This window comes from Anabas testudineus, chromosome 19, assembly GCF_900324465.2.
Source record: "Anabas testudineus chromosome 19, fAnaTes1.2, whole genome shotgun sequence".
Lineage (NCBI taxonomy): Eukaryota > Metazoa > Chordata > Actinopteri > Anabantiformes > Anabantidae > Anabas > Anabas testudineus.
In genome coordinates, this window is record NC_046628.1 from 17,633,694 (window position 1) to 17,694,641 (window position 60,948).

General features: G+C 44.6%; 3 protein-coding genes across 6 annotated transcripts; 2 read left to right on the forward strand and 1 right to left on the reverse strand.

Moving 5' to 3' along the window:
* Positions 1–8,301: 8,301 nt before the first annotated feature.
* On the reverse strand, positions 8,302–12,600 carry LOC113156863 (hydroxycarboxylic acid receptor 3-like). 3 transcript variants are annotated; one of them, XM_026352249.1, is made up of 5 exons: positions 12,367–12,600; positions 11,426–11,570; positions 10,454–11,032; positions 8,462–10,213; positions 8,302–8,380 (listed from the first exon to the last, which is right to left on the reverse strand). In XM_026352249.1, the coding sequence occupies exons 3-4, from the start codon at positions 10,862–10,864 to the stop codon at positions 9,530–9,532; spliced, it is 1,095 nt and encodes a 364-aa protein (XP_026208034.1). In that variant the 5' UTR covers positions 10,865–11,032; positions 11,426–11,570; positions 12,367–12,600; the 3' UTR covers positions 8,302–8,380; positions 8,462–9,529. The 3 variants fall into 3 exon arrangements, with proteins under 3 accessions (XP_026208034.1, XP_026208036.1, XP_026208035.1); XM_026352251.1 differs by having other exon boundaries at positions 11,389–11,570; XM_026352250.1 differs by having other exon boundaries at positions 11,426–12,600.
* Positions 12,601–20,004: 7,404 nt separating this feature from the next.
* stxbp4 (syntaxin binding protein 4) lies at positions 20,005–42,524 on the forward strand. The gene is made up of 19 exons (XM_026351902.2): positions 20,005–20,071; positions 20,178–20,273; positions 20,356–20,425; positions 20,690–20,764; positions 24,507–24,592; positions 25,018–25,171; positions 26,111–26,243; positions 26,451–26,557; positions 27,074–27,290; positions 27,389–27,470; positions 28,920–28,999; positions 29,420–29,516; positions 29,858–29,982; positions 30,886–30,972; positions 31,128–31,193; positions 35,978–36,157; positions 36,561–36,677; positions 36,939–36,988; positions 39,174–42,524. Exons 1-19 carry the CDS (start codon positions 20,005–20,007, stop codon positions 39,313–39,315), a joined length of 2,031 nt encoding a protein of 676 aa, XP_026207687.1. The 3' UTR covers positions 39,316–42,524.
* A 7,908-nt stretch (positions 42,525–50,432) lies between these two features.
* hlfb (HLF transcription factor, PAR bZIP family member b) lies at positions 50,433–60,413 on the forward strand. 2 transcript variants are annotated; one of them, XM_026351503.1, is made up of 4 exons: positions 50,433–50,789; positions 52,473–52,829; positions 56,895–57,109; positions 57,840–60,413. In XM_026351503.1, exons 1-4 carry the CDS (start codon positions 50,672–50,674, stop codon positions 58,056–58,058), a joined length of 909 nt encoding a protein of 302 aa, XP_026207288.1. In that variant the 5' UTR covers positions 50,433–50,671; the 3' UTR covers positions 58,059–60,413. The 2 variants fall into 2 exon arrangements, with proteins under 2 accessions (XP_026207288.1, XP_026207289.1); XM_026351504.1 differs by having other exon boundaries at positions 50,434–50,789; positions 57,843–60,413.
* The last annotated feature ends 535 nt before the right edge of the window (positions 60,414–60,948 follow it).

A 60,948-nucleotide genomic window follows, 5' to 3' on the forward strand; every position in this document is an offset into this window, starting at 1 on the left:
ATTATTTTTCTGACAGGAATGTTTGTGACCTGCTCCGTGGTCAGATGAGGAGCAGAGGTTATACAGGGGGCTACAAGACCAGGAGGTTACAGATAAAGAAGTAGTGTTAAAGCTGGAGCCCGGAACCTGAGGATGATGGAGGGTGTTCTAAGTGCTAACTCCCTTGCCCTGGTTTTTCCTGCTGTTGTCTGTGCTGTTTCTCTTCCTCTCCCCATGACTACTTTTCAAATTGGCACTTTGAATTTGAACGGGGCCAGCGCCCGAAGAAGAGAATGGTTTTATCTGAAAACTCATGAAAAACGAATCACATTGACGTTGATGCTATAACCAGGAAACACACCAAGTGACGGCAGAACGAGGTTTTGACTGGACAGGGAGTGGCCCTGGACAGTGGTTACTGAGCCCATGCAGCAGCAGCAGCAGCGGGGGGTGTAGGGTATCCTGTTTTCGGATCCTGCCTCGGTCTCCTTCTCGACATCTGACGTGGTTTCCTGGCAGCAGACTTCTGGTGGTCAGGCGGGTGTGTTGAACGCACCAAGTGCTCTTGGTCAATGTTTATGCCTCCTAATACCGGAGAGAGAGTCCTCCTGCTCTCAATGAACGTTGAACTTGTTTTAATTCATGTAATGCGAAGATTACTTGTTCTTAGGTGTGATTTTTGATTTTAACTGTACTGAGAACGACCGTCTGGCAGGAACCACATCGAGCATCATCCTGCATCGGGCGTTGTTTTACAACAGGTCACTGAAGTCAATGAGCTGGCGCGATGTCTGGAGGAGCCTCCACTGCTCCTTCTGAATTCTGACAAGACAGTACACGTGGTTCCCACGTGAGAGAGGGATCTCCTTAGCGAGACTGGACCGCTTTTTTTTTTTTTTTATTCTTTTAAGCCCCCAGATGAGTTCTTTCAGTCCTGTTCGATCCACACCTGTTGGTTTTACTGATCATCCATGGTTTTTGTTGTCATGTTTTTTATTAATCACATTAAGCATATAGGAAGCGCCCCTACTCGGATTTTAATTGATTCACTGTTGCTTGATGAGGTTTCAAAGCTGGTTTTTAGGTTCTTTTGGATAACGGGACTTTATTTAAAACCCAGAAATCTGATTTTATGAATCTTCGACAGTGGTGGCGATTGTTGGCCAAAGTCCCGATAAGCAATCTGCCACAGTACACTCTCAATGCACTAGGGACGTTAACCCGGTCGAACTAAAGCTCTCGAGAGTGAATTGTGGCACTGCACACTTTTGGCAGATTCCACGGAAAACCAAGACACCTGGACGCCTCCAAATCCAAAACGGCTCTTCTTGCCAGCTACTGGGCACCAGAACACAGGGGCACTGTTCGTTGCAGATTCCAGGCTGTCGCAGAGCTGGATTGCTCCCTCCCGGCTTTTTCTTAGTCTGGAGAAGAGGCATGGCCAGAGCCGGTACTCCTACGGCCTGCGCTCCTCTGTAGGGGCTGTGCTACGGAGCTGGTCACATCAGGGGAGGGGCGTGAGTTCTACAGAGACTTGTACAGCAGTGAGTCCATGAGGACTTGGCGTGCTACGAGACTTTCTGTGGTGGTCTTCCCCAGGCCTCTGAGGGAGGTTACCGTGACGCTCGGCGAACCTTCTGTCGTTTGCAGTAGCTGTCTGTGGCTTCCGAGTATGAAGGGAGGGCGGGTCCTGTGCTCGATGGTCTCTCTTTGAGTTCTTCAAGGCTTTTTGCGCCTGAGCTGGGGCAAAGATCTGCTCGGTGTTGTTGCGAAAGCTTTGACGGAGAACTCTTTGCCCCTCAGCTGCAGCCGAGCAGTTCTTACTCTGCTACCCAAAGGCTGGTGACCTTCAGGGACATTAGGAACTGGGGCGTCCCGTCTTGTGCTTTGTATGGACTATAAGATCCTGTCCAAGGCTCTGGCCAACAGACTTAGATCAGACTTACTGTGTGCCCGGTAGGTATCACTGACAATTGTGATTTTAAATTTCGGGATGCTTTTGGACCTCTCTGGTTCATTGGGGAATAGACTGGGTCATTCGCTGTGACCAAGCAAAAAGCTTTCGACCGAGTTGAGCACCCGTATCTCTGGACGACTCTGGAGAGGTTTGGTCTCAGCCCCGGTTGACTGCTATTGATCCAGGTTTACCAGGACATTGAGCGTGATACTGAAGGTCAATGGTGGAGCTGAGTCGCTCCTTTTAAGTGCAACGAGGCATCAGACCGGGCTGCTCGCTCTCAGGGATGTTGTCTGCCCTGTCCCATCGAGCCTCTTTTATGTCAGGTCCGGGTCTTCCTCCATTAGTGGTTTGGTTTTGCCCCAATTGTAGGCCCACACGTACTGTCGGCCTATGCAGATGATGTTGTGTTCTCGTTAAGTCACAAAAAGAGATCCGTACTTTAGGAAAAGACATACTAAGGCTTTTCGCAATTGTCTCATTTGCTAAGGTCAATGGCACAAAAAGTGCAGCGTTTGGCTGTCGGCCAGGTGGAGGGGTGGGGCTTCCCACTCTACCGGGGGTTCTCACCTGGCAGAGGGGGGAGTTTGAGTTTAACTACTTGGGTGTGGGGCAATTTGGGGAATGAAGAGAGTGTGAATAGGAACTGTCTGCGTCGTTGTGGAGAAGGTGGATGGGGATGGTTACAAAATTGGATGGGTGGCTACTGCCACCGATGTCGTACAGGTGGAGGGCCTCATGGTGCTCAACAACTTGGTGGCCCGGTGGGCTCGGATAGCCTGGGCCCTGGTGGACCCCCTGTTGATCTTCTTAAACTGGGTCAGTCCCTCCTTGTGATTTTTTTCTGCGGACCAGCTTCACTGGGTGCCACAGTGTGTTTTGTTTTTACCCCAAGATCAGGCGGTCCAAGGTCTGATCCACTTGTCAGCATGGTGTCGCTTTCAGACTGCATTTGTCCAAAGGTTTCTCTCTGACCTGCGGTGATGGTGAGGACCCGTGGCCTCTTTCCATTTACAGCGGCTGGCACATTCCACGCTGGACTCTGCATTGTTTTAATGGACTCCACTTGTTTTTGATGTTTCAGTTTTACCTGTGTTTGTTTTATCGAGGTGTTTTTCGTTTGTGCTGTTCGGGTGGAGGAGGCTGGAATCCTTCGGTCTCCTGCACTGGCTCCTGGCTGCGCCCCGGCTGTGCGGGGCCCCCGTTAGATGTCCACGGACGGCTCCAGCTCCGGGTCTGGCTCCTGCTTGCTCTCTTCGGGACTGCCAACGCTAAGCGCCTGGTTCAACGTGGCGGGGGTCCCGGACCTGGGAAAACGCACCGGCCGTGGCCTCGGGCTTTTGGTCTGAGATCAGCCCGGGTTTCAGAGAGATTTTGGACTGGTTATGTCTAGACTGTCTGCCTGATGACCAGCAGATGCTGCAGGATTATTGCAGTGCTTGGAGAGTTCCGGATGAGCGAGCTCCTTTTCCTGAACTTGGTTTTTACTTTGGACTTTAGAGACTCGACCAGGTGCTTTGACTCACAACGTCACGGGGGAAAGACCGTTACGCCTGCTGCGTCGTGGAGTTGAATAGGGTCCAGCTGGGGGTCAGGACTGACACGGTGTGGAGGAGGAGGTTGTCCACGCTTGTTGGTTGCACCCGACATGAGGTCCTCTACAGCCCCCCTGAACAAGAGAATTGCGCTCTTCAGTGGCGGATCTACCCGGGGCGGGATACTGTGAATTCATTCACCAGCAGGATCATCCGGCGGTTTCCTGCGCCGTGTGCACTGTGGTCTCCGGCGATGTTTTCCATGTTTTCTGGACTGTGACGGCCCTGCGGAGCTGTTTAGTTGTTGACTGTGCTTTGAAGGTTTTCGTGAAGCTTGGACCCGATGTTTTTATCTTGGGGCTGGGTTACCGCATGGCAGACGCCACCACGTGGCAACTGCTGAACTTCTTGTCGGCCAGGCCAAACTTGAAATTTACAAGACCAGGGAGGCCGAGTGTCAGGAGGTCACCTCTGTGTTCCGGGCTTTGTTCGGGCCCGTTGTGGGCTGGATTTTAAGTTTTCATAGTTCTATGAACAATCTGCGGTTTTATTTCAGCAGTGTCTACGCGATGTCTCTGCTCTGTGGCGGAGGCGTCTGTGTTTTTAACACTGTTCTTTAGGGATAGTTTATGTTCACCAGAGGCTTGAACCCTCTATTTACCTGATGTGTTATATTATCTCTGTCCTTATTTATTTTGTTGTTTGCTGAGTTCATGCTGTTTTTGTCTGTGGCACGTTTTTGTTGTCGGTTTATTTACTCTGAACTATTTTATAACTTTGGGTAATCAAATCGAATTTTCTGTATCTGCGCATCGTATCTTCGACTCAGATAATATCTGCTCTCCTTCTCTGTTCTCTCTCTTGTCTCTTCTGTCTCTCTCGTCTTCTCTCTCCGCTCTCTCTCCTTGCTCGTTCTCTCTACTTCTCGTCTCTCTCTGTCTCTCTCTGTCTCTCTCTCTCTTTCTCGTCTGTCTCTCCTCTTCTCTCTTGTCTTCTCTCTCTCTGTCCTCTGTCTTCTCTCTGCTCTTCTCTGTCTCTCTCTCTCTGCTCTCTGTTCTCTCGTTCTCTCTCTTGTCCTCTCTGTCTCTTCGTCTCTTCTTTCTCTCTCTCTCTCTCTCCTGTTCTCTCTCTTGCCTTCTCTGTCTCTCGCTCTCTCTCTCTGTCTCTCTCTCTCTGTCTGTCTCTCTCTCTCTGTCTGTCTCTCTCTTGTTCTCTCTCTTGTCTCTCGTCTCTCTCTGTTCTTCTCTCTCTTCTCTCTCTCTGTTCTCTCTCTCTCTCTCTCTGTCTCTCTCTCTTCTTCTCTCTCTCCTCTCTCTCTCTCCTCTTCTCTCTCTTCGTCCTCTTCTCTCTCTTCTGTCTGGTCTGTCTCTCTCTGTCTCTCTCTGTCCTCTCTCTGTCTCTCTCTCTCTCTCTGCTCTTCTGTCTTCTCTCTCTCTGTCCTCTCTGTCTCTCTTCTCTCTCTGTCTCTCTCTCCGTCTCTCTTTCTCTGTCTCTCTGTCTCTCTCTCTCTCTGTCTGTATTCTCTCTCTCTCTCTCTCTCTGTCTCTCTCTGTCTCTCTCTCTCTGTCTCTCTTCTCTCTCTCTCTTGTCTCTCTCTCTCTCTCTGTCTCTCTCTCTGTCTCTCTCTATCTCTCTCTCTCTGTCTCTCTCTGTCTCTCTCTCTCTCTCTCTGTTCTGTCTCTCTCTCTCTCTTCTGTCTCTCCTCGTTCTCTCTCTCTCTCTCTCTCTCTCTTCTCTCTCTGTCTCCTCTCTCTCTCTGTGCTTCTCTCTGTCTCTCTCTCTCTCTCTCTCTCTCTGTCTCTCTCTCTCTCTCTCTTGTCTCTCTCTCTCTCTCTCTCTGTCTCTCTCTCTCTCTCTCTCTGTCTCTCTTCTCTCTCTCTCTCTCCTGTATGTCTCTCTCTGTTCTCTGTCTCTCTTCTGTCTCTCTCTGTCTATCTCTCTCTCGTCTGTCTGTCATCTCTCTGCCCTCTCTCTGTCTCCTTCTCTCTCTCTCTCAAGTCTCTCTCTCTCCTCTCCCTCTCTCTCTCTCTCTCCTCTCTCTCTCTCCTGTCTCTCTCTCTCTCCGTCTCTCTCTCTCTGTCTCTCTCTTGTCTCTCTCTCTCTCTCTCTTTCTCTCTGTCTCTCTCTCTCTATCTGCTCTCTTCTCTGTCTCTCTCTCTTCTCCCTCTTTCTGTCCTCTCTCTCTCTCTCTGTCTCTCTCTCTCTGGTCTGCTCTCTCTCTCTGTCTCTCTCTTGTCTCTCTCTCTCTGTTCTGTCAGTCTCTCTCTCTCTCTCTCTGTCTTCTCTCTCTGTCTCTCTGTCTCTCTCTCTCTCTCGCCCTCCTCTATCTCTCTCTCTCTCCTCATCTCTCTCTCTCCTCATCTCTCTCTCTCTCCTCATCTCTCTCTCTCTCTCTCTCTCTCTCCCCCTCTCTCTCTCTCTCTCGACTGTCTCTCTCTCTCTCTCCTCTATCTCTCTCTCGCTCTCTCTCTCTCTCTGTCTCTCTCTCTCTGTCTCTTCTCTCTCTCCTCTCTCTCTCTCTCTCTCTCTCTGTCTCTCTCTCTCTCTCTCTCTCTCTCTCTCTGTCTCTCTCTCTCTCTGTCTCTCTCTCTGTCTCTCTCTCTCTCTCTTCTCTCTCATATCTATATAGTCTCTATCCCTCTCTGTCTGCTCTCTCTGTCTCTCTCTCTCTCTCTCTCTGTCGCTCTCCTGTCTCTCTCTTGTCTCTCTCCTCTGTCTCCTGTCTCTCTCTCTCCTCTGTCGCTCTCTCTCTGTCTCTCCTCTCGTCTCTCCTCTCTCTCTGTCTCTCTCTGTCTCTCTGTCTCCTCGTCTCTCTCTCTGAAGTTCTGCTCGGTAGTAGTTACACAGCGTTCGGAAGCTGCTCAGGTTTTTCTGAAGGTGTGGAAACGTTTTGACCGTTTTATCTTCCAGACAATCGTTGCATCTCATTTCCACTTGTTGAAGTTCTTCCAGAGCTTCTTCAGCCTTCCTGACGAGTCCAATACTGATTCCACGCTTCACCTCAGCAGCACTTGAATCCAACCTCTTCAGTGGCATCAGGTGAACCTTCAGAGGAACCACATTGAATCTTGACCTCACCAGTTGAACGTAGGTCTTCACAGCGGTGTTAAACGTTGTAGGGTTACTTTCAGATATAGAGTCTGCATAAATTTTGCAGGACAATGTATCAGCCAGAGCTTTTTCTTTATCAGTCAGCTGGATGTTAACTTTCCCCTGATCCTCACATGTGGGGATTTTCCGTATGATGGCTTCCATTTGGTCCTGGATGTTCTGGATGTTGCTGGTTTCTAACTTCTCACTGTCGAACACGAAGAAACCATTCCCCCCATAAAGGATCCCGGTGACTATATGTGTTGCCAAGCCCTTAACAGCAGAATCAACTTGTTCCATCTTCTTGGCTTCGGGAACAGTCAGCGGCAGCTGTTTGAAGCTGCTCGTGGCTTTGTACTGAAACGTCACTCTACACTGATTGTGGAAATTCTTCTTATCTTTCAGGAACCTGGCAGATCCTCCAAGTTCAGTATGTCCACTTATTAAAGTGGCTTTAAAGGAAGTGTCAACATCCAGCAGAGAGAACCTGGCTTCCATAGAATCAGCGGTAGTGATGTGAAAGTCACTGGTCTGACGATCATTCGCCAACACGGTCCTGTTTAGAGTCTTATCGTCCCAAAATGTGACACCTTTAAAAACGAGATTCAACAGTTAGTTCATGTCTTAATTAGACTTTATGTACTTTAAACTGATTTAATGAGACAAGCTGATCTCTTCAAATCTCACTCCTGAACATCCTGAGCACAGCTAAATAGTTGTATTTAGAAGAGACACTAATAAAAAGAGAAGGATCATCATCATAAAACATCTGATTCAAACTTCACATAATCATAACCAGTAGTCAATTTAAAAACAGCCCAGTAATCATGGTTTCTGTCCTCGACTATCGAACCTGCTTCATATCAGTCCTTCACTTTATCTTATTGTTTGTTGCTGTGTACTTCAGCTCTCCAGTTATAAACCCGTTTACTTCATGGACCTGTTGTTGTTCTGAAATGTTCAACTCTCTGTATTCACTCAGTTCATGAGGCGGCAAATGAGAGAGGCGGAGTGACAGAGGGGAAATATGGGAAACAGTGAACATGTAGATTAAATATTAAAGATATTTAATAAACGAATGCTCTTGAAATATGATTTATTATATTATATTATATTATATTATATTATATTATATTATATTATATTATATTAGATTAGATTAGATTAGATTAGATTAGATTAGATTACATGATAAAGAATTATTCTGTCTCAGATTGTGTGTTCAGGAGAGGCCCCAAACAGACGGGGTTAAACTTTTAAATGAACGAGGTGGTTGTGAGGTTAAACACTGTGAGCGACCACAACAACAACAAAAAGTCCCATTTTACCAGGGATGACTTCATCTGTTCGAGCATCGTAGAGCATCCCCAGAGTGAAACGCCGACCCAGAGCTGGAATCACCAGGATACTGTCTGAGGCCATGACTCCTGGAAACAAAGATCCACATACATCAGATCAACAATCACTGAGCAGCTTCGTTCTTTAGTCAAAGACAAAAAGGTTCATCAGTCCTCACTCGTTTGGTCTTAGTCCACTTTCCTGAACTGGATCAGCTGGGACCACATAAAACCCGTTTCTGCTCTTTAAGCTGAGAATCAGAGAATAAGAATAAAGAAGAAGTAGAAGCGTCGATCTCACGTTTGTCTGCAGCACATCTATCTTTAAAACGTTTCTATTTTGGTTTTGATTTCGATTCTTACCGTTTGAATTCGACTTTACTGATCTTTATTCCTGTTTTTCAGTCTGCTGTGAAGCTCTGTCTCTTCGTCTCTTTGCAGAAACGAAAGTGAAAGTTTCTCTTTGTCCACGACGAAAGAAACTGTGGATAAACACACATTCACATGTCACACACACACACATATAATATACATCCGAGTGTTTGTGTGCACTTTGTTCTGACCTGGTCTCAGTCGATGTGCAGCTCGTCTTCTTTATCAGGACCTTTCTGTCCCAGTTCCCTTTGTCTTCCTCCTCCCCTGAAACGGATCCAGAGCCACAGAGTCCTGATGTGCACAGATCTGATGCTCGTGTTCATAAATGCTGCTGATATAACAGAGACAGAATAAAAACAAAGATAAAACATAAAAATACACACAGTACTCATGGTATTTGGTTTTTAGTCATCAAGCATCGTCAGAAAATGACTTTTATTTTGAAAGGTACCCATCAGTTCTCTGATTCAGGTGAAACACTGAGTTCTGATTTATATATGAATTTTCAAAATGATAATAATAATCAGGTTCTATTGTGAAGAAGATTTATGAGATTTAATATGTATTATGTTGTTTTATTAGATTTTTATGTAGATTTTAGTTCCATAGTTTTTGGAACTGAAGGTGTTTTTTAAGTAGTTAATTCCATTAAAACCCCATAATTCTCAAATTCTGAGATTTCTATCAAACAGAGACTGAAAGTATGAGTCGCACTGAATGTAAAAACGTGTGTGTTATTTTAATTTAACTGATAAATATTCTTATCTTCTTTTATTTTGTCCAACTGTTGACTTACCACAGATTACATCAGAGATAACTGATGGTTATGTTCACCTGAGTCAGTCCTAGCTGTCTGTGTCCAGTCCAACTGGTTCAACATGGAACCAGGTCTGAGACAGAGGCAACACGTCAGCTGACGTAGTGTAGGATCTGTCCACTAGATGGTGCACAGCAAACACATCAGCTCAGTACTAAGGAGCAGACAAACTAGTAGTGGTCTGAAACTACTGCAGCACCAGGTCCACTTGTAAAGTCACTTTAACCTGGACAATGATTTCCAACCTGAGGGGAAAGTCTGGGGCTCCATGAAGACACGAGACTAAATTATTTGTAGTAATACACCAGCACATTTATTTGTAGATAACTGAACTCTTCAACAGAATAAAAAATCAAACATACAAAACATGAAGTTGATTCAAGTTGAATCAAGGAAATTAGAGCAGCTATGAAAGTCCATTTTATCCAGGAGGAGCTTATTACAGGGCTTCACTACTTCTGTCAGTCCTCAGGGATTTCAGCTCCTGCTGGGTCGTCTGGCTTCCTGATGAACTCTCTTTGTCGTTGTCCGTGTCGTGACCACAGCGCAGGGCGCGGGGCAGCGTGCTGCAGAGGGCCTTCCTGAACATGGAGCTGGAGAAGACATAGACGATCGGGTCCAGGGCTGAGTTCAGGAAGTTCAGTCCCAAAGACACGATGGTGAGCTGGGTGAAGGTGTAGAAGGCGGAGCAGTCCCACGGGCGGTACGAGCGGATCACCCACACACCAATGGTTGTCACCGTGGTGGGAAGGAAGCACACCATGAAAACTGCAACGATGGCCACGCACACTTGCATCGCCTTTCGCACCTTGTCTGCCTTCCCCATCTGCCTCTCCTTCAGGAAGCTGAAGATCCGGATGGAGCAGAACAGCAGCATGGCCAGTGGGATGATGAACTCCAACACCGTCAGGATTCGGTGCATGCCAACCAGGATGATGATGGCTCGCGACGCCTCTTTGTAGGATGTGAAGAAGAAACACTGGGTGCTGCTGCCGCTGCCCTTGATGTGGCTGTAAGCCAGCATGGGAACCCGAGGACTGATCACCAACAGCCACACAAACAACGACACGTACACAGCCTGGCACTTGGTCATCCGGTTGAAGCGGTGGTGAGGGTGGACCACCTGGAACAAGGGGACACTGATCAGAACCTTTACCACATCATTTACACATTTAGTACACATTTGTTGCAGCGGACGTACTTTCTGTAGCTGGTTATTAATACACAGGATCACTGTACTGTACCTATACAGCCTGTACCTCTGTTAGGAATCCTAACTAGTGAAAAGCCAACGAGTGGACACCATGTAGGATTTTAGTAACCTACTACACTGTACTGTGGAGTTCCACAGTCTGTTCCTCACCTTGAAGTAGCGATAAATTGCCACCACGGTCATAAGTGCGATACTGGCAGAGCGGTTGGAAAACATCATGAAGAGGTTGAGCCGACATAAAACATCTCCAAACACCCAGTGGCCTCGGAGCAAGGCATCGATCCTCAGCGGCAGACTCACTAGAACCACGAAGTCTGCGATAACCAGGTTAAAGAGGAACAGGGTGTTGGGGTTCCAGGCCTTCAGTTTGAAGCAGAAGATCCACAGGGCCACTATGTTTCCCAGTAGCCCCAGGATGATGTCAATGATGAGGACTGGGGGTAAAATCACACCTTCCAGCTGAATACCGACTGGTGGGCAGCCGCCCCTGCCCCCTTCAGGAGTTGGGGTTGTGATGTTTGAAAATGAGGTGGTGAAGTTGTCACTTTGCTCCAACTGCATTTTGGTGTTTCTGAGTTCTGTGCTACCAAAATAACTGAATGGGTTAAAAGTAGCTGTGGGTTTTGTGGTTGAATAAGATGGTTACTCCACCAAGGAAAGTTTGGATATTCAGGAAGTCGGACGCTTCCTCTTTTCAACTTCTCCTTTTATTTCTCTGTAGCATAAAATCTGTGTAAAAACACAGAAAACAAGAGAAAATTGAATCAGTCTCAGATTTACATTATGATTTAATCTTCTTTAGTCACTTTTCAACATATTCTGCAGATGCAGCTGGATTTTTGTTCATTCTCACTGATAAGATCTTTCTGGTTAATACTTAGTCCTTCATCTATATTAGCACATATAAACTTAAATATATCATAGAACAATACTCACAAATCAAATGAACCCTTTCTTGAAATGACATTTAGCTAATTATTATTTAATACATCTAACACAACAGACCAATACTACACAAAATATGTTTATCACATGTACTTCTCATGAAACTTTAGAAATACATACAAGAAAGCTACAAAACATACTTGTAAATGATGCTGGGAGATCATATTCAGTACTCACCAACTGGCCGTACGAACAGATTTCATTTCTAAACTTTTGGAAGAAGGAATAGAGGGATGTGTGACCTTTGTTCCTGTATTTATGTCTGTCAGAAGAGGATGTTCCTGTGGTTTCGTCATCACGCCCCCGTCAAGCACTTACCACACTGTAAAGAAAAAAAAGTGGCCAGACCAGAAATCTGGTGTAAATCAGATTTTAAAAGACATTTCAAAAGAGGTGTAACGCTATTTTAGAAGTTTGATCTAAGCACAATTAACCAAAGGTATCGAACACAGATTAAATCAAATGAATTCAAACATGAAATCAGTGCAGTGCATAAAGATAACATCTCCAGTATCAGAAAATTAAATCAGCACTGAGGATAGTTAAGAATGATTTAAGTCCCAGTAAACATGACTACAACTGAAGTTCTTCTTGGTGCCTCCAACAAAAAAAAAAAAAAAAGAAAGAAAGAAAGAAAGAAACAGCCGCTTACAAAAGCTCTAAAACCTTTCTGTGTACTCAGTCCTATCTACTGTGTTAGTGTATCTGGGTGTGTGAGGAGGCAGAGTAGGCTGTGTATGTAAAAGTCCGGTTTACTGAGGATCTGGGTGACACAAGGTGAATAGAAAGAACTGTACATGCTGACAGGGTCAAGATGATGGCAGGTGAACTGGTGAGGATAACAGGCTGACAGTAAGCCGGGGTGACTAAACAGACAAACCGAGGAAATGAACTGAAGAATCTTAGCAACATGACGAAGTGTGTTACGTAAAACAGGTGCGTGATGTGCAAACAGTGTCTCTTTCCAGAAATAATGGCTTCCAGCAAAGGTTACAATAGACAGGAAGGTAAAATCATGGTCAGTAACTAGTCAGGCAGAAAGGCAAACAAACCCGGCTAGGGCAGAGACAAAGATCGAGTCTAGGAAACAACAGAGTTCAGTCTTTAAACAGGCTTACTGATCTGATGGGGGAGGAAAAGTCAAAGTCCAGGGGAAACACAGCAAGGTGAGTATCCAGGGAGGGAATGCTGAAGAGTCATCAGTCTAAACCTGACAGTAAGGGTGTAACTGAGAGCTTTTATAGTGTTCTTGATGGGGTGCAGTAGAGCAGGTGAGGGACTGGGCTGAGTGGGTGGAGCAGTGGATGTTGCTCCTCCTCAACCTGGCAGATCAACGGAGGAACATGCTGAAGAGTAGGGGGGTGTCGACTTTGGATGCCTCGAACTTGAACTCACTTAGCAAAGCCCACCACCTCGTCAACACTGGCCAATGTAATGTACAGGCACAGATGAGATATCATTCATTTAGTGCAGTCAACATTAAATGAACACAGTACCTGTCCAAACTGCTGCTGGAGTCCCACAGAGCTCAGTCATTGGCCCATTAGTCTTTCAGCTATACGTACCACCTTGTAACGAGCACTTGGTGGTGACTGTGGTCTCATTGACAACCGGTTGTAGAGATGAATTATGCTGATAAAAAAGCTTTTTACAACATGAATTCACTTCTCTCTGGCTCCAAGAAACACTGGCAAGAATCCACTTGTACTTTTGTAAGTGCACCCTGAAAACCAGAGAGCAGTAAAAGCTAAGCTCAGAAGCTGTTTCTGTTTTTTAGGCCTATGTGTAGGATTAAGATTGTATGTGTTGGATTTATTGATGAGAACGTGGAACTGCTGCTCCATGCCGACTGTATCTGCATCACATGTTTAAACCATTAAACATTTATTTAGTATTAACTTCACTCATTTGGCTAAATTATGTAAAATGTCTCTGGTTGGGACGAGTAAGAAAATGTTTGGTGTTCAAGTTTATTTAACTTGAGAATGTTGGAAACAACATGTTAACAGAGGTTTACGTCATTCAGCCACATTTCCTGCAACTTTCTCGCTTGTTATGTTTAAGTCGTTGGCACAAGGAGAATGTTGAAATCCGAGTGTTGAAGTTTTCTTCCAGGGGACAAACATACAAACGAGTGAGGAAGTTTTGAAACCACAGGATTACCGTTGTTGCTATTTTGTGTGATGTATCAGCATCTTGTAATTTTCCAGAGCAGTGATAGATAATAGCTCTGGATGATTCATCTGTCTTTTTAAGTTTCACATTTCTCTGACTCACAATCAGATGGTTGATATTCTGTAGTGCAGATCCAGCCGTCACCGGCTTCACTGGCTGCTCCACTTCAGACGGAGAAAACCTGCTGAGTGAAGTGTTTTCTGTGTTGATAATGTTCCTGACACAGACACTTCAGAAACTATTCAGACCCCTTCACTTTTTCTGCAGCTGCCTTGTATCACAGAGGTCTGCAGAGACTTTCCTGACATGTGCACTGTTAGATGTGTTATGTTAGTTGCATGTGGACATATGTTGCACTCACCTGTACTTACTAATGAATTCTACTATTACTGCTGCACAGGACAACACCGCTGCAGATACAGCTTTTCTCATTTTAATCACAACCATTTCACTGTGATGATTCATGAACTGCTGTGTACTCAGACAAATGAAATTTGAATTTCAATCCGTGCGCCTGCTTGACGTTCTTCAAAGCAGGATCCTCAGTGGGATGTTTACCAGTTAATTTATCTTTCCAAATGTGTTTCCGAAGCTCTAAAGAGACAACATTTAAGACATTTAAGCTCCTTCCAGTGTTTTTAACTATAATGCTCTAATCTTTGAGCTGAAGAAAGGACCAGTTTCAAGTTCTGCAACGTGTGTGTGCATGTGCTTATGTTGTGTGTGACGGACGGGTATCAGCATGGATTAGTGAGTAAAGGTAAGCGTGTGTCTCTCCCTGTCTAGGCGGATTTCCATCCCTCTTCTCTCTCTCCGGTCACACACACCGACCTGGTTTGAACTGCTGCCGCCGTCTCATCTCATCCCGTCTCCTCCTCCGAACCTCCTGCTGCTGTCTCATGGCGGCTCGTGTTTGTGTGTGACTGTGTGTGTGTGTGGCTCGGGTTTTTTTTGTCCTAGACTGTTGTGCGATGCCATTACTCCCTCAGGACGCCGAGCGATTCGATGGTCTGTCTCTACTCTACTGGTAAGATAATTCCTCTCTTTCCTTCCTTCCTTCTTTCCTTCTCTCCTCTTGTAAAAGACAGAAACTTGGCTCTTTGACACAATTTGTTCTTTGGCTTTTCTGCCTTCGCTCTCTGCTGCACTTGTTCTTGTGGGTCAGACTTCAGAGGTGAAATGGGTTTACAGCCTGTTTACCAGCAGATGCCTTAGAGTTTAAGTCCACACGCTTGTAGCTGTTCAGGGTCATGCATGTAAGAGATGCTTTAAAGGACATTTCTAATCACAACAGTCCCTTTGTTACAGTTCACTCATAATGTTGGAGAAATATCTGTCACATGGTCTTCAAGAAATGCCTGAAAACAATCAATTAAAACAATAATTGAAATAGTCGCTGATCAATTTGTTTGGATTAATTAGGCTGTTGATCAAGAAACTAAAATTGCAACAAGAGGTTTTCATCATTTTCTGGTAATTTAGTAAAATATAAATAATAAATATACAGTTTATTAACAATAAAAATAGTTAATACAGAGGAAATTAATTAGTACATGTACCTTAATTCAATATTTTTACCAGTTACTTTACTGATTAAAAAAAAACTATAAAATGGGACAAATAAAAAACTTATATTAAACTACTTCAAAGAAGCTCTCAGTCCTTTTGATTTGTGACACTCAGAAAAAAAGTTTCCCCACACGGGTTGATTTAAATAATTAAAGAAATTATATCAGAGCTTTGTTTTTTCTGTCCTCTCCCTTTAATCATCTGAAGAGTGTGTGAAACTCAAATCTTCTCTCCAGCCGATTCGTGACCCAACAAACTACAAGTTGCAGGCTGAACGCTACACGTCAGTTTGAACATCTTCTAATATCTCGGGAACCACAGACACAGCAGCGTGTGGTTCATCAGTGTGTCAACACAGAGTTTATTTAGGATCGATTCTTTGCAGTGCTACAACACCAACCACAACATTTCCTGTTAATCATCACGTCCCCTAGATCACCGGAGTAACTTACTTCTTGCTACATACTAAGTAATTAAGGACACATTCATATGTGCTGAACCATCATTTTTAAACTGTCACTACTGTTTGTTTCTCACGTCATGACCTCTGTGGTGACCTTTTGGACAAGTCTAACCGACAGGAATAGTATCCCCATTGAGCAGCGACACGACTTTTATAATTTAAATCAGTCAAAAACCTTTGTTCATGTCAACACTTGATAATTCTTCTCCACTATTAGTTATTATTATTATTAGTTATAGTTGTTATGGACACATTCATTCTGTAGTATTGATACTTTTACATTAGTTAAATTTCACCTCAGATAAACTCTGTGAACTGCTCTGACTGAACATGTTTGCTTTAATAATGAGAGACATGATAATACATGATTTATATGTATTATATGTATATGTATATATTCTCATACTAAAAATAGCTCATAAGGTAAAAATAACTCTAGTACTTTACTCTACATAAAACACATATTATAACACATGGAGACATGCACTGAAGAGGCAGCAAACAGCATGGAAGACATCATATAAATGACAGGATGTGTTTGTGCTTCAGCTGTAAATGACTTTGGAATCATTCCACATTTTTCAGTGTGTGTTTGACGTGAAGCTGCAGCAGCTTCTGTTTCTTGCTCTGTGTCCTGTGATGGGTAATAATCTGTCAGCGTATGGATCCATCTGCATCACTCATCTCGCTGAAAACATCTGCTGCACTTTACCGCAGGGAGTCTCCTCTTTCAATTCGTATTTTTATTTGACTCACAGGAAACAGAGAGGAGGAGATTAAACATGCACAGTTTACATCTGCTCATTGTGGACATGAACGCCTTGGTAATATGTGGCTCTTGATTTTTAAACATCGCCCCAATATTTTCAATAGGATCAATGTCAGGAATTAGGTTTGGGTGGGCTCTTCCCCAATGCTGCGTCACACCTTCAAGAACCAACTTTGTTATTTGTTTGCAGTCATTGTCTGTGTTGTTGTGTTTTAGACTCAACTATCTGATGGTTTGAGGCCATTAGTCCCAGAGCATGATGCTGCCACCACCATGTTTAACAGCAAGTGCTCTAGGGTTGGATAACTCAGCTTTACTCCTCCAAAATTAGATCTGCAGGTTCTTCTTTGGACAGCAGGGTTTCAGTTCATGGTGATGAATTTGATTTAAGCTGACCCAATTTAATTACCAGACACATTCTGGTAAAAGAAGAGCGTATTATTATGAGGTATAATAATCAAATGACACAGGAACCAGGCAGGGGAAGCAAGCAAAAAAGAAAACACATGGTCCAAAAGCAAAGTTACAACAAAACTGGAAGTCAGCAGGGAAAAAACTCTCAATAGGACAAAGGCAAGATCCAGAATACAACAAGGGCAAAGGAAAAACACAGGGCTGTGAACAAGACACAACGAGGAGAACGGCTAAAGAGCAGTATCAGAACTGACAATGTGGTGAGGGACATGGCGAACAGGGTGGAGCTTATGAAGTGGAACAAATAGACACAGGTGATAACAATCAGGATAATGAGTTAAGTGGGAGACAAAAAGACACGATGGGGGACAGGAAGGAGACCAAAATAAAAGCACGGGACAGGATCATGACAGAAGTAGAACCTGCTGACACTGATGTTCCAGCAGGAATTAGCTCATGGCAGACCTGTGCCATGATGGTTCACAGCCCGTTCCTGAACCAACACCTATTGAAGTGTAGAAATGGCTCCAGCAGACATTCCTGACTTGTGTAAATCACAGATCTGCACTGAGCTCTTTAGACTTTCCTGTGTCTAGAGCTTGTTAAAGTAGAGTAGATTAGAAACAGTGAGAGAAACTGATCGGTGTTTGTTCATCCTGTCCCGATGGCTCTGTAGATGTATGACAGCGTGTTCCCCTTGGCAGCCGACCTGTGCGTGATGTTAATGACTAGCGGCAGGTAATGCAGATTATCAGGTATTAAGTGATCAGTTTAATTGCTCCCTCGTGTTTGAGCATTTGGGTCTGCTGCACGGTGTTGGCTCTTGTCATCTGTTTGAGGGGCTTAGAGAGCTGCAGCTGCTACATTTGTTTTGCTTATGGGAGAACAAGAAAGAAGAAGACAAAGACATAAAGGACACTGATGAATTCAAACCAGATGAGTGATTCAGTCTTAATGAGGTCTCTGAGTTCCTCAAATCATTTCTCGTACTGTTTTGTTGTTTTGCTGCAGATCTCAAGTCTCTGTGTTAATGTGTCTAATACCCCAGTGAACCTAATTATCTGCTGGTCCACTATGTGTCAGACCAGTTCCCTGAAGGCCTCACACATCTTCTGTTTTTTGGAGACAAGTGTACGTTGGGTTCAGATGGATTCTAAAAAACCTTCTAAATCAGATGGCATCAGAATCTGACACTGTGAAGCTGAATATATCTAAAAATGACCAAGTCACCAGTCAGAAAAGCAGCAGAACCAGGCTCAGGATGGGCGGTCATCTGCCTCAACTAGTTGAGGTAACTGTAAGGCAGAGAGAAAAGAAGACCAACACACATACTGGGTTTATTAAATGTATTAAGACTGAAGGCAACCCACCAACCAAGGACAGGTAACAGGTTCTACCATTAACTGGAAGTTAGGACATATAAATGGGTTAGAATTTAGATTAAAAGACCTCTACAGAGTCAGACCGATGTCAGGAAGTAAGTTTGTGGGAATGCGGTTCAAACTCGATCTTTCCTAAATCAGCAGGCTTTGTCTAAACGGCGAGTTAGCAGCTTGTCTTCTCTGCATCGTGTGAAGCAGTTTTGCATTTTAAAATTCGACCGAGCTGTAGTGTTTATGTAATTTATGATCATCTCGATCGCCCAGTGAGTGATTTCAGTTTGTCTAATGATATGCAGTGTATTGAAGTATATAATATATTTAGTTGGTGGCTCTGTGTTAAGATTAATAAGGTTATTATTGCAAAGTAAGTCTCTCAGTGGAGATCAGAGTGAACTCACTTCACCCTGGAATCTTTATTCCTCACTTCACTGTATATTATCCTTTAAATAACACGTGTATTTGTAACCTGGTTTCCTGAGAGCAGCGTTGCATCACAGCATCTCTTTAAACGAGAAGGAAAAGAAAGAAAACAAGGTGACGTCAAACAGCTTCCTGTCTGTTGGACTTTACTGACAGAGCTCTGAAGTAAGATTCATTCTGAATGAAATGAACAAGAACATTTTGATGTGGTTCATGCTGCGTACTCCAGTTTGACTCCAGAGTTACAGAAAGATGGAGGATTTATTGGTAATCAGACCACCATCTTCCTCCAACCATAACCAACTGTTTCAACACAACCATCGACAGGTTTAACAGGCTGAAGTCAGACAAACTGGATGCTGTGCTGCAAGACTGGAAATTTAATAAGACGGGGTTGAATAACTGTTGTCATAGTGACAAACAGGATCTGTCGTGACAAACCAGCAGTGATAAATGTTTGGCTTCAGCAGGGAGCTGAAGAGCTGGAGGTCAAACATCTTACGTAGATGTACATGTACAATGTGTGTTCACAGAGTCCTGCACTGAGTGACTGTGGTTCTGTATCAACCGGCCCTGCCTACCAAAGGCTCATATTCTAATGAGAAAACACAACAAAACGCTTTGTTCCACATGGGATGGGATTCCCTCCAGCAGTTTCTGAGTTATCATATTGCATAGAGGAGGTCGCAGTGACCTTGACTTTTCACCTTTGACTGATCGGTTCAAACTGAGTCTGAGTGGATGTTTGTGTCATGTGAGGAAGACTTTGAACTTCCTTAAACTCAGGGACAGACTGATTAGACTATGGCCATAGGTCAAAGGTCAAGGTCACTGTGACGCCATGCCCCACTCATGCATGAATATACAGACGTGTGCGTAGAACAGAACAGCAGTGTGATTGTTTCTGAACAACATGGTAACAGTCAAACACGTGTACGTGGCCGATATTCAAAGAACATCAGAGGGTTTCAACATAGGTACAATCCAAAAAATCTATGAGCAACATGTTCCCTGTTGGCTTCTTGTTCCACTGTGGTGAATGTGTAGTGACAGGGAAGCACACTGTTGGCTAGGTACACACACACAAACACACACACACACACTCTGTCTCTGCTCTGACGTTGAGCTGAGCCTCGGGACAGGACCAGCAGACAGCGGGATCATGCAAACCACGTCTGAGGAATCTCTTCAGCTTTAATTTAAACCCTCACACTCACAAATCCCTCTAACACAGAGCTGAGTCACTCCGGGGGCTGTCGAGGATATAACGAGTGCTGGGTAACGTTCCTTTGATTGTTTTTAATCTGTTAAGAACAGACACTGCTTCCTAACATCAGGTCTGCTGGTTTGGATGTAGCTGGGTGGAGGACAAACAGAGGGAAGAAGGTTGAGAGGGAGGGAGGGAGGGAGGGAAGAGGGGAGGAGGGAGGAGGGAGACAATAACAAAATCCTGTGATGATTTGATTATTTTGTGCAGCTGAGCACTGAGGAAACACAGAGGATTTTTGGATGAGGCAGGATGTTGATATGTGTTTGAATCTGTTGTGTTTTTGCCAGGACGATCATGGGCCCACACGGCATCAACCGAGCCGTACAGAGGCTGGAGTTCTGCGACTGCAAGAAGGGACTCGGTGAGCTCTTCGACTTCTGAATCATCACTGATATCCTCTCACAACAAGTTGCAACTGAACTTTTATGTCTGGATCCGGTTCAGTTTCCCTCTGTTTTCGTTTACAGGTGTAAAAATAATCGGAGGCTACAGAGAGCTGACAGGAGAGGAGTTCGGCATCTATATCAAGCGGGTGATAGTCGGTGGGTTGGCAGCTCTGGATGGTGGGTCGTTTTCTGGATTTAGTGTTGTTGTGGGAAGATATACTGCTGTTATTATCCTCACTCACCTGTCTCTCTGTTCCAGGTCGGCTTAAGTCAGGTGACCTGATTTTGGATGTCAATAACATCAGTCTGATAGGGGTGACCAATGAGAGGTGAGTCAGACTGTGTGTGTGCAGCATGGTTAGGGTTAGGCTACGTTCACACTCAATTTCTTGTTGCTGAGATCTGATTGTTTGTGCGTCTGTTCACGTTCTTGGTAACATAGAAACTGGCCACAGCTCTGAAGTGTCCACTCAACAACTCCTTCAGTTTTACAGGCACTGCACCCCTCCCCTCAGCACCCTCCTCTGTTTCCATCCGTGTACAGTCACATATGTTAGAGGTCATGCTACAGCTATGTGTCGTGTTCCTGACAGGGCAGTGGAGATCTTGAGGACAGCCTCGCTCTCTAACCACATGTGCCTGCTGATCGCCAGAGATGAAGAATCCAGGTAAACAAACTCCCCAGTTCTACTGTGAAATCATCATCTCGACGCCACTTTCTGTTCTTACAGGTCGGTACGGTGTGAAATACACATTCTTTGTTGGGTTCAACTCAGCCGAGCATTTTTATAGCATATTTGCATCAGCGTCATTTGGCTGATGTGTGTCTGACGTGCAGCTGAGATCACCTGAGGACACCCGGTGATGTCTGGAGATCACAACCGGTTCCTTGCAGAACACCCGATGTGACTTGATTTTGATTCAGCTAAAATTAGTCTCATCACAGAACATTGAAGGAGACCTGAATACAGTCAACCTCAAGTAGTAGAAACTATATGAAAGACAGGAAGTTGCTTTAGCTTCTGTGTGTTTCTATCAGACAGCATCTTACCAGTGACTGGTTTCACTGCTGCATCCCACCTGACATAATGTCACTTTAGAGAAGAACTAAACCACTGGTGTCTCAGCATCCATGACGGTTGTGCAGTAAATTGCCCCCTCTTCTTCGTCTCTGTGACTTTTTAACCTTGCTGGTTTCTCATTCATTATTCACATCAGTCAAAGCAATAAGATATATTTTATTTGGAAACAGAGACATAGCTGCATTAATCTCCTAGAGGGCCACAGGGAAACACTTTGTTGTTGGGCCCCGAGTCCCATTTAATATAAAACGCATCAAATGATGTGGATCCTAAAATGTGTTGAGTTAAGTTTTTGATTCTAAAATAATCAACAGACATCTTCTTAAATATAAATATTTAGTTTCCAGGAGATTAAACTCAGCAACTGCATTTTGAGGATGAGAAGTAGAAAAACCATCTGTGACAGCTGCTGTTCACCAAACCAACAGATAAAAAGCTTCTTCAACTGTGTCCATATATTCCCAGTGTGACGAGTCACCGACACCAGCTGACTTGTTCAGAGACAGAGGAGGGACGTGACTTCGACTGTCCACAGAAATGATGCCTGTCAGTAGTTTGATTCGTCCTTGACTCAAACTCTGAGGTCAATGTGTTTGTTGCTGACAGGCAGCGTCCTGCGGTTCACCAGCAGGAGGTAAACCGACCTGGCACTCTGCTGTCCCCTGTGCTTTTCTACGTCAGCCTGCCACATAGAGACAAACACAGTGTGACACAATAGGGACATTTGGCCGTCTGTCCACAGGGTCCCAGCTGATCAGAGATGCAGAGCAACACTGGGATTAGCAGAGGAACACAGCAGGTAGTGTCTGTTTCCAGGGTACGGATTCCACACGCCCCCTCAGGTCTACAGTCGTGCTCTGTTATTTAAGGCTGTGACTTGGGTTCAGGTTTTGGTTCCACTGCTGTGTTTTCAGTTCCATCACTTGTTTCAGCCTGTGATTGGAGCAGAAACATAATCCCTGCTACTGCAACATAAATCACAATCTTTAGTTTTCTGGTTCCTCTATGAGACTTTGAACATATTGATTTGGTTTAATGTTGCTGATAAAAACAAAGATCTGTACTGGTGCACAGTGATCGCCATGCCACTGGTGGTTTTACAATGAAAGATAAAAAAAGCGTAACGATGACGGGTTTGTCCTCACTGAAGGACAGATGTGTGCAGAGAAATGTCCGGAGGCAGCACAGGGGGAAATGTGGCAATGACCACATGTGATTCAGTGAGGAACAGAAGGTGATTTGAGGTCTCACCTGATAAAAAAGATTACAGCAGCTGATTGGCAGTGACCGTGTTGTTGTGACTGCAGAGGAAGGGCGTCCCACCTCCCGCAGAGAGGGCTTCAGTCTTATCAGCAGCAAACTGAATGACTCTTGTTGTGGGGACAGAAATCTGTTTACTCTGTCACACTGTGGGGACAAAAGCAAAGTTAAGATTTGTTTAAGGTTCAGATGCAGGTTTATCTTAGTCTCCAGTAAATGAGTCTAAGTCAGTGTAATGTCCTCAGAGACCTGGACAACACACAACATGCGTCCGTGTGCAACAGCAGCTTTGCAGCTACACAGCAGAGCTCAACTTTGATTGTTGCAGAAATTTGCTTCACACTTAAAACAAATTATGATGACTATCTGCAGCTGGCCGCCGCCGCCGCGCTCCAGCAGGTCGCAGCGAGGACACCGTGATGCAATCATGCAGCAGGGATTTGGTTCTGCTGTCCTCACAGGTTCAGTGGATAAAAACAGAGAAACAAAACGTGGAGTCCAAGCTTATTGATGGAGTTCGGCGAGGTCAGGATGCTGAATTGGATCGAGGAAGATTATGTCATTTTTAAGCTGCTGTCCAGAGTTGGTGAATTCTCTGCAGCGTGAGGACAGTAAGTCTAAAAATGAATCACTGCTCAGAGCTGTGTGTCAAGTGTTCATTTAATCAACAACAACAAAAAGAGAAATTAATAAGCAACAGTTTCCACCTAAAATGTTTGATTTGTCTGAGTTGAACTCTGCTGTTTGCTCATTAGCCTTTGAACACATCGCTGACTTTATTTTTATCCATCATTTATCCAGGTTCAGTGTTTCTGTCACACAAGCACAGATGGAACTGAAATGTATGACAAATAAAACCTCATCGGTCCAGATTCTCCTATAAAGTGTCTCTGCTGTCAACGATGGAGAGATGAGACGTTAAAACAAGCATGAATTCTGATCTGAGAGCAGCTGCAGATGGTAGATGAAGCAGATCTAGACCACCTTTGATGGATCAGATGCGATAAGAAAAAAATCACAGAGTCACTTGGAGGAAAAACTGATTGGATTTGGGGCCAAGCTGTGATGAACGAACATGTAGTTTCTTCCTGAAGAAGCTGCTGTTAAACCCATGTGCTGCTCTTGAACCATACAAACAGTGTGTTGGTGGTTGTGAAACCATGTGTTGTGTGCGTCACCCTGTGACTGCAGGGATTTTCCCTGATAAATGACATAATAACTTGTGTGGTAATCTGTGTATTTTTAACAGTTCCTTATTAAAAAGTGAGTGTAACATAGATACAGTCCGGTCGAGGCTCAATGATTCAACGTCAAACCTTCTTCATACATTCGATTTCAGTAGGGTCGCCTCTAAAGCCTTTTCTTCCTGAACAGTGGGATAATGTGCAGCTGACTCTTTAGTTTTTTACTTTGATAAGTGATCATCTGTGTTGTCAGCACACACACACACACACACACACACACACACACACACACACACTGTCTCAGTGTTCGGCCTTAATTTAATCAAACCAAATAAGAGACAATTCCTTTGCAGTGTGCACCTGACTAATACCTGGAGCACTGTCCTGAACATGAAGTGCAAAGGTCAGACAGATGACCTGTGATCTCAGGATGTTTTGTCTCAGTGGCCGTTGAGATCCTGATTAAAAGGCATTAACTGAGGATCCCATCAAATCCAGATCAGACAGTGATGGAGGGAGTGACCTCAGGTTTCCTCTGTGTCCATGTGGGGGAGACAAACACTCGTAGATCTGCTGGCTCCCCTCAAAACATCCACCTCAGCACAAACTCATGCACTCAGACATTTCTACTTAGTGAAGGTGAACTTGAGTGAAACGTCCCTGAAGTGCAGAGAACCAGTTCTGTTCCTGTGTGTTAGTGAACTTTAAAACATTATAGACGATTCAAACCTTCACACATGTGAGGCTCAGGATACTTCTCAGTGGCTACGGGTGTTTTCTGGTCAGATTTGAACAGAATCCAGAGTTTTCACAATATTCAATTTAAACATGACGAGCACATCTGTGCATGTGTGTGTGTGTGTGTGTGTGTGTGTGTCCTTCAGGAGGGAGTTTGCTGAACTGATGGAGAAGTACGGCTCCAATAATATCCCAGCTTCTGAACAGATCTCTCCTACTCAGCTCTCCACAGGTAAAACACCCACAGTCACACACACATTTCTAATTATGAGTCACTCAGTTCAACTGTTACTCGGAACTTTTCAGCCAAGTTTCCAACTTCCCTCCTGACAACGGGAAGAAATGTCCCGACTTTTGAAATCGGTGTCATTGTCTCAAAATATCTCTGAACACATTTCTTGACTTCCTGTCCTGACGTTCCACCGTCTCAGTACTAAATATTACTCGTTCTCCGTCTTCTGTTTCTCCTCCTCGTTCACGTCGGTGCTGCAGAGCTGAATCCTCACGATCACTAACAGGAGAAAACAGATCTTCTCAAACTCATCTCTTTTCTCTGTAACCCCCTCTCGCTCCTCGCCCCGTCCTCCCCCTCCATCTCCCTCCCGCCTCTTCCTGCTCACCTCTCCTCTTTCTTCTTCTTCTCTGCTTCCTGTTCAGGGAAACTGACGGACACAGCCTCCTCCTCTTCCTCCTCCAGATCAGAGAGCCCCCAGCTCCTCAGTCCTAAAGAGGGGGTCGCTGCCTACACCCACACCCACCCCTACTCTGCCAACCCCCCCTACATCGTGCACACGCCCTCACACACCTTCAGGTAGGAATCAGCGGCAGCAGGTTTTAGTCCTTTTTCTTATTAAATGTGTTTCAACGTTTCTGGTTTTGGGACGTTGTGGTTTTATCAGACTCAGATTCCACGGACAGAGCGTCGTATGAGGTACAGACCGTGAAGCTGTGTAGTGTTGGGGTATATCAATAAAACTTCATTTGGTTTCCAGTAAGTGTCGCTCACTAAAACATATTCTCAGTTATCCATGTCCCAAAGATGCTGTTCAGCAGAAAGTCTTCTTCAGTTTGAACTCGCAGCTATTTGACCTGTGGACTTTAGGATCTTGAGGGGTGTTGAGGTCACGAGTCAAAATGACAAAATGTCCTCCTGCAACTAAAGAGCATCTGTGAGCTTCATAGTTTTAAATGAATTCATCATAAATTTATCAATGTATTAGTTTATTAAATTAAAATGTTAAAAAACTTTTAATGATTTTTAATTTAAATAAATTAGTCACAGCTTCAGAGAAAAGAGAATAAAACTGTGGTTTGATGCGAGTGTTCAGCTCATTTTGCACTGGAGGAAAAGAAAGAGTGATGTTCTCTTACTGCTTCGTTCATCATGAGTTTAGACATTTCCCGGATGTTTCCAGAAACATTAAACTGACCTTGAAATGAAAACAGATTCCATTTGCTCTAACTGAGATTTTCCACCACTCTACGTTCAGTGCAGTCTGTTTTTTTCCAAAGGTATTTTTGTCCTTTTAGGGAGGTGGTTACATAAATGTGTGATTCTGCAGGATGGGAACATCAGCAATGACTAAAAATAGTGAAAAGTATCTTCAGCAGTTTCACAGAGGAGAGAGCGAGAGAAGTAGAGGTGGAGGAGGTGGAGGAGGTGGAGGGGGTAGAGATTATGTGGTGGTGGGATTGACTGTGGTTTTTAATCACGCTTAGTGTCGTCCTCCCTGTCTCCGTCTCTCCTCAGCGACAGTGTCATTCAGTTGATATGCGTTGCCAGGGGAACGGGCCTGGGGCTCATCATCAAGGGGGGAGCCAACCGTGCCGAAGGACCAATGGTGTTCATTCAGGAAATAGTGCCTGGAGGGGACTGCCACAAGGTCAGATTAAGAAACCACTGCGCCATCATTATAACATTTGCAAAAAGGAACTCGTAACTAAAGCTGTGAATCACGTGTAGTGGAGTAAAAGTAAAAGTACTTCAAGTATAATGAAATAGAACTGTGATTAACTGCAGTTATTGAGTAAATGTACTCAGTTACCTGCCAGCAGGAACCGACTGTTTCTGTGTATTTGTGCTGTGTCAGGACGGCAGGCTGCAGGTCGGGGACCAGCTGGTGTCCATCAACAAAGAGTCCCTGATCGGAGTGACGTACGAGGAGGCGAGGAGCATCCTGACACGCACCAAACTCAGGTCCGACACACCTGGAGACATAAAGTGTTCAAAAGGCAGCGAGGAAGCACAAAGAACACTGAGATAGTCATCGTAAATGTCTCTCTGTGACTTTACTAACTCAGGTGGCAGCAGTTCAGTGTGTAGGATCAAAACCTTTGAACTTACTCAGTATGTGAACTTTAAGTGAAACCAAAGAGACAGGTTTTAAACTGGGGGGGGGGGGGGGGGTACTTACTCTGTATGTTTATATCTATTTAAAGTAACTGGTAACTTTTTAATGATGTTAGTTATGTCACGTTAGACTGTTTTCCTCATGAAATATGACGTCATATAATAAGAATAACAACAACAACAACAACAACAACAACAATAATAATAATAACAATAATAATAATAATAACAATAACAATAATAATAATAACAATAATAATAACAATAATAATAACAACAATAATAATAATAATAATAATAATAATAAAAGAAATGAAGCATAGAGACACCGTCCTCATATCAATACTACTCGTCTCGTTTCAGACCAGATCCCACAGTGGAAATTGCCTTCATCCGGCGGAGGTCATCCTCCAGCTCCAGCAGCGGGCCTCACAGCCCCATCTCCCTCCAGGGTGGAGGAGGACCCCAGACGAGGGCCTCGCCGCTCAGCACCACACCTCCACAGCCGGCAGTGGTCACCAAGATCACCTCGAGCCGAAACCCCACCAGTGAGACCCTGCCGTCGGTCAACGTCAGCCAGGTGAGAGATTCAAGGAAAAGTTTGTTATTAACTCCTTAAACCCTGAAACTAAACTAACTAAACTGGGATTAACTTTGCTTGTGTGTTAATGTTTGCAGGTGCGAGTGTCTCCGGCCAGAGCAGAGCAGACACAGGTCCCGTCCACACCACAGAGTGACAGCATCACTGACACACACCCTGGTACAAACCTGTATAAATGTTCAAATGTCCACCTGCTCGTGCGTCTTCATGTGGAGTTTATCTACTGTCAGGTGGAGTGGTGGCACTTTCCCAGACTCAAATCCCAGTCGCTGGACAAAGTAGAGAGTGCTGATTATTAGTAGAAGGATTCTCCACAGTGAAATTAAACCCAGCATCCAGAAAATCAATGTGCATTTAAATTCCTTTTGTGTGAATGTGAGTTGAGTTGTGGACAAATGACTGGTGTAGAGACCTGGAAGTGAACCTGATCTACAGTATTCAGAGTGTGTTCTGTCAGGATCAGTGCTGCAAAGATGGAGTTTAAAAGATGTGACCAACGAGCTCGTGCACAGATGCCCTGCTGGAAACTGTGAGGGCAGCAGTTGTGATTTTATCAGATGAGGGAGGAGGGAGAGTGAGGGACAGATGGCGTGTGGTTGGCTGCCTGACAGAGGAGGAAGTGAGGCAGGCAGGAGGTCTGGCTTCTGATTGGTCGAGGAGGTGCGAAGCGTCATCCTATCTCTGTGTGTGAGAGGAATCCTGAAATCTTCCTCCATATGTGCCTTCATGTGGATTATTTCTGGTCTGACGTCACGTTTAACGACTGAAATGTGGTTTCGTAGCAGAGAAAAGACGTTAAGAGACAATAGAAATGAACTGAACCCTTCTGAACCTGAATCTCTGCACTTAAAACCTTTATTTAAACAAACAAACAAACCTTCACCTGTACTACATGAAACTGAAACTGCACTTTACTTTAAAATGACTAATGGTCAATGTAAATGTATTATTATTATTATTATTATTATTATTATTATTATTATTATTATTATTATTATTATTATTATTATTATTAAGCTTAAATTAGAGATCATGTAAACTGGAAGGTGGCTTACCACTAATTTAGTTGAACGTTGCCTGGAAAGATAGATTAATAATATAGATAAAAGCCCTCTGTAGAACTAGAACCACATATTTATTATTAATAGAAGCAAATAAGAAGAACAACATAAAACAACAAGCAGCAGAAACACTGGACTGGTTGGTAGAACCAGTAACTGGACTCTGGAGATATCCAGCTCCAAGGAGGAGGAAACTTGCAGAGAACAGAGAGACAACTTCTATATAATTCTATATATAAAATAGAATTATATATATTAATAAAAATATATTCTATATAATTCTGTGTACAGTTATTTTTTGTAAGATATTAAACATTAATAAAAACAGCAGAGAAAAAAAGGACGACTTCTGCAACGTGACCTGTTGCTCACAGCGTCACTGGTGGAAGGTGTTTGTTAATAACTTATCTGTCATTGTGTCATTTGTGTTCACTCCTTTAAATAAACTCCGGGTCTTGTGAGGTTTCTTCAGAGTCTGACATGAGGCTCATACGACCCCGCTGATGTCCATGTTAAACGCTTTAAACCTGTTTCTGTCTGTTTCCAGATTGTGCCAGCAGTCAGCTTCCTCAGAGGAAATGCTCCCTGAGCACCAGCTGTCGCCTCCGACTGGAGAGGTTGGAACAGGTCTGTGTGAGCTTCATTCACATTTAAGAACTGTCTGTTAGCTTCAGCTACACCACAGGCTTCAGTTCTTTTTACTACTTTTTATTATTATATTATTATTAATCTCTAATAATCATCCATTTAACTCTAAAGTTGTCTCTCTGACAACAACAGGCCTTGTGATATTTCTAGTTGATGAATTTGATGAACGAGGATGTTTTCCAGCTGATTATGATAATAAAATGAGCCTGAAGCACGTCCTGAACACCAGACCTGATGTTCTGATTGGTTAGTGACAGTATGACTGGGACTGCTGTCAGGGTTTGTGTCTCTGCTGTGAGCCGTGTTTATTGATCTGTGTGTGTGTGTGTGTGTGTGTGTGTGTGTGTGTGTGTGTGTGTGTGTGTGTGTGTGTGTGTGTGTGTGTGTGTGTGTGTTCAGGCTCTGGATCTGATTGGTCTGAAGCCCACAGAGGCTCAGCGACAGGCGCTCAGGTCCAGACTACGAGCTGATCCAGCTGGGACGGTGGCCTTCACAGGTAAGACAGCCAAACAGTTTGTGTGTAACTTTTGAACGAACCACACGTTTAATGGACTCTTCCATGAATCTCTTTACTTTACATCTCTGAGCTGCTGGTTTGAATTTATAATTTACTTCTGTATTTGAGCTTTGACTCTTTACTCTTTCACAATGTGTTTCTATTTTACGTTTTAAGTGTAAAAATCCATCTTAAATAATCCACTTTAACCTTGGGGACGCTCTGGGAGAGAAGCTGCTGCAGCACCAGGCCAGAAAACAATGAGACACGTCTCTAACCCTAACCCGAACCAAGTAGTAGCTAACATTCAGTATTTTAGTGTAACCTCTGTGTGTTGGCAGATTTTGAGAGCCTGATCAGGGAGCTGTTCAATCCTCAGCTGGAGGAGTTGGCCGTCACTCAGCTGGGGTCGAGATTTACATCTGATGATCTGTCCAGTTTGCTGGAGTCCCCCACCAACCTGCGGGTAAGAGGACGCTGACGCTCTGCAGCTCTCAGACTTCAGCCTGTGTGAAGTTGTTCTGGTTTGGTTGTTTGATTTAACTCATATCTGTGGTCCGAGTCTGAGCCTGAACCAGTTCATGTCACATTCAGTATGAACCAGTGTGAACCAGTTCAGCTTCTACCTCACAGATTACACACGCATCAACACACACGTAGTGTCACTGTGGAAAATTGACATTAAGGACTGATAATGCTGCGCTGGGTGCATTGATCGTGATGATGTGTTCCCCATTTACCCAGAGACCGTGCAGACTGACTAGTTACCAACACAGATAATGTGTGTAACGTTGGGTGAGCATAAAAACCAACACACAGTCTGACTGACTGTGTTGGTTCAACACTTACCTGTTTTCAGTCCCACCTTTATACTGTATCTATAGATTAGACTGTAGACGAGTGGAGCAGAGCTTCACAGGGATTTAAGAAAATACCAACATACATGATCCCTACAGGGACACAGACAGACAAACATCACAACGACGACTTCATAAAAAACTAATTCATGACAGGAAGTGACACCTCAGATCACAGATCTCTGTCGTGGTGACGTCTGGTCCTGAGCTCCAATCTAACGCTCAGAGAAGTATTGACTTGAATCTGCTGATGCTTTAGTGAAGGTCACATGTGAACCGTCCTGTCACCAGCGTGTAAAGATTTTCTACTGCCGCATGATCACACAGTATCAGAGCAATGATCCATCTCAGCCTGAGAACAATGTGCAGTAGAATCGACGGTTCATTCTGTCATTGTAGAAAAACAACATGATAAATAGGAAGTGTACACTGGGGGGGGGCTCAGGGTCGGTATAAAAACTTCACTGAGTGTCATTTCCTGTTCTGCTTTGTCATGTGATGCTGATGTGTAGTCACTGTCAGACTCGGACGACCTGGAGGAGATGGAGAGGCTGAGGAAGGAGCACATCGAGGCTCTGAGGGAGATCAAGAGGCTGCAGGTAAAAATCCAGTGCCCCCCCCCTCCACCCTGAGATAAGTCTCCTGTCAGCTTGTGTATGTGTGTGTGTGTGTGTGTGTGTGTGTGTGTGTGTGTGTGTGTGTGTGTGTGTGTGTGTGTGTGTCCTGATGATTTCCTGTGGGTTCTCCACCTCAGGAGCAGCTGGTCGAGTCTCAGAGAGTTCACCATCAGATGGAGGAAGAGCTGGACAAGTTCAAACAGGTGAGTTTGATCTACTTTAACTTCCTGAACATGAACAGAGCACAGAGCTGTGGAACCTGTTCACCTGTCAAATATGTAAACACACATCAAGTAAATGATCACATCTGAGTTTCTAGACGGTTTTATACAGTTTTCATGTTGAACTAAAGATTCAGACTGAGAATCGTTCACATCTCCTGCTGAAATAAGAACAGAACTAAACTCATAAAGTGGAATTCATGTTCGTCGGTGTCTGTAGCTTCTTTGTTCTGGTTCTGTACTTGGGTTCAGCTGGTTGAGAGTGTGTGGGCTCCTGAAGGGCTGCTTCTTTTAAAACAGATCAGCAGGTGGAGCTCTATTCACACCTACACACACTCCAAACACATCACACGCAGCAGCAGCGTGGAGCACCACTGAAATGAAACAGGACATTTTATTTAAGTTTGGACATAATATAAGTGCACAACTCTTTTTTTAAAGATTGTCTGAAGGAAACAGACCAACGTCTGCCCACACTGGGACGTTACTGTGGACAGATGGTTTCAAACGCATCCTGTGAACGTCCTGACATCATTATCTGGTTTCAGTTGTGAAGTTCTTTTATTTTATGAGCTACAGACAGACTTGTGCTTTGTGTCATGGAGCTTTTGACTCCTTTAGGTCCTGCACTGACCGTACACAGCGTCTGTGCCAATGCTCACCAGCCCACTGCTGGCGTGTGTGTAATGACAGGGAGGACCACTGTTGGAAAGTGCTGAGAGTAAGTGTTCAGTGTGTGTGTGTGTGTGTGTGTGTGTGTGTGTGTGTGTGTGTGTGTGTGTGTGTGGGAAGTTGAGGCGGACTCGCACAGCAGCAGGTTTGCAGTGGGAGGAGTGTAAGGCCAACACTGAATCTTTCCTGGTCTCTAAAATAGTTCCTCCCTGTATTTATTTGTTGTGATTCATAGCTGAGGGGTCTCAGCCTCTCCGGCTCCCACTCTGTTGCTTCTCAACTTTTATTCTGTTGCATAAACCGATCGATATCTACATTTAGACGTGGCTCACAGATGGATGGCAACAACAAAAACTTGACTCCTATCTGAGATTTGATAGATTCAGTTCAGGCTTTTCCTTTTCCTTCATGTACATTGTGCACTCACTGTTGTGGTTAATGGACCTACTGTACCTGCTGCCTCCTCTGCAGTAGCTTTACAGAGATCAACTTAAAATAGTTTGGATTTCAAACTGCAGCCAAAGCCACTGCACTGGTTCAGAATTAGTTTTAATCTTTTCTACTGAATTGGATAATTTTACCTTTATATAGACACCTGCAACTTGAGATGGAGTCCAGTGAGAATTCAGTTCAGCTTTGACAACAGACAGAAGCCTTCTACACGTTCTGCTGACAGTAACCAAAACCTGTTTACTGTCTGTACTGTAGGGGATAGATTTCTCCCAGAGAACTCGATTACTCTGCCACATAAACGTATAACGGGGGTCTGGTGCTGACACTCACCAGCTGAGAAGTGCGGTTGGATAAAAGGAAAGATCTCCACACGTACACAAAGCTCATCACTGACGTCTAAATAATTCACTTTTCACTATTTATTTGTTTAACAAAAGTTTGGATTTTAACTGTTACAGACATATCACAAGATTAGAGCTATCCTGACTGTTCTTCAGTCTTTGCATGTTTAATGAGCCTGTGTAGACGAGGGAAGCTGAGCCCACATTATCTTCTCACTGTAGATTAGCTGAATCTGAAATCTATGGCTGCAGAATGTTAGATGAGTGAATCTGAAATGAAGCCTCCAACTTCTAAATTAATTAATCAGAAACAGACCAAACTTAAATAAATAACCATGGTGTTCAGTGGGAACATACCAGAGTCCTGAGCAGTCGTCTCTCATCCCTGACTTGTCTGCAAGGTGCATTGAGTCAAACATAAAATCACAGAGCTGTGTGACCGCTGACAGCTGCAGTCTGCACGAAACAGTTTAATAATCTGGTTCTTTCATGGTTTTAAATACATGTGCATTTGGTTTACTGCCATTGTGCTGCACTGCTTCTCTTACTTAAATGTCCTGAACACATCTCTTTCTCATAGTTTCAACCCTCCACTCTCACTAGTCAACTTTTTCTCACCCCAAAACAATGAGAGCGCTGATTAGTGGGTATCTGGTGTCATGACCCTTTATGTTCCCCAGTGATTTTTCATTTTACAGGAGACTTAATCTCGAACTGAAAAGCTGTGTTTCGCTGCTTCTGGTTAAAGGTTGAGAGCCTCTTTTGAACTTGTTACTGTACCAAACCCTAGGATCAGACCAGTACAACAGAAGGGCTGCACAGGCTACAAACAGTACAAATGTGGATTTGCATGTGCACCTGATAAACTATAAGATGACCTCTAACAACAAGAAGAACAAGAGCTTCTCACTTTTTGCACAACATTTGTGTTTTACAAATGAAAAAGAATAAAGACGCCACATTTTTTGCTGCACTTATCAATAAAATGAGTTAAACATTTTTCAGATGAGTTGGATGTGAATGAACACGTCTGTCTGTATGTTTCTGATTTCTGTAAAAATCAGAAACACTCCGTTTTAAGATGCTTTTAGTCAAAAGTAGTTTAGACCTAATGCACACTCCTGAATAATCTAAAGTGCATTTAATATTCTTCCCTCTGAGGGTGGCATTTACCAGCGCCATTGTGGCTTTCAGTGAAATCGGCAGCTTACAGATGGAGACATCACATTTTTATTGCATAACAGCCAAATAAAGCAAGAAGCTGGCAGAAATGAAAAAGTGAGCATCATTTCTCAGTCAGTTGGGAAGCAGAAAACCCTTTGATTGAGACTCAGACTGCAGGGTCAGGATGGAAACAGGACCAGCCGCTGCTCTTTTGTTCCGCCTCTTGCTGCCAGGCTGTACAGCTTGTGCACAGCGAGGGATTTTTCTTCCATTAGCTGCCTTTTCTGGAGAGCTGCATGGTGAGTGGCATTGAAGAGGCGGTTGACATGATCCCTCATTAGAGCTGGAGGTCAGGCTTCAAGACAGGGGGCCTCTCAGGGCCCCTCAGGCCCCCCGAGGCCACAGCTGGAGGGAAGACAGCTCATGCTGGGATCCATTAGTTACCCAACCAGACAGGCCCAGCGACACAGTCGCACTGTGTGCACATACTCCTCCACTTAAAGTCCCCAAATAAAGACAATTTAACACGGACTGTGTTTCAAATCCACGCTGTGGACTCACTCGTGACCGTGTGCTGATGCCAAACACGATTAGTGGATAAGACATTAATGTACGGTATCGATCCTGCTGAATCTCAGAGGACACGTGCAGCACTAACAACTCAGAATCTGCCTCCAGTGGCAGAAAGTGACACAAAGGTCTGAGTATCTTGAGTTAGTAACTTTGAACACTATCAGCTGATCCTGGTCCCAGTCTGGTCTACGACCACCACGGGTTGAGGGCTGGTTTGGATCCAGTGCCTAATCTCTCAAGCTTTTTCAGCATGTTCTCCTGATTTGCACCATTTTTAGAGAGTTGCCTGTTGCCCTGCTGAGAGACGTGAAGGTAACAGATGGACTATTCTCACTACCTCTGTGTGTGTGTGTCCACAGCGTGTGAGTTCCTCGTGTTACTCAGGAATAAACACGTCTTGTGTGCTTCATGTATGTGCTGTTCTCTCTCACTACATACGACAGCAGCACAGGAGGAGAGCTGAGCTGCAGAGGTCACTGTGTGTGACTGAGTGTGTTTCTCTGTCAGAACCAACATGAGTTTTAGAACGTGGCAGTGACATTTTGTCCAGTCCTCAAACCTTCAAATGACTGTTTGTGGGTTCAGGGTTCAGGTTAGAATCAGGTTTAGGTTTAAACCCTTAAACTGGAGTGTTTCCTCCTGCATTGTAAATCATTATCTTTTACTACCGCTGATCATCACTTTACTGTGAGAGAGCAGAGCTGCAGAAGCTTCAGTGTTTATTTCACTGCTGGGGGGGGTTGTGTTACTCCCTGCCAGTGTGCCAACAGTACTGGGAGTGGTTGCTTCCCAGTCAAGAGGGATCGCAGTGACTAATTGCTGCAGGTGTCTGTTTCACCACCGTGAGTTATGTAACCTTCAGGCTGGTTTCTGTCCTGGCCTCTCACGCTCACTGGAGGTGAACTGGTTGATTTGATGGAGGCACTCAGTGCTGAACAAATCTAACTAGACACTGAGCAGGTGTTCAACCAATTTGCCAAGTAGTTTTTCCACACTCAAGGTTGTGATGTCAAAAGACCCACATATTATAAGGTGTTATCTTAAAGAGCGAGTTAGTAGGAGGTCGGGTGGATCAGGTGTGGCCTGTGTCATGATTACAGTACTCCACATTTGAACTGTCATGTGTAGCATGCAGTGGATATGTGGGTCATTACTGGGTCTGACTGTGTAAGATGAGAAAGAAAAACAGAAATGTGAATTCACACTAACACTCTATATAAACTAGTCCAGTCAATCCAGGTTTGGTTTCCCCGGAGATGCAGTTTCTAAAATGACCTTATCACAGATAGAAATGTGCTGAGCAGTGACAAGTCTGGGTGAGTCCTGCTGGGAAACAACTGCATAGCTGCTAATTCAGTTTTTGCACTAACTCACCCTGACACCAAGAATTCAAAGTCCTGACTCCAGCACCATGAATTACTTGGGAGGGTTAAACAGCTATAAATGGGCCCTGAACGCATCACTGAGGCCCTGAACGCATCACTGAGGCCCTGAACGCATCACTGAGGCCCTGCTCACACTGTGATGATGAGTGACGATGTTGTGTCTGTGAACTTCTGGCAGGAAGTCAAGCTCGGAGCAGAGGAGAGTCGGGCTCTGAGGACTCAGGTCCAGCTGGCTGAGGCGGCCCAGAAACAGGCGCGAGGGATGGAGATGGACTATGAGGAGGTGATCCACCTGCTGGAGGCTGAGATCGCAGAGCTGAAGACTCAGAGGGTGGAGCAGCCGGTGCCGACCAACAAGGTGACAAACAGACAAACAAAGCTGACTTTATTCAGGCTTCGTTTTCTCAGTCGACTCAATCCATCGGTGAACAATGAAACCACAGGGAGGACTGGTGGGTTGACGTATGAAGGTTGTACAAAGGTTCTCCTTAACCCCTCCTGTTCAGATCGCATCATGAGGAGAAGTAGTGACGTTGTTGTGACGTCACAGTGGGCAACGCTGCCATGAAGCCCTGAGAGTGCACTGACCTCCAGATCAGTGTATGAGTGTGGAGAACAGGTCCGCACAAAAGAACTGCAACACAATACATGCTGCTTTATGGGTTATGTAACTCACAGAGGATAAATACTGCCCCCCCTCCATGTGCTGGTTTTGTTTATTGACACAATAAAATGTTTTCCTTGTTCTGTTTTCTCGGCAGGAGGAGACGGACGAGCTGAAGAAGAGAGTGGCCGTCCTGGAGTGTCAGCTACGGAAGAGCGAAGCCGGCAAGAAGGGCTTCGAGATGTCGACAGCAAAACTGCTGAGTTTTGTGGAGGTAAAAGGTCAAAGCAGAGAACACGTGACATACTGTATGTCGTCACGGTGAAAACACAGTGTGACGCAGTCCTGTTACACTCAGGGGAAAACAGGAGAAGTGTTAGTGCTTGTTACAGAGAACGAAGACTGAAGAGTTTAAGAGCTTTTACCTGATCCAGCAGAGTCCACTTCATGAAATCGTCCTCGGTGCAGCTGGATTCTAATTTTCCAAATGTAGTGATGAGACCTTCAGCCACGTGTTTCATTTCTGTTTCTGCAGAATGTTCAGGAGTTCCTGCTTGAAGGCCACGGACCAACAAAGAGCTACAGGTGTGTGTGTGTGTGTTTAGGTACAGTTTTGAGGTCCTGTCCTCAAGTCTTCATTGTGTGTTACTTTAATTTCCACATCATTAGTTACTAGTGACTTTTCACAGGATCAGATATTAATACCTGCTGATTCACCTCCTGATTAAAATCAGCTCCAACAAACACTAAACTTCTACATTTAGGTATCAACAGCATTCAGTTCTACACAGAGTACTTTTACTTTTGTACTTAAAGCAACATGTAGACATTGTACTTTATTGGAAGGTGCCGACATGTCCGACGTCTGTATGTCAGCGTGGGTGAGATCTCCAGTACCTTTGTTCGAGTCATGTAATGAGAGATCCTGCAGAGAGCAGAGCCCATTAGCCCAGGTTACACACACGCTGAGCGGTCCAGCTCGGCCCACTTCAGCCGAGGTAGAACAGCAGTTAGCTCCGGTAATGACCGCCTGCAGCGAGCTGCAGAGAGGCGCTCCTCGGCCTACAGGGAGTCAAGACACCACAGAAGAAGAGATGTTGGTTTTGCTCTTCAGTTCTACTTCCATCTTTTCTCACTGTTGATGCTTCCTCTCCTTCTGTCCTTTCTTTGGGCTTTGCCTCCATTTGTTAACTCCTCCTTCCCTTCCTCCTTTTTGCTCCTTCCTGTCTCCTTTCCTTCTCTGTTTCCTTTTCTTTGTCCTCACTCTGTGTATTTGTCTTTACTGCTTTTGTCTTTTTTGTTGCATCCTCATCTTTCACTTCTCCTTTCATGACTTTTTGATCCTTCTTCCTTTCTTCCTTCTTCCTTTCCCACCTTCTGGCTGGTTGTGTAAGTCTTCTGTAAATCAGGTCAATCGGTCATGTTATTAAGTCACTCAGCTATGACACCTCCCGCCTGGCTTCCTTTTATTTCAGTCCAGGTCAGTGGGACACCTCGATTCGTCTTTCATAACCACGGGACCCCCTGCTCGTGTTTGTTCTTTTTATTCACCTGTTTCTAGGCCACTCGTAAGATGAAATCTCAGCTGCTCAGTCGATTGGTTCATCGAGGGCAGCGGGGTTGTTCCTCTTTGTTAGCAAAAAATGGCTCTGTGCTCCCCGCTCGCTGCCAGGTAATTACTTTTTATAATTCTGAACATCACTCTCATTAAATCCATTAGTCAGCCTGATTTGAGAGCTCCAATAAAGAAAAGAAAAAATCCCCCAGGAGAGAAGGAGCAGGAAATTTCATTGTGCAGGTAATAAGTTTAGAGGCTGTGAAAAGATGGGAGCCTTTGTTTCGAGAAACAAATAATAACCCACAAAGTCCTGCCGGCCATTAAAGCATCATTCATCCTGTCTGTGTTTACTGACAGGAGCGAAGTGAGCGCCGTGAGTATGAACAGATCTCTGAATAACAGCTGCAACCATGGCGACGTGGCCAATTTTCAGCTCCCTCCATCACTGGAACAACTGGAGGTGTGAGTTTATTCATCAGCGAGCAGCTTCGGGAGTGTTATTTAAAGCTTTCACTGCAGAGATGAGTGTTTGAGTCACTTCTTCGAAGCATTAAACACAAAAACACGATATAACTATAGTAAAAATTGTGAATTTCATGTATAATTTTGTCATCAACTCAAACACAACACAATTAGATTTATTTAGAAAGGCACAAAGTGACTGTGGTGACGGATCCAGTCAGCAGAGAATCACTGGTTTGTCACAGTTACAGTTTGACAGGATCAAACGTAAGACGACGTGTTTATTACTGTAACATGAGGATGAAGGTCCAGCACATGATAACAGCAAACTGAGCGGACCAGCAGGTAGAGAAGGACCCGTCCCACTAACCCACATCTGTGATCCTGATGATAAACTGATAACAGAAACGTCCTGTTTGTCTTTAAGCTCTGACTGAAGCTCTGTTCATGATCCCACCTCGTGTTCTCTACGTCTGCTTAGTTCAATGACAACGACTGGAAAATTAGTGCAAATACACGTTATAAAGTCACGTCATCGGCCTTGAGACTAAAAAGGCTTGTTTGCGTCTTTAACCCCCTTCCCCACTCTGTTCTGATTGGTCAGCTTGTTCGAGTCTTCCTGCGGGCATTTCAAACACCCAACCCCGTATCTCCCTCCTACGTAACAGCCCTGAAGGTGTGGGGTCCGGGGACCTCCATGGTGGCTCCCTCCCCGGCTGTCTGTTGATTCATGCTCTTCTCTGTCTGCAGCTCTGGAGATGTAAAAGTCGGGGCGTCGTCTCAAGGCCTCCCTCGCTACAAGAAGAGTCCCTGGACGGCTGCCACTCTGGCCCAGGAGGCTAAGGAGCTCACTCGGACTGTCAGAGCCATCCTGGAGGTCGACTGTAAGTGATCACCCCCACGCACGCAGGTCTGCATGTCCTCCACCTCCTCCTCCTCTCTATCTCTGTGCTGCCCTGCATGCGACTCCCACCGGATGAAGCTGAAACCAAACTGATCCTGTCGACCCGCCGTTGTGAGTGACTGTCCTCCCCGTTTCAGTGCTGACCTTCTAGAGGACCCGACTGTAGGAAGAGAAAGTCAGCGAGGCTCTGAGACGTCAGCAGGAAATCCACATCGCCCACGAATCCGAACATTCTCCTCCCCGACAGCTCCTCATCTCCTCAGTAGCCGTTAGCATTGGACTCAAGTCTTAACTCTGCATGAAACACTGTTTTGTTTCCGTGAAGCTGCACATTTACTGAATAGTCAACCACACTGAACTGTGGCTTCTCTCCAGTGTTTTACCCTGGACACGGAAAAGAAACGCACACATGTAGATATGGTGCAAGTTCACATTGATGATTGAAACACTGGGAGAAGGCGCTGTGAAGCTGCTGGACTACATGAACGTTTTTAGGTAACAGTAAATTTTCTGTGTCCCGCGATCTCTGAACTGAGCTTCAGCGTGATCCACCTTCAGAATGATGGTGATGAAAACGTTGGTGTATTCCTTTAAACGTTACCCAGCCTCCGTCTCTGTAGCAGCCATAATAAAAGAATATTATACGTCAGTGAATCACGTCAGAATCATATGGTTCTATTTACTGTAGCCGACGCTCCCGTCCAGAGCCACTTAGAAACACCTCACTGTAGCTTTGTGTCTGTTTCTGTACTGATCAGTGTGTAGCTCTGTGTTGAGTGGCTGAACGCTGTTTGTGCAGTAGATTCACCAAAAAACAAACTGTAGAAATCTCATCGAGGACCTCCTCACCTGCGAACACAGGTGTGAAAGTGTAAAGGCAGATGGAAAGTACAGCCATCGAGTCCTGATACCAGCAGCGGTGACTTCCTCTAAACCACATCTTATTTTAAGAAAATGTTCTGAAACAAACAGTTTGGACGTCTGAGTTCATCTGCATGAAAGTCAAACTGTCGAGTTTAGACACAGTTTGGATCTGATCAGTCTGATCAACTTGAAGTGTGTAACACACCAACAGCAAACGTACAGAGAGCTTTGGAAAAGAAGGTTTCTGAACATTCAAACTTCAATATTATAAATTAGCGGCACGGTTTGTGTTTCAGATAAATCAGCGAGGACTTCGTTCTCTGCAGCAAATACACAGAGCTGCTATGGGAACAGCTGGTTGAAGCAGTGGGTGGATCAACAGATCAAATTTGAAGCATTTCCAGTATATACACAGAGGCATTCAGTTACTCAGGGGGGCTGCAAAAGGGTTCTGTAAGCCACAGGTCTGGGATTGTTATGAGTTTAGGAGACCTGCAGGCTCCGGAGATTAAACCATTCACAGAAAATACACAGAGCCAGTAGAAGAGAGCGCTCCCAGCTTTCAGAGGGCCTGGAAATGTGTTTCCTGTAAATAATCAGGGCTGGTGGCTAGTTCAGGGAGGCTCGGCGTACAGAGCTTCACCAGCGAGTACAGTAAGGTTGTATTGTGGCGTCCAAGGAGTTTGACGATTCCCAGAAATTACACTGTTTGTGACAGGACTCTGAACTCCTCAGCTTGTTTTGTTATGGCTGTTCTTCTTACATAGGATTGAAGACGTCCATGCAGTAGTCAGGATGTGTGTTGTGGCACAGTCACCTAGTTTCCCTCCATCAGAGAATCAGTGGGAGGATGTGTGCACAGTTACATAATTAACAGCAGTGATTCAGGAACACAGGCAGCGAGAGGAAGCATCCTCCATCCTTCACGGTGCCCTGCTAGAGATAATGAAGAGGGATGAAACCAAGTCACAGGCAGAGAGAAAGTAGGTCAGTCCAATCCAGCAGCAGCATATCGTGCACGTCTCGCAGAGCGTGTGTGTGTTGAATTCACCTGTAGCTCGTCTTTATGACTGCTCTCATTGCCTGGATACATGTTCTGCTTTAACATCATAAAGCTCGTAACAGCAGGACACTTAGTCTTCTTCATTTACACACACACACACACACACACACACACACACACACACACACACACACACACACACACACACACCAAAGAATTCAACAGATAAACAATCAGCAGGACGTCTTCAGACTGAGCAGTTCCTCACACACTCGTACTCGTTCATTCATTTGTAGTTTGCAAGCAGCAACTCAGATCCTGTTGCCATGACAACCACGTCTCCCGTGCACCTACTGAAACACATTCAGGAGGTAACGAGTGCTCTCTGGGTTTTTGTTCATTACACACATTCAGCCTGCGGCTGCATCGTGAAGGCGCAGCTTTTAACAGCTTCTGATCATAAATGACTCATCAGTCGTAACATTTAGAAACAAGTGGATCAAACCTGCACATTGGGACCTTTAAAATGCCGTTTCTCTCTGCATCTGTGTGTAAGACGGAGAGATAAGGTTGAAATCTGGTTATATCCTGTGTAACTGAAGAAAATCACCATGAGTTTGTTTTAAACACCAATAAACGCTGTAAATGTAAAGATTCACTGACATTCAGCAGCTGGATGTGAAGCGTTGGTGCAGTTTGGAGCTTGTGGCTGATGTCAGGTGTCCTCACATCTGAAGCTGAACACGAGGAGTTCACACGGTCCTGATGAGTGTGGAGCTGCCTGCTCATTGTTTTACATGTAAAACGTCCAAAGTGTAACATGTTACTGTGAAGTGAACAGTTTCCTTTACTTTAACCAGCACGTCCTCATTTCAGTTTGAGCACTGGACAGAAAGTGATGAGGCTCCACTGAGGATAACATTAGTTCCCAGGTTTGTTAAATACTGTAAAGTGGAGGTTAGAGCCAACAATGAAAAGGTTCCCAAAAGGTTTCCATCCTCTGACTAGAAACTGTGTGAACCTGCTGAACTGGGAGGAGCTGGAAACAGTTTGTTTAATTACCTTAACGGAGCCTCAGATCTGGATATGAGACATATTCACTGACTTCATATTATAAAACATCAGATTCTGTAAAATCCCACGATTTTCTTTACACATTTAATTCATTTGAACTGTAATCTATCAGGCTGTAAGTTATCATGGGATGAGGTTTATTTTTGTAAAGATTTACTGTGAAGCCAGTGGGAGCTTGTTTTGTACCGTGTGGTTCTGACATATCTGCCCTCGACCGACTGTGTCATTGCAAAATAAAGTTGTTCCTCTGCAGCGACGAGCGTCTTCTTCCTGTTTGATTCTTCTCCTGCAGGAAGTAAAAGAAACAAAGTGCTTTCAGTCCGGAGTTGTTGATGTGTCATCTTATTAACAGTCAGTTCGTGTGGAGTGTGATATGTTGGACAGTTTGATTAGTTTTAACCAAACAGACCCAGATTATTATAAGAGCAGGACTGTTTCAGTCCTCCGCTGACGGAGCTGAAGCTGCAGCGTGAATCAGTGGGAAAACATTTGTCTCACACTCTTCGTGGACGAGGACCAACACCTGATGTCTGTGTGGCTTCATTAGCCACGTCTTTGTGTTTCTGTTGCTATGACAGCTGCACCAGTACAAATTAGTGACTGTGTGTCTGTTTGGATCATTAAAGCTGAGAAGTGCATCCAGACAAACACCTACACCAGGGTTCGAGCCGCCTGTGTTACACTGGGAAAACATGTCTGAGTCTATATTTGATATCTGAGCTCTGCGTCCTAATTAAGAACTCTGCATGTTTCCTGATAACAGTTGTACTGAGCGACATGTTCCAACACACAAACACGTTATTCAGCCTATTTTGGAAAAACAAAATGAAATATTGGTTCTGTTAGAACGACTGTAAAAAGTCTTTTTCCCAGAAATGATTCTAGTTTAGTTACGAACTGGATTTAAAATATTCCAAATTACTGAAGACAAAAAAACTGAGAAGTGAAATAATCCCAATAAAACATCCTTAAAACCGTGAAACGCACAGCAGTAAAAATGTAAATTAGCCGACTGATGAATTCATCATCATTTTATCTCCTGCTAGCAGCAGCAGAGCTACTCGACTTAGACGGAAATCAGATTCACTGGACGTCAGCAACACAACAATGTGAAGAAGAAAAGTAACAACACAGGTGCAACATACGCAGAACCTTCATGTTTTATTCATCTGTAGATCTTAAACCCAAAGTGTTGATCAAAAACAAATGAATTCAGGTTTCACAGAGAGAGACAGCGCATGTCGTCAGATATCATCACTTCAACTTTTGTTGTATCTGCAGTTACAGTAAGTTTTTAACCAGCGCTCTTCATGACGTCACGTCTGTGAGTGAAGTGAAGCTGGTGGAGGTAGAAACAGAAGTTCAGACCTGGAGCCTGTGTGTGTGTGTGTGTGTGTGTGTGTGTGTGTGAAAGTCAGACGTCAGCAGAGAATCAGTTTGTTCATCACAGTAAATGTTAGTTGTCTCGTCATCCCAGTTTGACGCTGGAGCCTCGATCACCTGCTAATTATCACACCATGCTTCGCTGGAAAACGAATTTGAATAATGTTTAACAGACTGAAGGTGGCTTTAGGTTTGGATTTGAATACGAGCCGCTCTGTGCACAGTTTCTCTGTCATCAGAGGCTTCGTGATCCCTCTTTTCTCTCAACACCTTAAACAGTTGGTTTCACTTTCCGAGCTGATGCCGCAGGGCAGCATTTGAAACTTTGGCTCCTTTTGTTCACTGAACCACGTTTAGAGACTTGTTTTATTTTCCAGCTTGTGCAGTAAGTGGAGGGATCAGTGGTAAAGAACGGGGCGGTGGCTACTGGATGTTTCAAACCGAGAGTGACACAGAAAACGGGACTCTCCACAGGACAAACCACATTAAACATGATGGTTCTCCCCTGCAGGTCTTCCTTATGGGTGGGAGGAGGCCTACACTGCAGACGGAGTGAAGTACTACATCAAGTAAGAGGAGTCGCACACGTTCCAGCAAACACTCAGATTCACCTCTTATTAAAATCGTCTTATCTTTTTATCTTCTGACCTGCAACAGTCACATAACCCAGACGACATCGTGGAGCCGCCCCGTGACGAGCACCAACACCTCAGGGCCTCCTGCTCCTCCTCCTTCAGAGACCTCAGAGCTGCAGGGAAAGCGGGACCCAGAGGGGACGGAGCGGAGACCCAGCCCGTCCGTAGAGACGGAGATGTAAGAACGTGCAGCAGGTTGTCCCTCCGGTGACCTCTGTCCCACCCAGTCGGCTTAAAATGACGTTTCTATACAACTCAACTGAAAACAGTTACACACACAACACATTCCTGTACGATCTGGCAGAACAACATTCACACCACCCACCTCATGATCTGTCTCTGAACTCAACCTCACACTGGACTCTGGACTCTGGTTTGACAGACCTGCACCACCCACCACCTCTCTTCAAGTAGCTTCATTCATCTCATCACAACTTGATTATTGAAAGATTCATTTACCGTTACTGCAGCTGAGTTGTATCATTCTCTGTTATTTACTGTGTCAACATGACGTCTGATCCCACTGTTTCATTTCTCACCTGTAGTATCCAGGTTACTCAACCCTTCACTCAGTCTGTCTATGAAGTTCTCACCACCAGCCCGTTGCACGTCCGATGTACTAAATCATGTTGCACCAGTGAAACCTAACAACTGGTTTCTGAGCTGTGAAATAATAAACTACTGTCTCTGTATTCAGTGCTGGATTATCAGTGAACAGTCAAAGAACAATGAATGTCTCCATGTCTCCTGTGGACATTTTACTGTTGAATAAAAGAAAATATAAAATGTTCAACTTTGTTTTCTGTTGTTTTAAACTTTCTCATTTTTCAGTCATTTCTTCAAATGTATTAAAACTTTATTCAGTGTGACAGAAGATGACAGAGACTCGTGTTTGTGACTTCACATCTCTCCAACTCAGAGAGAAGGAGGCGTCCGTCTCTTTCTCTGTGACTCGTGCTGCTGCTGCAGACGTTCTCTGTGTCTGAACATTTCCTCAGTGGATCAAACTATTCTGAGAAGAACATTCCACAGCGAAGCCGTAGTTTGCTGCTACAAGCTTGTGCAAACTAACAAGACTCAGTGGTCGACAGACCAGTGCAGGTTCTCTGTAGGTTCTATCGTTCTGCAGCAGAACACCGTAAAGAAATGAACCTACCAGCTTCATTATCTGATGACGGATGCTGCGCCTGCACCTAACCCTAACCCTGCTGCTCTTTCTGTTTCCATCATCGGTCACGGCCCCACGGTGATGATTTACACTGATCAGGACATTCTGTGTACATCCTGAGGCTCCTCTCTGTCGTGGCCTCTCCATCGCTGATCCCGCGCTGCTGCTGCCCTGATTAGAGTCATGGATGGAGACTGATGGTGACTGAAGAATCGTGTGCAGGTGGTTTCACACAGGTCAATTAGCTGTGAGATGTTTTGACCCAGTAGACCTGGAATCTAAACAGTTCAGACTAAAACTCCTGCAGCAGCTTCACGACTGGTCGACCGTGTCCTCACATGTGGTTCTGAATCACCACTGGATTTGAACACGTTATGTCACAGCACAACGATTCAGAGACCGACTCTGTTCTGACAGGACTCATCTGCTGTTTAGCTTCATGTTAACAGGTCGATGAGGGAAACATTTACATGGAGTGTGTGATGTGAGTGTTTGTATTTATAGTGTGTGCGAGGGCTGGAGGTGGAGGAGCAGAGCCAATATTCTTCCTGCCCGGGGCTCCGAATATTGATTTCCCAGCTTGTGAAACTATAAATATCTGCCGCTTGGAAACACTCATGACATGACACACACACACACACACACACACACACATTCAGACCAAACCTTAGTTCAACATCCTTCTTGTTTAAACGACTGCATCAGCTTCTTCAGAGCAAAGAAAAACGATTAGTCAGCACGTGTAGTTGAGATGAGAAGTACACAAACTGAATACTCAACTAAAAGTGTATTTACTGTGAAAAATACTCCTACAACGCAGTACTTCAGATTCTTTACTCAAGTTGAAGTACAAGCTCTAAAACTCACTGAGACTCCCTGACCTCTGAGGCCCCCGGGTTGAGGTCTGCTTGGTAAAACCAAGCCGTCCTCTTTAATCCCTGGGTGGAGTCGATGGGTGATGTACGGAGAAACAAACACACTCTGGCATCAGATTCCAGAGTTAATAACACGTCAGACTCTTTATTATCTTTGGCCTTTCTGTGCCACAGCGTGCCCTCGACGCCTGGAGCTGCTGTTACCTTTAGATTTCAGGATCGTGACTCTGTTATTTTTAGAGCTGCATGCTTTAGTCCTGCTCTTTGTTTGTGTCTGAACACTTTACAACCAAATCACAAGTTACACAACCTGCAAATCCTCTTTTCCTTCATTCAACCTGGAGAAATCAGAGCATCAATAACTCCCGATTGGATTAGAAAGCTCAACCAAAACAGATTGCGGTCAGTCGCTGGTTGACCTGTTTAACTACGTCACTGAAGATGAGTCCAACAGAAAACCCAACATGACTCCACAGGTTTTATTTCACTTGTTCGTGATGAGAGGTCTCGCTAACCGCTTTGTTTCTTACGGCTGGAAATAGGTCTTGGCTCGGCCACGTTTTAAGTCTTAAGCAGTACCAGGGGGTCGACGCTGACTGAGCTCATTCAGGCCAGCTTTGGTTATATAAATCATAAACAGAGCCCGGTACTGGTGAAAGACCAGTGCAGGTACGACGCTCTCACTGGGGTTACGTGAGCATGAGGCTGTTTACAGCTCGCGACCCACAAAACAAGAGCTTCTGTGTAACTGTAGTCTTAAAGTATCAACTGTCCAAATGAGCTCCTCAGCACCAATTAGACTGGAAACCAATCCAATTTAGACTTTAGACGTTTTACAGTCAAACAGGGAACAAATGATGGATCATCAGCACCGCGTCGATCTGTGAACCGGTTCACAACAAACGTCACTGAGCTGCAGAGGTTCAGGTGATAACTGTCAGTGATAAGAAGCAGACGTGTCTGCTGTGGAACACTGAAGCTGCTGCTGTAACACATAACACACATTTAATGTGACTGTGAGCACCTCAGCGTCGTTTTCCAGTGACGACCCAGGTAACGGAGAGGGTAAAGGTCAGGTGTGTCCTGCTAACATTTAGGAAACAAACAGTGGATCAGATGGAAACGTAGCAGTGACTGAAGGACACAAGAAGCACGACGGAGCTGTGGTGAAGCTGAGTAACCACAGTGACAGAAGCTGAATCTGGTCACATACCAACCTCTAAGGTGAGAGGTCGTCAGATTCACAGGACTCGTAACCCGACTACAACTATGATCAGTCTCAGTGTTGTAGCTGGACGACTTCTACAAGTGCCACTCTGGTTCATAATGAAAAAGGAACTCTGGCTCCTAAAGGTGATGTTTTATCCAAGTGTGACACAGCTCAGATCTACAGGTGGACGGAGTTCAGGAAGGTCGGAGGGTTACTTAACTACTAATACTACTACTAATACTACTACTAATACCACTACTACTACTACTACTACTATTACTACTATTACTACTACTACCACTACTATTACTACTACTACTACCACTACTATTACTACTACTACTACTACTACCACTACTACTACTACTACTACTACTACTACTACTACTACTACCACTACTACTACTACTACTACTACTACTACTACTACTACTACTACTACTACTATTACTACTACTACCACTACTATTACTACTACTACTACCACTACGATACGACTACTACGACTACCCTACTACTACTACTACAACCACTACTACTACTACTACACTACGACTACTACAACTACTACTACTACTACTACTACTACTACGACTACCACTACGACGACTACTAACTACTACCGAAGACTAACTACGACTACTAACACTACTACGAACTACTACTACTTACGATACGACTACTAACTAATACTACTACTATCTATACTACTACTACTACTACTATTACTACTACCACTACCACTACTATACTACTATACGAATACTACTACTACGACTACTACGACTCACTACTACCACTAATACACTACTATACTACTACTACGATACTACGACTATACTATACTATACTACCACTACTACTACTACTACTACTACTACCACTACTACTACTACTACTACTACTACTACTACCACTACTACCACTACTACTACTACCACTACTACTACTACTACTGCAGATAGAACATGAACCTGAGAGTAACCACAGTGATCTTCTTGCTTTGACTCAACCTCACTCCGGTCTCCGGCTGAGCTGAGGTCAAAGTTCAGAGTTAGTGATGACGATTCTCTGAGAGCAGCACACGTCTCTCAGTATTTACTTCCTGGGTTTCTCACTACACTAAGTCGCTCAGGGATCCCTGATCCTTAACAAAGCAGTTCAGGTGAAGCCGGTTTGGATGAGTCACAGCTGTGTTTGGTCCAGTCGTGAAGCAGGCGTGTCTGAGCTCTGTCCTACTTTCCTCTTTCACAGAGGTCGTCACAACATCGCTGTGCTTTAGCAACCGCTGTTGCTAAGGAAGTTTTAACGAGAGCGTGGCTGATGGGGATTTGTCAAAGCTGCAGACGACTCCTTTTCCATATTGTCACATATGGTGTTTAGCTGCTGTTCTGTATCTAAGATCGGGTTCTGCAGACAGAATAGAACCTTGAACATTAACATTAAACAACATTTCTTACTCATACGTACAATATTAATGTTCAGTGGTCAAATTCTATATTTTCCTTCCTCCCTTCTCTTCTTTCCTTCCTTCCTTCCTTCTTTCCTGCTTCCTTCTCTCTCATCGCTCCTGCTTCTTTTTTATTTCCTCTCGCCCACTTCCTTCTCTCTCCTCTCCTACTTTCTCACATCCTTTCCTTCCTTGTTCCCTCCTTTCCTTTCCTGTCATCTTCTGCTATCTCCCTTTTCGTCCCCTCTGGCCTCCTCCTCTCCTCTCCTCTCCTTGCTTCCTCTCCTCACCCCTCCTCCCTCCTTGCAGCATTTGTTTTTCTCTTGCTCTGAAACACATGAGGTTCAATGTGACCGGGCAGCAGGGGGAGGAGGGGGAGGAGAGAGGGAGTCGGCAGCTTCTCATTGGATAAAAGTAGGTCAGGCCGGCCCACTCATGTGACCCAGCATTCCTCAGTGTGATGTCTGAAATAAAGGAACTGATGTTAAACTACAGAAAACATGAATGAACCGTTCAAACTGTCTCAGTGAGGCTGTTAAAGATGGAACCGACCATGATGAGTACGATTAGTACGACTGTTGTAGCTGTGTGGATCAAACCCTGCTCCAACCATCCTCCACCTGCTGTAGCTGAACATGTGTGGACACAATCAGACATTCATTAGACTGCAGGGACGAGTCCAGACACAGTCTGCTCAGTCAGAAACGTCCTGACCGTCACCGTCTTGGGACATTTACATGACGAGGACTCGTTTTGTATATTTGTTCTGTTCTGTTCTTACAAAACAAATAAAGTTAAACAGGAGATAAACAAACAGGTGATAAACAAACAGGTGATAAACAAACAGGAGATAAACAAACAGGTGATAAACAAACAGGTGATAAACAAACAGGTGATAAACAAACAGGTGATAAACGTGCTGTAAACGTGTCCGATCTGTTTCAGATCCATTCTAAAGACGTGTGATTATTGATTATTATTATTGATTATTATTGTTATTTATTGATTATTATTGTTTTTTTTATTATTATTGTTATTTATTGATTATTATTGTTATTTATTGATTGTTATTGTTATTTATTGATTATTATCGTTATTTATTGATTAATATTGTTATTTATTGATTATTTCATGTCATTTATCCTGATGCATTAGTCAGGGAGCTTTTTACAGACAAGAGAATCAGGAAATACAGAAAACTGAGAGGTGAATGAAGCAGGAAGAGACTCTGACTACAGGTGATACCACCTGCTGAGTCCTACACCGGGGCTGCGGGGGGGGCTGTCTTTACCCTCTGAGGATGTGTTAAATGTCTGTGGGCTGATCTGTGCGGACAGACAGACAGGGAGACAGACAGACAGACCGACAGGGAGACAGGGAGACTGATGGGAGGGGGGAGAGGCGGGGTTCGGCTGCCGGTTTGACGTCAGCCGTCCTCCGCTCTCTCACATGGGATCAGGACTCTGTGAGTCCGCCTCCTGCAGCCCGGTCAGACTCCGCAGCAGCTCCACGACTCGTCCTGCTCAGACTCTTGTTTCTGTTCAGCACTCCTCTGTTTGGTCCTCATGTAGGTTCCAGAGGAAGAGCCGCCGCCACCACAGCTGATTCTCACTCCTCTGACTGTTTTCACTTCTGCTTTCTGCCTTGTCGTGTTTGTTTGGATCTCAGTGCAAGGAGGCGTGATGGAGAAGATGTCCCGACACCCCGTCCCGTGTAATCCAAGTTTCCTGCCCGCAGCGACGCACGGAGTCCTCAAGTCTCTGCTGGAGAACCCGATGAAGCTGCCGCTGCATCATGAAGGTGAAGTTAGAGAGAAAAGGTGTCGCAGCTGCGTTCACACTGTGACTAGGAGGATTTTACAGATTGGTTTAGAACAAATGTGACTGATGCTGCTGCTGCTGAGCTGTGAGCTCCATAATGAATCCATCAATAATAATGAATGTTGAACAGGTCCGTGCGTAATGGAGACTGCGCTGACGGCGCATCTGTGAACTCGGTGAACTGAGTCAGAGCCTCAGGCAAAAAGTTTTCAAAGCAGTCAGAGAGTTGGTGTGTTGTCAGACCAGAAGTGGGAGTTTCTGCCCACACACTAATGTGCACAACTGAAAGCAAAGGGACAAGCTGCAGGTTTTACTAATGCTGAGGTCAAAAGTGTAACCCCCCCTCAGTGAACCCCCTCCCACAGAACACAGGGCTGTGAGCACCGACCAGTCTGTATTAGAACTATAGGATCTGACTACAGGGAGACATCAGGCTGCAGCCAACACAGTGGAAACGTGTTTGAATGGAGAAGAAGATGCTTTTACCTGAAACATTAGGGAACTATCAGCTGTCCACGTTGTTCCAGATCATCAGTCCATCACAGCACTGATCACAGCTCTGTGTTTCACCTGCTTTCTGTGTCTTTAAATCAGGTCTCTGGACCTTTAATGTCCCTGAACAAGAAAGAAACAGAGGTGAAGATGTGACCGTGTGTCCTCGATGACCTGGTTAAGGATAAAAAACATCAGTCCTTTAGAAATCCTGTGATCAGCAGGAGAGACACGACTCCCAGCGGTGGTTTATGACCTCTGTGGTGCATGAACCCATAAAAGTGACATTTGCATGTTTCACTTTAAGAACTTTTAGACTCCTGAAGAAACGTCCTGAGTCCCTCTGTGACCCTTTATCTGAACACGGCTGCCGTCACGTCTTTGTTTAGTTTGGTCTGAAACTTTGTGGTAAACAGTCGTCTGAACCAGCTCCATGAGGAGTTTTGGGGATTTGTCATCCTGTGACTTCATGTTGGCTTTTTAAAAATAGTTTTTTACCCATAATGCCTCCTGTGTGGGGACCTCAGCGCTCACGACCCCTCTCTCGTGTTCCTCATAGGCTGTAAAATCATGTGAGGCGGTTCTGTCTTCTTGTTTCACCTGTGTCACTTCAGGTCAAAGTGAAGATTTACTCATTAGAGATTTGTGTTGACGTGCACGGCGGATCTGTGTTTCCTGTCATGACAAACATTTAAACAAACATCACACATTTATTCCTATTTCTATATTTAAGTGTGATTGTTCAGGTGCCTGAAACCACAAACCCTGCTTTACCTGTATGTGACTTCATACCAAACTAAAACTGATGTGATGAGTCGTTAGCTCGACCTCTGACCTCTGGGTTTGGAAACATTGATGCTGACATGTTCTTGCAGGCGTGAATGTAAGATCAGAAAATTAAACTGGTTTGAAGGAGAAACGACCTTTTTTAATAACTGATAACTAATAACTGATAACTAATAACTAATAACTAATAACTAATAACTAATAACTAATAACTGATAACTAATAACTAATAACTAATAACTAATAACTAATAACTAATAACTAATAACTAATAACTGATAATTGATAATTGATAACTAATAACTGATAATTGATAACCAGCATTTACACCTGAACAGTTTTATCTTGAGGCTTTGTACTGACCCGGTCCTTCCGTCTTCTGCAGCTTTCACAAAGGAGCAGGAGAAGGAGAAGAACTTGGAGGAGGAGCGCAGTGCCCCCCAGTCGGCCTTCCTGGGCCCCACCCTGTGGGACAAGACCCTGCCCTATGATGGAGACACCTTCCAGCTGGAGTACATGGACCTGGAAGAGTTCCTGTCAGAGAACGGCATCCCCTCCAGCCCCTCACACCACCACCATGACCAGCACCAACCACACGCTCCATCACGTCAGCCGCCAATCATGCCCCCAGCCCCGCCCACACCGGCGCCCTCGGTGATGGACCTCAGCAACCACGCCTCCACATCCATACACACGAGTGTCGTCTCCCCAAACTGCCTGCACAGCAGCCCGGCACGAGCAGGTAACTTAACGGGAGTCTTTTATTGTTTTGGTTGTTTTACTCTGAACGTTCTTTATCCTGAAGCTGAAACCCGGCTCAGATAAATCAGGAGGATCCAATGCTGCTGTTGGAGGCAGTTTTGTTCTAGTAAAAATATGGTTAGTCAGCCATGGGGACAAATAATAATCTCTGACAGCATGTTCTTACTGGTCTAGTGGCTGGAACAGAAGTGTACATGTGCTCGTCTCACAGTTCAACTTTGTTTTTCTGTGATCCGTCGTTCTACCTGTTAATCTTACTTTAACCTCACAGAGAACACACTGAACAAGAAGGCAAAGTTGAAACCCTTGACCTTATCGTGCCTAGAAAGTGCTGTGTAAGAGTGAGACAACAGTTCAAGGGTGTGTTTGGTTTAGAGCTCAGCTCCGACCTCACAGAGGAGGGAAAACTGTCCGAGTAGTAACGATCGCTCTGAGCTGCAAGAAATAAACGACCAGCGATGAAGCCAGGAGTGAGAGAGGTGTCAGATTCAACACCTCAACAGATGTCCTGGCCTCAGCCTGTGTGTGTGTGTGTGTGTGTAGCAACATGTGTGTATTCGTGTGAACATGACAACTTCCGCTTTAACTCTTTTTTTTTCTATGTTCCTTAAGTTTCTGAGGAAAAAAAACAAGTGGCCTTTTCACAGCATGCAGAGACATGTGACTGTGTGTGTGTGTGTGTGTGTGTGTGTGTGTGTGTGTGTGTGTGTGTGTGTGTGTGTGTGTGCATGCCTGTCTCAACATGAGATCAGTGTTTTAAGAACATAGTGTTCTCTGCAGAAGTAGGGCAGGGGGCGGCAACCCTCATATCCACACACATTTTCCTACTGTGTTTACATTCACATCAACTAATAATCACACACACACACACACACACACACAGGCAGAGCTGCAGTGTGGAATTCTCCTCCCTGGTCGGTACAGTTCACGACTGCACGACTGTTATTAAAGTTCAGTCCTGGAGCTGATATTTGAACGACGCTTCCTCACACGTTCTACATCTTATTGAATGACGCTGCGTTAATAATAATAATAATAATAATAATTCACTGAATTCACTGTTGGATCAAGGTTCTCTGCAGTCTTCTACTGCACACGATCAGCTCCAACGTAGATTTAATGATGAATCAACTTGATGAATCGTGCAGGTTCGTCCAGGTAACAGTGTTCTACTGTGAGATTATGATGAGTTCTAGAAGCTAAAAGAGGCTAAAAGAAGTGAAGAGCTGCACAACTGGTGACATGTCCTGGTGTTTCCTCACTGTGTTCTTCTGCTGTCTGTGCACATCAGCACCAAACTGCACTCTCAGTCCTGTGGATGTCAGCATTAATCTGCTGCTCTCATGTCTAAATATAGCTGAGTAATCTACGGCATAATCTGGCATATTTGTATTCCCACATGGCCCCACGACTGCGCTGCAGATATGGAGGCAGGAACAGCCGGGGTTAGCCAGGGTTCAGCAGAAAAACAAACGGAGTGACAGACAGAGAGGAGGTGGAGGGACTAAAGAAGCACAAACATCCTCATCCTGCTCTTAGGTGGAGTCGCTGCTCAACCTGAAGTCTTTCAACCTCCGGTCCACTGAACGTGTGGACAGGACGACTTCAAGCGTCTAAAGTCTAGTTTTGTTCCTACGTCTGCTCCAAACCCTGAATTTCTACAGTATTTGTTAGAACCCCCAGCTGAACTTTAACCTGAGTATGTGTCATTCGTACTGTCCGTGAAAAATTAGTTTTAGGACCGTCGTAGTTCAGTTTGTGACCCATTGGGAAGGTTGTGACCTCCAGGTTGGAAACCAGTGACCTGATGGACATTTTTAATTCTACTATTAGAATTAAATTGTACTGTGAGAAACTTTAGTTTTTCAATTCTACTACAGAAATATCTGAAGAGTAAAGTTACTTTAGTAGTAAAGTTACCTTTATTTTTACTGAACTATTCAGCTGTAAATACTTCAGATGAGACTTTTGTCTTGTGTCACACTGAGAGTGAGGTTCTGTTCGTTAGCAGCGGCTCCACTCGTGTCGCAGATGTAAAACACTTGGCTCCATGGGAAACATCAGGAACTGCAGCTGATACAGGGAACATGTGCTGATACACACACACACACACACACACACACACACATGCACGTGTCAGGACGTCTGTCAGTGACACGTTTATGGCAACAAGACACATCATGTGCTGCTGTTCAGCTGCCACCTGCTCCTCCACCTCAGAAACACCAACCAGTGCTGCGTTCAAGTCCCTGTTATAAAGTTGGTATTCACATGTTCTGCAGTGGTTCCGTGCTACATCTCTCTCATTAAAGAAGGTTTAACATAAAATAAACTGGAGTGTGTTTTGACTAAACACACCAGTGAGGGAGATGCAGAGTGTGTACAGCTGGTCCTGAGGTCCACTGAGGGTTTGAAGTTGTTCTCACAGCGACTCTGACTTGAGTTGTGTTGAGTTTTCTACACATAATTAGTAAATGTCTCGTTCGTCTTCTTACTCTGCTCTACCCGAACCTCGTAGTCTGATGTTTATCCAGTTTCCTCAAGCACGTTGAACATTTTCAGGTTTATAAAAAAAGGAGAAAAATGTCGGTTTGTTGCAGAAGAAGAGTTTTGGTTTGAAGCTTTAATGACACAAATCTTTGCACTAAGTGGATTTTATCATTTTCTGATGTCTGCGAGGATCCGTGTGAACTAACCTTCACCAAGAGAGAACATGGTCTCACACCTGGTCCTGACCTGTGCAGGACCAGGTGCAGAGGAAAAACAAATAGCCTCTTCCAAGAACTGCTGCTGGGGCTCATGGAGGGCGGGGAGCTGGTCTTAGTCACCTTCACTCGTGACTCCAAACCCGTTCAGGAGCGTCGGGTTCTGTAATCAGAGAATCAGATCTTATCAGAGCTGCATAATAAATGAAGGCTCAGTGTCACACAGAGAAAGAGGAACCTGTTGAATCGTTTGTCACGCAGGAGTTTTTATTCAGACGGGAGTTTAAAGCTCGTGTTCTGGATGAACTTTTGCCAAACGAACAGAAGTTACAGCTACTATATTTATTGTAATGTGTAAAGAAGTCTTTCTTTTTGTTCTATTTCTATTCATCTATCAAAGCTCCATATAAAATAATGAACTCAGTGTCTCATACAGTCATTTATTATATTATTATAATTATATTATTATATTTATTATAGTAACAGCATATTGTCTTTTTTTATGAATTAGATTTTCTTTTTTGGCACACCTGAGCTTCCATACCCACTTTCTCTCTTTGTGCTTTATTTATTTCATATTTTCTAAGCTCATGTTCAACTGAAACCTGTTCTGACACTATGTGCCGTCTTCTTCTGTGGTCCTGTGTTAATGAGGACTGTTGCATAATGTCTGACAGTGATGACCGGGAAATCTAATGTGTGACTGGACGTCAGCTGCTGCTTTGTTGTTAACATTATTAGACAAGTTTCTGTTGTTTAGTCCTGACTCACTGAGGCAGATGGGATAAAATACCACAGTACAGTTCATACAGTCTGAAACTGACCTACGGGGTCCAAGCCCAGAGTCAGAGCCTGATATGAACGAGTCTTCTTTGTCATAGAGCTCAGGTAAAAGATATGAAGGGGCTCAGATGGTAGATCATTAATAGTATTAACGACCACAGACGGTTGAAAATAAAGAGACACAGGGATAAAAACTATACACAGACGTGTGAAATGATCAGAAACAGACTCATAAACACCAGAAAACGACCAAAATGAATTAAAAACCTCAGAAGGTCTCATTAATGTTTCCTGATCTGCTCACGCAGCAGCTCCAGACCCTGTAGGTGCAGCTGTGACTCCACCTGGTGGCTGCAGCTCAACACTGCAGCGTCTGCTCCAGTCAAACGACGTTACTTTAATAAACATTGTTCTTTAAAAATGGTTCTGATCCGATTCTGTAATGTGGACCGTGTCTTTACTGCAGTTGATCCCGTTTGATTTTCTTTGGGCTTTTTCCAGTTTCCATCCTTTCAAACACAGATCATTCATTCACCCACTGACCTCTCGTCCTCCAGGTCTCCCGAACTCCAGAAACACTCCTAGCCCCATCGACCCAGACTCCATCCAGGTTCCCGTCGGATACGAGCCTGACCCGGCAGACCTGGCCCTGTCCAGCGTGCCGGGGCAGGAGATCTTCGACCCACGCAAGCGCAAGTTCTCTGCCGAGGAGCTGAAACCACAGCCGATGATCAAGAAAGCTCGCAAGGTGTTCATCCCAGAAGACCTGAAGGTAATTTGGAGCTGGTTCTGAAGGTGAAAGATGGTTTTCTGCAGCTGAAGCCCCTCAGTCTGAAAAGTTTGTTAGACCAGCAGGTCCTTTTCTGGTTCTGTTAACTAAACATGGACCAGAGAAACAGATTTTTTATTCAGAGCACGGTTGATGTTTGACGTCTTCCTCTGCAGACAGACGTTCAACACGTATCGAGACGTGAAGAGTAAAGTTGTGCTGTTAAAGTTTCAGTTTAATGAACGAATCAGACAAATGAAGTAATAATAGTGAAAACAGCTTAAACTCTAAAATAAAAACACGTTTACAGCATGTGGAGAACTGTGCAGAGGGTTGGAGGAAGACGTGGAGTCACGTTTACCAGACGTTTACAGTGTGATAAGTTCCTCAAACTGGTTCTTGTGAGGTAGAAAGTTCCTGAACCTGCAGCCAGATCCAACCTGTGGTCTCAGATATCTGTTCTCCCATTGGCCGGTGCTGCCTCGGGGGCGGGGGCTCGTGGTTAAGAGGCTTACATGGAGCTGTGTGAGGCAGCAGAGCTGCTCGCTGAGAGGATTTGGTTTTTAATTTGACATGAACACTGGATCTGTGTGTGGCTGCGGTCCAGACGAGCTCTGCAGATACCTGCTGGTTACAGCCAACACCTGAGCCGAACGCTCCTCCTCTGTGTTTGTCTTTCTTTGAAGTAATTTCCTCTTTTCGTGTCTCCTCTCTCTACTTCGTGTCCTTCGAGCAGGATGACAAATACTGGGCCAGGCGCAGGAAGAACAACTTGGCTGCCAAACGGTCCCGGGACGCCAGGCGGCTCAAAGAGAACCAGATCGCCATCCGAGCCGGCTTCCTGGAGAAGGAGAACTCGGCTCTGAGGCTGGAGGTGGCCGACCTGAGGAAAGAGCTCGGACGCACCAAGAACATCCTGGCCAAGTACGAGGCCCAGCACGGGCCACTGTGAGGACACACACGCTTCAACACACACGTCATCACACACACACCGTCAGCCTCCCCTCAGCTCTCGGTGCTCACAGCTTGACTCGCAGCAGGTTGAAGGTCATTTCAGCCAGGTGGAGGTCGTCCTGGACGACGCACCAATCAGATCACTCCGTACATTTAGACCCGGTCACCTCGAGGGGTTTGTGGCAGCAGGTTATCAGAACATCCTGACTCTGCTAATGATGTCCTCCTGTTTCCATGGCAACAGAAGCAGGGAATTTGCCCCAGGTGTCAGGTATCACCTGCTGCGAGTCGAGCCACACACACACACACACACACACACACACACACACACACCTGTTAGGACGTCTGGTCCTGTGAACTCTCCTACTGGACAAACCCACCTGGCACCTTTGACCTCTGACCCCTCCTCTCCACATGTATAAAGGCACTTTAGAACTACCCGACCCGTCACAGACTCCGCCCCCTGCAGGTGTTACACCTGCCTCGGTTCTGCTCCTGATGACTCTGTATGTGACTGTGTTCCACTTCCCGACCCGGCTGCTCCTATTGGTCACAATCTGTTTCCTGTTCTCCCTTTTTTTTCTACCAGGGCTCCTTCAAATATCCAACATGTCGGATGAACTCACTGGTTTTGATCAAGTGCCCAAAAGATGCCAAAACAATTTCTAGTCCTTTTTATAATTTATAAAAACGTGATAACACGAAGGCACAAACGCCGCCCAGACGTATTAACAGCACCAGAGAGCGGGTCGTTGAACAGGAGGAACCCTACGAGTTTGTTCTCTTCAGCTCTTGTACAGTTTCTGATCAGTTCTCACGCTCGGAGGCTGCGGCGGCAGAGACGACCTGCAGCTCAGAGTGTTTGTTGTTGTTGTTATTTCAGTATCTTTATTGTTGGTCTGCTGGTTGAACATGATCAAGTCGTGATGCTCAGTCTGAGGAGCTGCTGCTCAGCACCTGAGGGACACTTCACATGAAATGATCAAAACTATTAAATATGCAAACCAGACTGATTTCTACTGGTACCTTTAGTGTTCGATGGGTCACCATCACTTTGTTGCAGTGTGACTGAGAGCAGGATTTCTACAGAGTCAGTGAGCATCACAGCTTCTGTCATGTCACATTTGGCAGCATCACGTAGACAAGGACGGTAACAAGGAGAGAACAGATATTTAACCATTAGAAACCACAGCGTGTGTTAAAACATTTCTACTGGTTCTACTGGTTCTGATCTTTCAGAATCTTTAGTAAATGTGGGTTAGCAGCTACGATGGACTAAAGGAAAAGCACATTTCTTACAAACTGGGTCTTGCTTTGTTAAGTCCAGGATCAGGTCACCATCCACACAGGAGGGCGTCAAACTGAAAGTCGTGTTAGTGGATTTCTTCACAGAGAGACCACAAACAGGCTGAAACCATCACACAGAGACTCTGAACCACCACAGAGACTGAAAACCCAGCTCAGTGGCCCCTGGCCTACATCACCAGATCCTCTAGATCCAGACCCACGATTCGGTGGTTAAAATGACGACAGGAGCCAGTTTGTTAAGAGATCTGTGATTTTCCTTTAACGTCGTCGGCTCACTAGAGAGAATCAGCGTCCCAGTCCAACCCGCTCCGTTTAGTGCAATAGATGGTTCTTTGGGCTTTTTGTTTGTGTTCTGTTGCTCGTGGATCTCAGCGATGACTACGCCCCCCGGTGGCCATGAATGAATGTATATTTGAAGCAGCGTTTCTTTGTGTGAGTGTCGTCTTTTACTGTGGAATCATTTCAGTACTCTTTACTACAGGTCAGAAGACACGTGAACAGAGTATATAAAGGATATATTGATATATTATTACAGGTTTTAATGTTTATACAGAGCTATTCTTCTCGTTTTTGTACAGTCTCTTTTCCTACATAGATATTTCCTGTGTATTTTGGAGAGGGTTACAGAACTATTAGCAGTGTGTTACATGTAGAAATATATTCAGAATACTTACCAAAACTGTGCCCGATAGTCTGGGCGATGCATGGGCATTATGGAAATCCTCCATCCTTTTCTCCCTGCGTAGCTGAAATACCTCAAACCCTCCGACTCTGTTACTGTGCAGCACACCTGTGCAGGTGATTCGGTTCTTGGGTTGCTTTGTAACGAGGTGCTTCGCTCCGTGCTAACATTTGTATAGTTTCATGGCTGTGTTTGGCCCAGAGGAATGTATTCACCCAACCTGAAGCACTTACTTTACTTTCCGTGATTTATCTCTGACCTGCTTCTGTTTGATTCTGTGTTTAAATATATTTTTCCTATATTTGTCCTTGATTATGTTTCTCATGATCAAAATGATTATAAATAAAGAAAAGTGAAATCCCAGTTTGTGCCTCTGTGTCACGTTTGTGTGGTTCAACATCTGTAGGAAGGACGGACACCGGAGGAGAGGAGCTCCGTCACACTATCACACATGTACGACTACAGATCAACTGTCATCATACTTTTACCTTAGTTCACATGTGAAAATGTGCTGTTACCTACAGACTGGAACCAAAGCAGCAGTCGGTGAAGAGTTTAACAACTTTACATCAAAATTTTATTAGTTTAAAACGTTTTATAAAAATCTAAACCTGCAAAAAGTAACTAGTAACTAATGCTGGAAAGTAAATGTAGTGGAGTAAAAGGAGCTTGAGATGGAATTACACTAGTAAAGTACAAGTACCTCAACACTGAGGTACTATAATACAGTAGTAAATGTACTGAAGTCATTTCTGATGTGGACCACCAGTGGGCAGCACCTCCACACCACCTGTGAAACAGCAGGATGAAGAAGAACTGGGACCAGAAACACTGAGTTCAAGCTGAGGAGAAGCCGTCATAGCTCCGGGGGAGAAGAACAATAAAGCGGTTCATGTCC

Excerpts from the sequence above, each read along its gene's own strand:
- stxbp4 (XM_026351902.2), top strand. The coding sequence starts at position 20,005 with ATGGGCCCACACGGCATCAACCGAGCCGTACAGAGGCTGGAGTTCTGC. Across the intron at positions 20,765-24,506 it reads GCCAGAGATGAAGAATCCAG|GAGGGAGTTTGCTGAACTGA; the intron begins GTAAACAAACTC and ends TGTGTCCTTCAG. Across the intron at positions 31,194-35,977 it reads AGCTGGACAAGTTCAAACAG|GAAGTCAAGCTCGGAGCAGA; the intron begins GTGAGTTTGATC and ends AACTTCTGGCAG.
- LOC113156863 (XM_026352249.1), bottom strand. The coding sequence starts at position 10,864 with ATGCAGTTGGAGCAAAGTGACAACTTCACCACCTCATTTTCAAACATC. Across the intron at positions 10,214-10,453 it reads CAATTTATCGCTACTTCAAG|GTGGTCCACCCTCACCACCG; the intron begins GTGAGGAACAGA and ends CCCTTGTTCCAG.
- hlfb (XM_026351503.1), top strand. The coding sequence starts at position 50,672 with ATGGAGAAGATGTCCCGACACCCCGTCCCGTGTAATCCAAGTTTCCTG. Across the intron at positions 50,790-52,472 it reads GCTGCCGCTGCATCATGAAG|CTTTCACAAAGGAGCAGGAG; the intron begins GTGAAGTTAGAG and ends CGTCTTCTGCAG. Across the intron at positions 52,830-56,894 it reads CAGCAGCCCGGCACGAGCAG|GTCTCCCGAACTCCAGAAAC; the intron begins GTAACTTAACGG and ends CTCGTCCTCCAG.